At 36.5% G+C, this 66,383-nt stretch overlaps 2 protein-coding genes and 1 pseudogene across 3 annotated transcripts; 1 reads left to right on the forward strand and 2 right to left on the reverse strand.

Moving 5' to 3' along the window:
* Positions 1-3,942: 3,942 nt before the first annotated feature.
* On the reverse strand, positions 3,943-5,207 carry LOC306844798 (cilia- and flagella-associated protein 144-like; annotated as a pseudogene). Its single transcript has 4 exons — positions 5,088-5,207; positions 4,945-5,005; positions 4,588-4,691; positions 3,943-4,017 (listed from the first exon to the last, which is right to left on the reverse strand). The product of its transcript is annotated as a cilia- and flagella-associated protein 144-like (transcript).
* Positions 5,208-29,134: 23,927 nt separating this feature from the next.
* On the reverse strand, positions 29,135-33,747 carry LOC306844579 (uncharacterized protein). Its single transcript, XM_079376811.1, has 3 exons — positions 33,196-33,747; positions 32,291-32,387; positions 29,135-30,891 (listed from the first exon to the last, which is right to left on the reverse strand). Exons 1-3 carry the CDS (start codon positions 33,499-33,501, stop codon positions 30,197-30,199), a joined length of 1,098 nt encoding a protein of 365 aa, XP_079232937.1. The 5' UTR covers positions 33,502-33,747; the 3' UTR covers positions 29,135-30,196.
* Positions 33,748-53,240: 19,493 nt separating this feature from the next.
* On the forward strand, positions 53,241-64,058 carry LOC306844814 (uncharacterized protein). Its single transcript, XM_079377196.1, has 5 exons — positions 53,241-53,332; positions 55,882-55,973; positions 59,515-59,973; positions 60,045-60,435; positions 63,435-64,058. The coding sequence occupies exons 2-4, from the start codon at positions 55,940-55,942 to the stop codon at positions 60,104-60,106; spliced, it is 555 nt and encodes a 184-aa protein (XP_079233322.1). The 5' UTR covers positions 53,241-53,332; positions 55,882-55,939; the 3' UTR covers positions 60,107-60,435; positions 63,435-64,058.
* Positions 64,059-66,383: the final 2,325 nt, after the last annotated feature.

Consider the following 66,383-nt stretch of genomic DNA (forward strand, 5'->3'; position numbering starts at 1 on the left):
GCCTATAGTGGCTCCAGATGAAAGGGGTTGTTAGCATTACACACTTCAATAAATCACATCAAATCCTGCAACTGCGCTGCCATCAAGGGGCAAAAGAAACTTTTCTGATCATTTGGATCAGAATGAGTGAAAACTAGGAAGAATTCTAATTAACCTTTTAAGACCTTATTGAGCGTCTAAATGTTGCAGTGAAATCCTTGTCGGATACAGCATATTGGTGCTGACTTGAGATATCAGTTTAGACAGTCGCCCCCTCCTACCCTTGGCTGACAAATTGATTGAGGCTCAGAGAAAATGTTTAGACCTCCCAAGACTCTCACCTTAATGCTGAGTGGACTCTTTAACTTCTTACAGATACAAATTATTTGTTTATCTTAATAGAAAAGATGGAAAACTTTGCAAGTAGAAAACCTAATTTGATGGGGCACAACCTATTTGGATGATGTTTTGATATCTAGGAGTCACACACTTGCAGAGTTGTGATGTTCATATCATATAAAAAAGTTTAACTGATATGACAGGTCCTTTTCAAAAAATTAGCATATTGTGATAAAGTTAATTATTTTCTGTAATGTACTGATAAACATTAGACTTTCATATATTTTAGATTCATTACAACACAACTGAAGTAGTTCAAGCCTTTTGTTTTAATATTGGTGATTTTGGCATACAGCTCATGAAAACCCAAAATTCCTATCACAAAAAAATTAGCATATTTCATCCGACCAATAAAAGAAGTGTTTTTAATACAAAAAAAAAAAAAGTCAACCTTCAAATAATTATGTTCAGTTATGCACTCAATACTTGGTCGGGAATCCTTTTGCAGAAATGACTGCTTCAATGCGGCGTGGCATGGAGGCAGTCAGCCTGTGGCACTGCTGAGGTGTTATGGAGGCCCAGGATGCTTCGATAGCGGCCTTAAGCTCATCCAGAGTGTTGGGTCTTGCGTCTCTCAACTTTCTCTTCACAATATCCCACAGATTCTCTATGGGGTTCAGGTCAGGAGAGTTGGCAGGCCAATTGAGCACAATAATACCATGGTCAGTAAACCATTTACCAGTGGTTTTGGCACTGTGAGCAGGTGCCAGGTCGTGCTGAAAAATGAAATCTCCATAAAGCTTTTCAGCAGATGGAAGCATGAAGTGCTCCAAAATCTCCTGATAGCTAGCTGCATTGACCCTGCCCTTGATAAAACACAGTGGACCAACACCAGCAGCTGACATGGCACCCCAGACCATCACTGACTGTGGGTACTTGACACTGGACTTCAGGCATTTTGGCATTTCCCTCTCCCCAGTCTTCCTCCAGACTCTGGCACCTTGATTTCCGAATGACATGCAAAATCTGCTTTCATCCGAAAAAAGTACTTTGGACCACTGAGCAACAGTCCAGTGCTGCTTCTCTGTAGCCCAGGTCAGGCGCTTCTGCCGCTGTTTCTGGTTCAAAAGTGGCTTGACCTGGGGAATGCGGCACCTGTAGCCCATTTCCTGCACACGCCTGTACACGGTGGCTCTGGATGTTTCTACTCCAGACTCAGTCCACTGCTTCCGCAGGTCCCCCAAGGTCTGGAATCGGTCCTTCTCCACAATCTTCCTCAGGGTCCGGTCACCTCTTCTCGTTGTGCTGCGTTTTCTGCCACACTTTTTCCTTCCCACAGACTTCCCACTGAGGTGCCTTGATACAGCACTCTGGGAACAGCCTATTCGTTCAGAAATTTCTTTCTGTGTCTTACCCTCTTGCTTGAGGGTGTCAATGATGGCCTTCTGGACAGCAGTCAGGTCGGCAGTCTTACCCATGATTGCGGTTTTGAGTAATGAACCAGGCTGGGAGTTTTTAAAAGCCTCAGGAATCTTTTGCAGGTGTTTAGAGTTAATTAGTTGATTCAGATGATTAGGTTAATAGCTCGTTTAGAGAACCTTTTCATGATATGCTAATTTTTTGAGATAGGAATTTTGGGTTTTCATGAGCTGTATGCCAAAATCATCAATATTAAAACAATAAAAGGCTTGAACTACTTCAGTTGTGTTGTAATGAATCTAAAATATATAAAAGTCTAATGTTTATCAGTACATTACAGAAAATAATGAACTTTATCACAATATGCAAATTTTTTGAAAAGGACCTGTATGTATGCATGCTTTCTTTAAGGTTTATGAGGGCTGCATGTAGAAACAGCAGATACTGGGAACACTCTAATTGTAAGTAATGCTCAATGCTAAATACTTAATACAATGGCTAATGTGCACTAATAAGATCACCAATTATTAGCCATTCATAGGGGAGGAAAAACGTTTTGATGACTCAGATAATGATTATTTAGAGACTATAAATGAATGAGACTTTTGGCTAGAAAGTAGTTGACTTCTCTAGAGAGGAATGAGAGAGAAGGTCTTGAATTCATAATGATCTCCAATGACCAAACTATATGTTACAGAAGTACAAAACCTAATGTAATGTAATGTAATATAAGCATTTATATTTATTTTATTTATAAACAACATTAAACTTTCAGCAATTAATGAAACATTAGCTTCTGCTTTAGGTTAAATCTCTTGAAACATTATCTTTAAAAAATGTGTCAGACCACACAGTGAGCACTTTAACTTTTTATTAATTAATAAAAAAATTATTTAAAAAAAAAGCTATACTTTGAGATGTTTTTATTGTACATTTTTGGTTATCCAGGGATACATTCTTCCATTGCTCTATAACAGGGATACTCAAATCTGGCTCACGAGATCCACTTTCCTGCAGAGTTTAACTCAAACCCTAATCAAACACACCTGAGACACAATGACTTCAGGATCGTTAGAAAATCACAGGTAGGTGAGTTTGATCAGGGTTGGAGCTAAACTCTGCAGGAAAGTGGATCTCGCGAGCCAGATTTGAGGATCACTGCTCTATAACATTAAAGTGATAACATAAGTGATAGTCCACCCAAAAATGAACATTCTGTCATCATTTACTACTCTCATGTTGTTGCAAATCTGTATGATTTTTCTGTCTTCTGTTGAACACAAAAGAAAATCTTTAGAAAAATGTTGGTAATCAAACAGCTGCTGGTAGCCATTGGCTTCCATTGTATGGGGAAAAAATACCATGAAAGTCAATGGCTACCAGCACCTGTTTAGAAACCAGCATTCTTCAAAATATCATTTTTTGAGCTGAGCACAAGCAGAAACTCAATACAGGTTTGGAACAACATGAGGGTAAATAAATGACCGAATTTTTATTTTAGTGTGAACTAAGTCCTGATTTTATTTGACAAAATCTGAGTACATGAGATTTCAGTGCATTTCTGTAAGAAATAAACAACAACAAAAATATTACCGTATCTTCATATAAAGATCATTTTTTTTGGGAGAAGTAATGTAATAAATCTTGACCTGAGTGTCTGATACACTATGTGTAATATGTTCTAATAAACCGCCAGTGATTTTTCTTGTGAAAAAGGCACATTTGCAAAACAAGCTGTGTGAATCCTGTTTCTGTATAATATGACATTAAGATCGATTAGTTATGAACTAATCTCTTTTGCTTACTATGCAGAGATTCTGCAGGACAGGAGCAGTCACATTCATAGTGATGAATGGTGGCCATTTGACCCACTTAAACATATCTCTAGATACGCCACTGAATTTCTAAACACCCCGGCTGTGTCTTAAAATCAAATGACCTGCCTCGCAAAATAGTAAAAACACCATCTAGGTGGGCAGCTCATGGGATTTTGAGACCTGCAGCCTCTGTGCAAACCCAACCTTACCATATCTGTATTAGTGAGTGTTCTCTAAAATACATTTGTGCTTGTGCAATTTTTGTGTTTATTTGTGATAACAAAGAATGGCCATTTTGCAATTGTCACAGATGATAACTAGACTTATTTATCTGCTTTAGCGTACACAGTGTATATATGGCATCAGGAACATATAACTTAAACTGTCATCACAAATTTTGTGTTTGCTCCTTCAACCGCCATGCGGCATCCATGTATTTGGTGATTTCAGAGTCAGAGATCTTCTGTCACTGCGATCTAAGGCAATCTGAAATGTTGCACAAAATACATGATTTGGAGGATTATGGAAGACTCCTATGTCTTTGTTTTTATTTATTTATAATTTTTTTACTGCACTAGTGATGGTTAAGTATATGCACGGTAATTTGGGATACTGTAATACGTAAATTGGGAATGAATCCACTACGGGGTGTGCAAATGTAAACTGCAAAAAGCAACAGCAACAAAAGTTTGTTTTTGGTTATATATAGCAGTAAAACTGTCCAATTCTGCAGATTCATCAAAATAAACATTTTAAATGTATATTTTGTTTTTACATGCATGGTTTAATAAATAATAGTAATACAAAATGTAAAATGTTTTAGAAATATTTTTCATTGTTATTTAATGTTAACTAAAGTAGTAAACTACATTGAACCTTATTGTACCTAAGTGGTAATAAATAAATAAATACGCACATTTAAATCTAAATGGCTTCTAAAATGTTCACATGGAATCTAAATAGAACATTAGTGACTCCCATATTGTTATCCTTTTCTTTCATTCAGTCACTCATAAATACATACAGAACTTACTAAAGGACTTGATATCCATCCTATCTCTTGTGCTTCAGTCTGAGGGTGCGAGTACTTTTTTGTGGGCTCCAGATGGGCCCTGTTTATGGCCTGGACAAAAGCAGCTGTACAAAAACATTTTGTTATTACATTTTACATAGTACAATAGGCCTATATTAAATTTACATTAAACCCAGACACCCAAACAGCAAATACAGTTAATGGTAAATAATAATTACTTTATCACCACTAACATCAAATGAACCACTTAAAATGTAAAACAATTTAACATATAGATTTAATATATTTTGTGTATTTAACAACGGAAACTATGGTAGAACTGTGTTAAATCAGACGTAAGTTTGTGGAAATACTTACGGTCGATCCTCTTCTTTTCTGTAGGCGATGTTGGGCATGTGCTTGTCAGTCAGAATGTGCACTGAAAATCAAAAAGGCTCTTGTACATATTTAACCAAACACAGAGACATTCATATTGTAAACAAGTGAAGCTCTGCACTCACGTTTCTTGAAGGGGTTGATGTTAAACTCTTCTGGTGTCTCAGCTCCTTCATTATTGTCTCGACATGAATAGCATTCTGGTGAACTATGTCCACAGGGTCTTTTTCTTTAGGGTTTGCCATATTTAGTGTTATCCAATATGTTTTAGTTGCTAATGTTTGCTAGTAGAATCACTTCCAGCAGCAATGGCCAACACGTCGGTTTTCTTTATGAATCGTGTTGCTTGGCAACTGTAAACAAAGCGCTAAACCGGTTTTATCCACACGAGGGCGCCAAAGCCCACTAATTAGTTTGCATCAGAAATTCGTCTGGTAGTTTCTTCTAATGCATGCCAATTACTCCAGCAGGAACTATTATCAGCTTGTGTTGGATGAATGAATGAATGGATAATCAAAACATAATTCATATAGAAACTGTTGTCTTGTGACATGGAAGCATTTGCTGTGAATATCTAAAATGACTCCTTTTTAGTAAGAAAATAATTTATTTTGTAGAAAATAAAATTAGTACAGTCAAATCACACAACAACTACATGTACTGTATCATTTTTATTTATTCATATTTATCTTGTTAACAATTCTTTTCTTTACACCAAAGTTTTGCATTAGGCTATTTTAAGAATGCCTGCTGGACTGCTCCTATACATCTGTCAAAAGAACGTGAGAAAGTTTCCAGCACATCTAACCATGAGCCCATGCTATGTCTGTGACTAGCAGTCATCCATGACCACAATCTGTGCCGAAACACAAACACACATTCGCTCAAGGCCTATTGTCTACACGCACACCACGATAATTCTCTATCTCACACACAAAGGGTCAATGTGAATGCGAATGCGTGTGTTTGTTTAGGTATAAGTGTATGTTGAGGTTCAGATAAATGTGCCTACCATCATTCTTTGTCACCCATCTTCAGCAGAAATGATGCTTTATTTTCTCCGTCGCACAGGCTGCAAAATCTCTATCTAGTAGATAAACCCCAGGAGTCATAAACCACTGATGGCACTGATTGTACTGAATACACTCGCCATCACTGAGGCCCAATGGAGACGCCACTTGGTCATGGGAAACTCTCTTGAAAAATCAGATTGGCACTGCTTTTTAAGTGTTCCCTCAGCCTCAGCATGTTCTCTGTTAATAGGACTGTGTAAAGGATTCCGGCTACCAAAATGAGACCATGTACTCAACCCTGAGAGTCCCAGTCTGTTCTAAATCAACTGTGTTTAGTCTTTCTAATGAAATTGGGTGTTCCTGGTGGGCTAGACTGGTTGATATAAGGTCATAATACAGGCTGTAAGCATTGGTGGTATTGAATTCACCTTGAGTTTGTTCCCAAATCATATCTAATCACTCAGGATTTATTTCGAGTTATTTCCACAAACCAGATCACTTCCTAATTCTGTCTCAATGCATGTAAAGTGAGCTTAATAAAATGTTTTAAAAGTAACACATTAAATAACTTGGAATAATAGCTTGAAATTGTAAATAGCTTGAAAATCACTTAAATAAATTGAGTCAGATCATTCTTCAATGTGCTAAGAGCAACAGCAATTGAGGAGTTGACTGTCCTGAAAATTGCCTGAAGAGAAATACTGATTGTCTCATTTCTAGCTATTAGCATGGAACAATTTTAAGGAATACACAAATCTTTGCTCGACTTCACATCCTTTGTCACATATGTTTTTAATAGATTTTTAATCCTCAAACTGACACACTTTGCATTCAGCTATAAGCTTTAATCATAATTATGTTTGTGTCTATCTATCTATCTATCTATCTATCTATCTATCTATCTATCTATCTATCTATCTATCTATCTATCTATCTATCTATCTATCTATCTATCTATCTATCTATCTATTGGAAAATTAGTATGTTTTACAAGAAAATAAATACTAATATTTCAGTTATTCTATTTCAAAATTTCAGGTATAATTCAGTGTTACTTATTGTTTCCTTGCAATTATTCGTGAAATTTACTATAGCAATTTCTTAATGAAAATTGTTAAGAACTAATTAAGTGTATCTTATGTATTTTGCAGACATTAAGATGTTATTGGATTATTATTCTTATTTTTTTTTACAAGAAAATAGCCTGCTATTTCAGCTTTTCATAATTTATTGTTACTTGCTGTTTCTTTGTAATTGTTTGTGAAATTTACCATATAGAATAGAATTTAGCATATAGAAAATATGCTTTTTAAGTAAATAATAATATAATATAATAATTAGTATAAATACATAGCATATTTTACATGCATCTAATCACTGTTACCCCAGAATGCTTCCAAGGGAGATGCAGGCAAATGCTTTGAGTAACTTCATCCATCCATTCATCTTGAAGTTTGTCTTGAGCAATCCAGAGAGCAGGTCAACTGTAAAAAACTTTTTACAACAACAACAAAAAAATCAACAATTTCACAATAATAATATTTCACTTATATACTAAATACATTCAACCTTTGCAAAACTTGTAAAAATGTCTTATGCAACTTTTATTTATTTTTAATTTGTTACATTTGTCTAATAAAAACACAGTATTTCTATTGTCACATAGCTTGCTTTGCTTGATATTTGCTAACACCACGACTCATTTCAAAGTTTACTTATTAGATTTTCTTCAGGCATTCAGTTATGTTGAGTCAGGTCTGTTGTTTAATGAGTACTAAAAAAAAATCATCTTTACAAGAACATCTTCATGTTAGATTCTTCTAAAATGAAAATGAACTAACACACTTCATGCAAGATCAAGTTTGTTTTGTAACAGGACCGCCTGCAGTTATTAGTTTGACATTTGTTAAATTAATTGCAATAACTTACACTGGCACTTGATGTGTTCTGTTATCTGATTGGCGAAAATACTGTCTGGTCTTCACAAGCTTATCAAGTGACTTCTCTTCTGTCATCACACACAGACAGCTAAACATAGAAGCACACACACTTCTCTTTGTTGTCACTGCTAATAGCAATTTCAGCGAGTATGTCACATAAAACATGTGTACCTGCTTTTCCTCTATCCCCTTGGCCTTATATAACAAGTGTTATTACTGTAACTGTCACTTTGTTCATTCCTAAGAGGATGTCCAGAGGAATAAAAAGAGCATAAGACAAATACAGAAACAGCTTGCTGCTTGCCTCACATTCTTTTCTCGAGTGGCTTTTGTTTGGGAAAAGGATCTATCACATGGGGATCCACAATGGAATTCGTCATGAGTGGGATCTGAGCAGTCCTGACAGGTGAGAGAGAGGAAAGAACTGCAGACTGAGTAACATTGATTACATTTGATCAACTATAGCAGGCTCTCTGTGGCCGCTGTGCTCCGTTTTCTGTGTGAGAGCGTTTCCAAAGTTCACTCATGAAGACTCCTTATCAGACAGCAGTGTCTTAATGGGATTTTGATGGTGGTAAATGTCAGTGGACACAGTATATGACAGACTAAGCATGATCATAGTGCCTGTAGTTTTATTAGTTATTTTATAGGAAGCTTTGACATCAGTTTCCAGTCATTAGTATACTGTAAATAAATCATTTTTCAAAGTTTTAAATAAAACAAAGAGTATCAGATTACTGTTGTCTATACTGTTACATCATATGAATACCATATTTAGACACAGGCTTGGTGTCTGAGGCAAATTTTTTTGCTCACAACAAAAAAGTCACAACAGATCCATAAAGTTTTAACAATATAAATATTAGTACTGACAAAAATGCATCCAAAAATAGTATGTTCTATATTGCTGAAATGAATACAAACAAAATGCAAAAAAGGTAAATGTAGTAAAACAAATATATCTATCTATCTATCTATCTATCTATCTATCTATCTATCTATCTATCTATCTATCTATCTATCTATCTATCTATCTATCTATCTATCTATCTATCTATCTATCTATCTATCTATCTATCTATCTATCTACACTTTAAAAAAAACTATTTAATAGTACTGTAAATGAAAAAGATTATACTGTTATTTAAATACTAATATTTCAGTTGTTCTAGTTCCAAATTTAATGTTTAATTCAATGTTACTTGCTGTTTCCTTGGAAAAAAATTGTAACATTTATTTGCAATTTCTGAATGAAAATTGATTAAAAAGTACACTTTACACAATTTTTTTTCAGTGTATCTCATCTCAATTTTTTAAATATATATATTTTAAAGCTTTATTCCCTTGGAAAAAGACCAGGCTATGTTAAATAAACCGCCTCATCTGTCTTAAGAAAAAGCAGAAATCAGAACAGGCGGTCCCTCCTTCACAAGGTGATGAGCCAGCTAAATGTCAGATCTGTCTTCAACTACCACTTACTACTTGGCGACAAAAGAGGGATTGGATTTCTTCAGAGAGCCCAGGTTGTGTTTGCAAAGTATCATTTGGGAGTTGGGTCTGTTTGGGCTTATGTCCAGAGTAGGTGGTGTGAGTAAAGAGGCTGTGTTTGGGTGTCCTGTGAGTATGACAGATATTGAGGAGGAACCAGTCCAAAGCCCAGGATCAATGTTATCATCAGGCCATTTTTCCACTCGTTTCTCTGGAATGCAGGAAGTGGCTGAAAATTTTTAACTCACAAAATGAAAAATTCGATACGATCAACTACACAGCAGACAAAACATAACAAAATAGTAAAATAAAATATATAAAACGTTACTGTAATAATTTTAAAATATCACATATACATTTAAAAAAAGTATATATAAAAATAACTTATGTTGCCATTGTGTGTGTTTTTTTTAAGCATATATCACTTAACAAGATAACACATTATTTCCAATGGGTAAAAAATAAATAAAATTCAGGATATATTCTCTGAAAACATTGATCTTGTCAGTGCTTAGATATTTTTACTGGAAAACAAGACAAAACTGTACAACTGGCAATCACTACTCAAAAGATCTGATAATTTTATATTATCTAAACATAATGAGTCAAATACAAGAGGACCACTGCAAGCACTTACTGTAGCACAGTAGCTGTCATCCATTAAACTGAGACTGATAGGCTCATTAAGTTCAAAGAGACTCATAGACATCCCATTAAACCTTTACAACGAACTCTTTACTTCGGAGGCTAAATGTGTCCCAGACAGCAATGGCCTGTCCATCATATTAATCAGAATAAATCATACATCTTTAATCCCTTTATCATACATGTCAATCTAAAAGAGACGAGGTGAAAGGAGGAGATTTTAAAGTCATTTTGTTAATGTAATCAGTTGCCATGAGATGAATGATGGAGGATTGAAACTAGGTGAAAGCTCAACAACTAGTTCAGTACCAGTTTCATTTGCAGATGGCCCCTGGCTTTTACAGGGGAATTCCACACCGACATATGTGCAACAGGGCTATAATGTCACTGAATTATGATATATCCTAAATAATGCTATTTAGAAAATTCAAGATTTTCTGGTGCTAATTTGTTAGAAAAAGAACAGTCAAATAATACAATACATAGTATACATATGAGAGACTACCTTATTTTGGGTCTCAATTTTAGAAATAAATTCAGTGTGTTGGTTTGCTGACTAGCTCTTTCCAGGCCACCAAAGTAGTATGCTGAAATGTCATTAGAAAGCCTTAGAAGGAGCTCTGGTCCTGGGCCAGTTTCTGCCAGTTTGCTAGTATATAATTATCACACTTCACACCTGGCAGTACTGCTAACACTTTACTCTCTGTCTGGCAATTACATTGAAATGGGATTGGTTCATTTTTCGTAGTCTCTTACATAATAATCATAATAATAATCATTCCCCCCCCCCCCCCCCCCCCCCCCCCCCCTGGCTAACTGAATTTATTTCACTGAACAGTAAAGGTGAGTGAATAGAAATTGAGAATATTGAAATGTTATAACAACATTTTTCTTACAGCAATCTTTCTATTTTGCATTATATATGCAGCCTTGGTGAGCATAAGATACTCTTTAAAAAATCTTTTGAAATGAAAAAATCTTAATAAAAAGCGTTTGTACTGTTTATACAAAGTATATGAACAATACAATGTCAGTTTGTAAATAATATACTCATAAAATAGCTTACTATTGCAATTTCGGTAATTTGGGGCATGTCACTAAAGTTTTTCAGTAATGCTCAGTAAATTTGGTGAAATACTCAGCTTTTTAAAGCCAAAACTGTGCATATAAAATAAAATAAAATAAATAATAATTTGGATAATATTAAGCATAAATATGGACTGGAGTACAAAGTGTAACAATGCTTTAAAATCTAATTTATTTTCCTTTTTTTTAATACGGTAATAATGTATTGTAAATTGTATTTGTATTGTATTAGTTGTGTTTTGTCTTGATGTATGTGATTATTTTTATGTACAACACTATGGTACCTGAAACCACTGTGACTTTTTAAAGTGCTCTAGAAGTAAAGCTGAGTTGAGATGGGATAAAAAGTGCAACAGCTAGCCCCAGTCTATCTCCTATATGTTTTTAAACACAAGTACTGATGAGATGCTCCTCTAAATGACACCGACCATCAGTGTTTAGGGCTTCTTCAAACCCTTACCATGCTGTTTCCAGGGTTGGCGGCAGTATAAAACAGTTCAGACCTATGCATGCCCAGGCGTGAGTCACGCTGTGAACATGTTATTGACCTGAATGTGTGGGGTTGTTCTGGTCTGCTCTCAGAAGGAGCTACAGCTAGAGACACAGCTAGACTGATTCCAAACAGAGGTGGCGACTCCACATGCAGTATGCACAGATAAGAGCACAAAGGCTCCTCTCCTCTGTCCTTATCCAGTGTTAAAACAGCAACGTCTGCACCACAGAGGTGATGCCAATCACTGCCTGTCATTCCCATGGAGCCCAAATGGTGATCAGGTTACGCTAAGTGAAGCCTCCACTTATTGAAACACTTTGCTCAAGTGCCTCTGGTTTGTTCAGACATGTTGACTACCACCTTACACTTCTTCATATTCAGAGTGGGGTCTTGGTGGTGTGTTTATCTTAGTCGTTGTGCCTGTGCTCAAAACTAAGTCAATGGTTTCGAGGTAAAGGGGACGTGTGGTCTGGCATGATGTAGACGTTCTTGTGTAAAGTGGATCACTCTTGAAACTTTTCTCAAGTCCTTTGTACTCCTTAGTAGCAGGACCTCCTGCAGCGGTGGTCCATCAGAAGAGGCTGAGCCACCTAAAAAATGTTTTCTAAATAAAACAACTCTGAAGTAAGAAAATTAACTGTTATTTGTTTTATTCGATTTACCTATAAATTATAAATTACTGCACAAATTCAAGAGGATGCTGACTGCTGGCTTATCTCATGAGTAAAATGAATGGATTTATATTTAAATGACGCAATGTATTGAAATTCTCAGGAAAGAAAACATGCTTTTCAATATTTAAAAAGAAGTAATTTTGCCCTAAAAAAACAACAACAACAAAAACAAAAAAAACAAAAAAAAAAACAGAAAGGTATTCAGATTGTACATATATTTTCTTTCATCTCTTTGTGCAATATAATTTATTCCTCCTAGCAAATGTATACTTGTCTGTGCATTAGTGGTGGGCATTTTTCAATGGATTTTTCTGCAGATTACATCGTTACACCAGGGGGTAGCAGCAAATGAGACACCGACTCATTCATTTATTTGATTTGTTAAAAAAATGATTTCTGGAACAAAACAAGTGATTTGCATTCATTAGTGAGTCACTGAATCATTCACTCAACCAATTAATAAAGAAACAAAACAATACTGTGTCCGAATATGCCTACTTCCATACTATATAGAATGTGAAAAAAGTAGTATGTCTGAATTCACTTACAAAACAATAGGCATAAAGTATCCGGATGACTTGTTACTTCCGCCTAGATTTTAAAGTATGCATTGGATGGACGACAGGAGAGGATTTATAAATGTGAAGCAACAAATTTTATCCATACTGCCCATATTTATACTTTATAGAACATACTTTTTAATGGTTGTGAAGTAAGTTTAAAACCAAATATAGTCCCTATACAGTATGTAGTTTAGACGCAGTGCAAGTGTCTCTCTTTAGTCACTGAATCATTCACTCGACTGATTCATTCAAAAACACTGACTTATAGACTTTGTTTAGCCCCGACTCTTTTCAGCACTACACTCATTGTCTTCTGTCTTCTGGTTTGTATATCCACAGCATTAAGTTAAAGGTGTACACATTAATGAATGAACCACTAATTTTTTAAATCTTCCTGGTCAAATGATATTCATTGACATCTGCTGCAAAAATTGCAATGCACATTGAATCCTCTTGTGAAACTAATCAGTCTTTGCTCATCTGCTGAACAAATCTTTGCTCTTAGGGGATTTCTTTGGCTCTTGTGGTTCTTTTCACTCCCATCAAGGTGCTAGCTTCCACACAAAGGCAAACTAAATCTAACTGGTTTCATACTAACTGCAGGTCTTTGTGGTACATGCTGATGCAATTTGACATTCCCTCTGGCAGTATTAGGCACTTATGAAACACAGAGCTCCCTTATGTCGTCACTCCAAGCTCCTGTACTTTCCACTGCCACCCTGAGGAACTGATCAGCACTTACTTGTGTGTGTGTGAGAGAGACTGAGCTGGTAAGTGGGTGCACATACATGTTTAAGATCATAAATGACTCACACTAAGGCTCTGATGGTTTGCATGAATAAAAATAACCTTGCAAAAAATATTCAAAGTAATCTATACAATCTACTGAAGATTATGCCTTTCAAATGAGCACAATATCACAAGTTTTTTTATATTTCCCTTGATGAATTTGGAACATGCCACCATAAAATTTTAAAATATAGGATGCCAGTGCAAACTAGAAAGCTGTAATGTGATTTAACATGGTAGAATAAAAATCAATTGTGATGTAATAAAGATGTGATATCTTATAAAACAGCTGTGACAATTTAACTTGCAGTTTAGAGAATATTGAAAGAATATTAAGTGATTGAAAAATATTATGTATTTATTTATTTTCTACTATTGATTATGTCATTTTTATGTCATTTTTATTTTCTTATACAAGTTAACATAGTCCTGAACACAGCGTGGCTTGGTCTATATAGACTTCTCTATCTTTTCACTTCAACAGATATCATGATTTGCGGAAAAAAAAAAACTTTTGCCTATTTCCTCTGAACCAAATGAAAGTTTAGAGCAACCATTGTTACATATCTTTTCACTCTGTGGAGATATGAGGTTTTCTTCTCTTTGGGAGATTTACTCTGATAACATCAACACACATCAATGGGTGGAAAGATCTAGTATTCCAAACAAAGATGCACATCAGTCAAGGTTGGACTAGAGCAGTGACGAAACAGAGACAAATGCTCAGTTCTATGTGTGTGTGTAGACGTCGAAGCTGACATGCATACTGACAATCAGGGTGTCATCAACACGAGGGCCCCCTCACAGAGTGGAGCATTGAGAAACACTAGATTAGATTCCATTTGTGAGAGTCTGATAAACCAGCCAACATCCAGGAACGAGTCCATACAATATTCTCCATATCAGCAAAGCCAAAGATTAATTTAGGTCCAACACTGAGATACGGAACAAACAATCCCATTTAATCACTTGTACAATTCTGTTTTGCCACAGGCTTGGTTTTACAAGGTGATGGAATCAATAACAAATATTTTTTTTAATTTTCAGCTTGCTTTATTTCCAATTTCCATTTTTTATTTTAGATAAAAAAATGCAATGCATTTCTCAACACATCGCAAGTTGAAATGGTCTAGAGTTATTGACATTGTCAATGCTTAAGTTAATAAAAACAATGCTAGTTTTAACTTGAGGGCAAAACCCCTGGAGAGAAATATATAAATGTACATGCATAAAGCATAGCACACACACACACACACATACCACAGACTGTGTGTCATGGGAATGGAGTACTAGTGTGTCAACCATATTGATTACATGGCAGCAACTGTGATTGTGTGATACCATAACAGCATTCTGGCAGGAGGGGTCTATGAACGATGTGAATGATATCAAACAGCCCTTAATCTGTGTCATTTTTATCTTCTATAAAAAGAGAAATCCAATCTGTGATTTTATTCAACACTATCGTTTAGTAATCGTGTTTTAATTGATGATATCAATGGGACTGTGTAAAGCATTGTGTAAGAACTATCAGAGTTGGAAATAAAAGCTTCTTAAAGGAATAGTCCCGAAGTCACCCGAAGATAAAAATTTGCAGAAAATGTACTTATGCTCAGGCCATCCAAGATGTAAATGAGTTTGTTTCTTCATCTGAAAAGATTTGGAGAAATTTAGAATTTATTGTACTTAAATTTATAATTTTGGACCCTCTGCAGTGAATGGGTGCCACCAGAATGAGAGTTCAAACTGCTGAAAAAACATCACAAAAGTGTTATATTTATACAACCCGAATTCCAGAAATGTTGGGACGTTTTTTAAATTTGAATAAAATGAAGACTAAAAGATTTTCAAATCACATGAGCCAATAGTTTATTCACAGTAGAACATAGAGAATATAACAAATGTTTAAATGGAGAAATTTGACATTTTTTCCACTAAATGAGCTCATTTAAAATTTGATGCCTGCAACAGGTCTCAAAAAAGTTGGCACAGGGGCAACAAAGGGCTAAAAAAGCAAGAAACTTTGAAAAGATTCTGCTGGGAGAACATCCAGCAACTAATTAAGTTAATTGACATCAGGTCTGTAACATGATTAGCTATAAAAGGGATGTCTTAGAGAGGCAGAGTCTCTCAGAAGTAAAGATGGGCTGAGGCTCTCCAATCTCTGAAAGAGTGTGTAAAAAGATTGTGGTATACTTTTAAAAAAATGTTCCTCAATGTCAAATTGCAAAGGCGTTGCAAATCTCATCATCTACAGTGCATAACATCATCAAAATATTCAGAGAAACTGGAGAAATCTCTGTGCGTAAGGGACAAGGCCAAAGACCTTTGTTGGATGCCCGTGGTCTACAGGCCCTCAGACGACACTGCATCACTCATCGGCATGATTCTGTCATTGACATTACTAAATGGGCCCAGGAATACTTCCAGAAACCACTGTCGGTAAACACAATCCACCGTGCCATCTGCAGATGCAACTAAAGCTCTATAATGCAAAAAGGAAGCCATATGTGAACATGATCCAAAAGCGTCGTCGTGTCCTGTGGGCCAAGACTCATTTAAAATGGACTGTTTCAAAGTAGAAAAGTCTTCTATGGTCAGACCTGTCCAAATTTGACATTCTTTTTGGAAATCACAGACACCATGTCCTCCGGGCTAAAGAGGAGGGAGACCTTCCAGCGTGTCATCAGCATTCAGTTCAAAAGCCAGCATCTCTGATGGTATGGGGGTGCATAAGTGCATACGGTATAGGCAGCTTGCATGTTTCATAAGGGACTATGAATGCTGAAATGTATATAAAGTTTTTAAAGCAACATATGCTCCCCTCCAGATGACGTGTATTTCAGCAGGACAATGCAAAACCTTTGCTCTGCACATATTTCTCGCTTGATTCAGAGAAAATGACTTTTTCACTGGAGAAAGCAATAATATGGATATAACGTACTTGTTTGATGGATTTATTATTACTCTTGATGGATTTATTACAAATACACAGCTCCTTGCTTCACAAAACATTAATTGATGGACTTGAGTCGTGAGGGTTACTTGTGGATTATTGTGATGTTTTTATCAGCTATTTAAATTCACTGGTGAGTGTGATATGATAATTTTTTTTCAAACCTGTTCCAATTAAGAAACAAACTCATCTACATCTTGGATATCTTGAAGGTAAGAACATTTTCACAAGTTTTCATTTTTAGGTGAACTGTTCCTTTAAGTTCTCTGTCAAAATGATATAAATCTAATGGTATAATGGAAGTCCGGGGACTAAACCTGTCCAATTCATTGTAAAGGGAAACTAAAAATAAACACCTCGCCACTCGTTTGAACTCATCTCAAGTGCCAAAAGCAAACAGCAGAGAAGTGCAAAATGAGCTGCCTCAGGAAATCAAAATAATTACGCATATAAAAATGATAGCTTGGCCAAGACACGGCAATGTTGAACACCATCATTTTTTCAATCACCGATGGTGGAATGTTGGTCTGTGTAAAGCCTCTGAAAATAAACTTCAATAAAACCACTATTTGACAGAAGTGTAAGAGTTTGTGCTCACTAAGACTTCATTTCCTCTCCTCTGGGCATCCCTTTGCGCTCACAGGCCAAGCTCTTTTCAGAAACCATGTCTTAGACTTGATATTTTCCCTGAATATATTTTGGTATTTTTTTTTTTTAGTACATCTGATATGCACACTGAGTGCAAGTTCATGCCAAAGATGAAAGGGACTGCAAATACTTCCTGAAGGGATGCACAAACAAGCATTATTTCATCATCAACATATTTTGCTGTTCAAATGTCTCTGAAATATCTCTCAAAGATGGCTCGAACTTTTTCTTATTCTTTCTTTCTGTGTAAACCAATGGCATGTTGAGCCTGGGTAATTCCCAGGCTTTTATAATGTCCCTGACCAAAACAAATTACAGTTAAGTGTTTGAGAGATTGACTGAGTGAGAGCTGCATGGATGGAACCTTATTTAACCAGTGAAGGAGAAAAATAATGGTGCTCAGACCTTCAGGGTCTCTATCAAATGATGACATGTCTACTTAGGCTGCATGAATGTGTAAGCAAAACCATCCATTATTTTAACACAGAAAACTGTTCATCCGTAAATGGGAGCAGTCCTTGTCTACAGGTTGACCTATTGGAATGTTAATGGTGTGAGACTAAACATTCAAAGGAAATATTTCAACAATTTTTGTGCTTAAATTAGTAATCATTTACATAATTTCAAGGATGAAGATATTCAGCAGGCTACATGAGTTGTTTTGTCTCTTTATAAGAAAATTGTGCTGCCCTTGGCATATGTACTGTATATAACTTGGCAGCCAGGTAAACTCTTCCCTAACATCAAGACTCTGAAGACATAGACTCCTCGTCCACAGGTTTATTGACGTTGTGAGGAAAGGTGAAACTGAAACATACAAAATGCATAATCAACAGATATAATCAAATGAAACTAATTAAATCCCTTAATATGAACTTTTACTGGTCTAGGAACAGTATAACCATTACCAGAACGAAATGTCCATTAACTATTGTGAGGTAGATAGAGAATAATAGGCTTCTAACAATCAATCAGCTCCATAAAATGTAACACTGTCCCTAGACAATGATCTGAAATCGTAGATATTGTTAAAAACAGTCAATACATACCCACCATGCTACAACAGACGCAAGATGTATGCAACTATCTCAGTATAGCTTCAGATACACTAAACAATACTACTCTCTGTGTCATGCTTGCTCACTTCTTTATTAATGGTCACATGGCGTGACTCTTTACAGAAACTTAAGATTCTTAAACGGACCACAACCAAATAAAGAAAAGCATAGAGATCAGCTTCAAAAATGAAAACAAGACTTGAAACATATGAAATGGTAACAAAACAAAGATAATGATGGCACATAATTCACATGCAAAACTTTTACTTTAAATTGCAGTAAATGACAGTTGCCCTAGCAGCCAGTGTCCACAAAGAATGCATGATTATTTTTGACTGAGCACCTTAGCTCTATATAGCACACATCATACTCTTATCAGAATACCACGCGTGGCTGATTTGTGCTGGTTCACTGCCTGGTCAGAGGATGGTAGCTACATTGGGGAAACCTTGTAATGAGACCTTGATCCCTGCACAATGCGCTGAAGAGGCAGATCAAGTGGACTTGGCCTTCTTTCATAGCAGCTAAACCCTGCTACATGGTCACATCAAAGCCTAAAACCCACATACTCTATGAGAATCCAAAATATAGCTTACAATAGTGCTTTAGCCACTGTGACACTTTCACACATACTTTCTTTTCAACCTCTCTCTCTCTCTTTTTATTTTGTATATCTAATCACAATTTATTCATTCGAATATAATAATGTCAACTTGAACAATATGTTGTTTTATTTATTTGAAAGTAGCTGTGTAATAAGTAGGATAACAAGTTTAAAAAATAAGGGTCTACTTATTATTAAATTTGACCCATTTTCTATGAAAATGTGATTTTGTTTTCTCATGTGATGGCATGGAATTTTCAGCAGCCAATACTTCATTCTTCAGTGTCACGTGATCCTTCAGAAATCATTAAATGCTGATTTGGTGGTCAAGAAACATTTATTATTATTAATTTTGAAAACAATTTTGCTGCTCTTTTTTGGGGTGGGGGTGGGGGGCTGTTACATTTTCATTATTCTTTTATGAATAGAAAGCATTTCATTTTAAATTTTTAGCTACTGAGAATTTCCTCATACGAACATACACTGGAACACTAAAATCTCCAATCAATATACTACATACTAAAGTCATTGTGTGTGTCTTCAATGGGCTACCTGAATACTTGTTAGCCCAAATAATGGCATTTTGACAATGCTTAAACAAACAAGGTTCCATTTGTTTGGAAATGATCAATCTAAGAAACAGCTTTTGGTTACACTCAAGTTCCCCTCACATATATCTGTCAGCACACACAGGTCAAGAGAGGAGATTTCCTCAATGGTCAAGAGAAACATTTCCTCAATGTGTTTCTGTAATGTATGCACATTCAAATGGCAACATATTGTTTTTGTAATTTACATATACTAGATTCTAGTATATGTAAATTTGTGACCCTGGACCACAAAACCAGTCTTAAATCGCACGGGCATATTTGTAGCAGTAGCCAAAAATACATTGTATGGGTCAAAATTATAGATTTTTCAATATTAAAACTTGATTTTTGATTAGTAATATGCATTGCTAAGAACTTCATTTGGACAAATCTAATGGCAATTTTCTCAATATTTAGATATTTTTGCACTCTCAGATTCCAGATTATTAAATAGTTGTATCTCAGCCAAATATTGTCCTATCCTAACAAACCATGGGCCTGTACCATGATGGTGGCTAAACAAACTCAGGGTTACAGGATTAGTTTTGAGTTGACAAAACCAAACCAGTTCAATCCGGCTTTGTTGGTACCATGAAGCTGATCATCAACTTTCTCTGTCAACTCAGGCTTGATCCTGAGTTAATGGAGCTCGTGCACATGAAAGTGTGACATCATAATGAGCAGCCAATCACATGCCTTGAAACTGGGATTCACTTCTCGTGAGAGAGTCAGTGCGAATTCACTACCAAAGATTAAAAGATTGAACAATATGAAGAATTTAAACACATTTACACAGCAAAATGAAACAATCGATCCATTAAAGAGGAAAACTTATCTTACCATATAAGTGCAAGTAAAATTTGTAAAGTTTATAATATTTATAGATATAACAACACTTAAAAATTGAAACTCATATGTAGTCATGTTTACAGCTATTGATTCTAAAACGTATTTATATTGCATATTATCTATGTTTATATTAATTTAAAATAAAAGCTTAATAATTACTATTAAATTAAGCTGTCTTGTGTAATGGATTAAGGGTATACTAATTATATAAATAATAAAAAATAATCATGTCTAAAAATCACATGATTTTATCTTTAAAAATGTTTTATGTAGTGTCCTTTAATTTGGAGTAAGAGAAACTGGAGGAGTGGCTTTATTGCGTCAGAGATGTGTCACTTTGCTTGAAGCTGATTGGTCAAATTTCAGATTGAGATCTCTAAACCAGAACATAACCTGCCCCGGAGCAGGTTAGCCGTGCAGCGTAAGATACCATGGCAACGAACACCGATTAAAGCCGAGCTACTTTCATAGTACCTAAAACCCAGGGTTGGCGGAAACTAAGCTGAAACATAGCTGGCTAGCCACCTAATCCGGCTTCATGGTACAGGCCCCATGCATCAGTGGTAAGCTTATTTATTCAGCTTTTAGATGATATATATAAATCTCAATAAAAAAAAAAACCCTTATGACTGGTTTCCAGGGTCACATTTGATTCTTTTATTCTGTATTATTGACAGAATAGCCCATTTTAATATGCAAATTGGTTGTTTTTTAATATTTTTTCCTCCACTGAAATCAGATACAGTATCATAAATGTCACAATGGCATCAATTCTTTCACCATAGATAAGAGCCTGACTTGTCGCACCTGTCAACAATCCAGTCATGACCAGAATGTTTTAGGCTTCGTAACAGTGAAACAAGATAGACCCATGTGTAAGAGCATGTTTAAAGCAAGTACTTTGGTCTAAGATTTCAAACATTTGGCAGTACCCCAGTGCGTGAAACCTGGTAAAGTTGTGTTGGTCAGAGCTGCTAGGAGCACAGTAAACTTCCATGTGCCACTTGGGACAGGGAGGGTAAAATCTTTCCTATCCTGACTTGGAGAACGCTCTCTTCTCATTTCTGCCATTCCATCTCTATTAATTTCATCACCTCCCCTAGTGGCAAATAGACCCCCCCCCCCAGGGGACTTTTTCCATGTTGTTAATGTTTTGTTATTCAGCTTCCGCAAACATTATGTGGAATTGCTGGTGCAAATTGCTCCATTCGTTGATTTATGTTCTGTTTGGCTGGCTGGAACAATTCAGGGTTTGACGTGCCGAGAGCATCTGGTGGCGCAGGTTAATTGAGGGCGATTAAAGTGATTAATAGCTTTGTTTTAAGTAAAAACACAAGACAGAAGGGTTTGTGTTACAGGCAAAATGTTCTGCTGGGGTAGAAGCCATCAACAGCCTGGGGGGAGAGGAAGCCGCAGTTGTAAACAAATGTGAGGGGAGGGCAATGGTGAGTTTAGCCTGAGGTACGAGATACAGGTGAAAAGCTCCAAGCCAAATGTTAGCTAGTAATGGAAGCTAGTGTGTGAGCTGCAAAGGAAAAGGCAATATTGACTCGAAGGCTCATTCATATAAAGAGACTCTCTGTTTTGACTCTATTCCATTATTATCTCATGAAGCAGCAGCAGCTCTGGCAGAGTATGTGCTTTTCACTAGTTTTACAGTGATTTGACAGAGTTAATGAATGTAGAGTGGTCTTTGAATGATTGGTATGTAGTAGGAAAGTTTGACTTATTTAATTTAAGGATTATTTTTACTAAGCCACTGCATGCATTTTTACTAATCAGCTGTCCAATCATGAAACAACCCAATTTAAATACCCTCCAAGACACATTTGAGACAGATCACCTGGTGGTTTGAGATGCAGGCCTACAAGGAAAGTGTAAGGGACACTCAAAATAATATTTAGGCCTAATTTTTTAAGATCTATGTATTTAAAATGCTTGTAACATTTCCATTAATTTGGATTACACCGTTTTAAACAAAGCAGGTCAAAAAATGTGGCACAGTTAGAGTATTAACTGTTTGCATCTATTTTATTTTATTTAAATAATCATATTTGTAATTAAAATATGACAGCATTGCTGTGGAGCAAGTAATATTCTTTTAAAATATATAAGTTTAAAACAAATTGGATTTATTATTGATATAAAACCTTGTTATTGTTTATTTAACACACATTCAGTTTATTACGATTACAGAAATCTTACCTGTTTCATTTATGTAGCTATACATCACATAATAAGTGTGTTTATTTAGCTTAAAACTGTGTAATCCAAATGCATAGATATGTTGTATATAGTTCAAATACATAAATAAACCTTAAATTTAGGCATAAATATTATTTTGGGTGATATTTGTAAATGCTGTTGTTCTTCAAGCCACATGCAAACTGTAAACTTTACTTTGCAAAACATACTATACTATTATGCCTAAGTTGTTCTTGCGGGCTGCACGCAAAAACAAACAAGGACAAGTACAACAGGCGTAGCCCAATTCACAAACAAATGATACGTACCTGTATGAACAGTTTCTTTTTAGTGCTTGTTTATGAACAAACCATTCTTATAAAATTGGTTTGACTTTGAGTGGTTACTGAATCAACATTTGATTCACTTAATAAACTCAAAGTAACATTAAAGATTTTTATATGTATAAACTAAACCCTAATTCCCATTACAAATCCACAATTTCATAGAGCAACCATGCCAAAAACGGGAAAAAAAGGGGAAAAAAATTACATTGCTTGATTGTAATGACCCTTTCATTACAATGAAGCAATGTCATTTTTTGTTTCATTATTTTTTATACAACTGTATACTTTACAGACTATATTAAAGAGAGGGTCTATATTAATTATGATTAATACTTAATGCACAAACCTGTTAATGCATTACATTTATTTGGTCTGATTTGTTGGTTTAACATTTTCTCTGATGAGTTTATAAATAAATATTTAGAGAAGAAATGTGTGACTGTGTGATTGGATTCCATAACTATATGCCATAAACACCAGACATTGCTATATAAGATATATTGCTATGCAATATATATCCAGAACTATTAGAATGAATCACATCCCTTAATCCACCCTGTGGTTTCCGTTACTCTCAGAATTCACAGCATGGATTGTGGTGTCTGTAATAGTAATCCAGTTAGAATAAATAGCCCTTAAACATGGTGTTGTTCTTGGCAGGTGAGCCATCTGTACAGCTGCAGTGAATACAGGGTTTCTCTGCTTTATCACACCATCTCTCCACTCCTTCATTCTGCCAACTCAACACAGCTCTCACTCACTGTCTGTCTATCCATCTGTTGCCTTCTCAGTCTGTCTCTTGCTGCCTTTCTTGCTCTGTCTCTTTCTCCACATGTACGTTCTTTCCTCTAACTGCCTCTTGGTTTTCTCACTCTTTCTTTGTGCCAAGCCGCTGTCATTTCTCAACCTCCCACATCCTTCTGCTGCCCACATTTTTACCCAGCATCATCGGTAAAGGTTTATGTGTAGATAACCCTTCCTCTCCTCCACCGGAGTCCGATGCTGGTGCAATTAATCATGAATAAGTAGGTGCCAATACTTCTGAATGCCATTTTTATGGTGCAGTGACCACATAATACGCAGGGGTGGATTGGCTTTCCTAGGTTCTGGGGTATTATGGCCGTCCAGTGGTTTAGGTTATATAATTAAATGCCGACCAGAAATAAAGAGGGTAAATATCATGTTAAGGGTTTCACAGGGTTGGGATTACGCTTGTTTTCATCTATATATTACTACCTACTGCATTAAACCCCCAAGGTGTCGATGCAAGTGTATCCTTGAAGGAGGGCAGTTGTTATCTGCTAAAACACTTAACCGGCACATGAACACTTCGCTATTTGTGAGCTTAGAATAGACCACAAATGTTTGAAACAATCAACATGAATAAGAATGCATAATAAAAAATTAAATAATGAATATATTTTCAGAAGTAATGTTATACCAATTCAATTGATTGCATCAATGTAGCCTTAAAAAGCACCATGTTAATTTGAGGAGCAGTTAAGTTCGAATAGGCAATTGTTATTGTATTATTTAAATTTCTTATCATACTCCTGAATGCACTTTGTTATTCTTAGTCATTTACCAATAGTTGTTAATAAATCAGAAGTCTGTCACATTTAAAAAAAAAAAAAAACTTCCACATTTTTAATTTCTAGTTTTAGGTCAAAATCCTGGCCACTCTTTTTTATGTAATGAAAGTAAATGACATCTAGAATCGGAACAAAAAATAACACCATATCGTGTTTATTGGACCACTTTTATAATAGTTTCACAATACCATTCCGTTTTTTTTTTTTATTGAGTGTCCAGGAAAACTTAAAAATTCACCCTTTGTTTTTGAGTTGGGAATGACATACTACTGTAATACTACTGTATTGATTTAAGTGGGGGTTTTTTTGTTTTTTTGAAGACAATTTTAAATAAAAATAAATATTTGGTAACATTTTGAACAGCTTTCTTTTAACTATTCTTTGGACTGGTTCCAATAGAAGAAATAATGAGGAAATACAGAAACAATGGTGCAGTGATTTGTCACCAAACATTTACCCAATATTAGCTCCATAATTCTTTTTTCAATGTCTTCCAGTGGTTAATTTGAATTTCTCATTTCTGCTTCCACTTATTCCACATTTTTCAATGCATGACAAATTGTTCTAACCTGAAGAGTTGGGAGAGTTTGAATGGAGGTTAATGGACAGAGCATTTTGAATCATGCAGAGTAATGGCTCTGGCAGTTTAGCATTCAAGAGAGTCTGTGCTTTGTGTTGAATTGGAAAGGTGGATTTTAGGAACTGAGCAGCCCAGGAGAATGTAACAGTATAGCTACACAGCTGCTGCAGTCAGCACAGGTTCTGCGTTGGCTCCAGCTGAACGCAACAAAACGAGAGCCTCAGTTTAGGGGACAAGAAAAAACTGACTCCTAAAATGGAAATGGAGGGACCCTTTTCACACAACAGTAATGTTTTAAGTGTGTAAAATTTCAATCCCACAGTTGTGCTCTGAAAAAAGCATGTCTGAACATATATATATGTGCTGAGAGATTGGTTTTTGAATTTACAGAGACAACATTTTGATTGTAAGAGAGCTCAGATTTTCTTGTTAATAAATCGGTTTGTATCATATTGCTGGCAGATCGCTTATTCTGCAAATTATCTCGTAACAGGTTTTGAGAGATTCTGTTTTCAGCTAAACAGTCAGAATAGCGTAAAAAGATCCTCTCGAAAATCTGTTATTTCTGCATTTGTAACCGCAAAGACCTGAGAAAAAGCAAAACAGATTTTCACAAGCTGGAACGGCTTGAAATATTCAGTATTTTGTGCATTATTAAATGCATATCCCAAGCTGAGATGTACTTTGAAACTGCTTAGGTAGTTTTGCAGATTCCTCCATGCTGGAAACATAATCTTTCCTGATATTTTGTAGAGAAATCGAGAGAATATATATTAGACATCTTTAAATATATTAAAACTGTGTCTAAGCTTTTTGGAATTCTTCATAGTTACCCACAACAAAGACTTACTTGGAAATCAAGACTGTAAAGTTTTGTGCCTGTGGAAACTGTCTGTTTATCCCAAGGCCAAAGACACATGACACAAGAGAGTTTTTTTTATTGGACGCAGCAGGTGAGCGGCTGAGGGGCAGCCCACCCACTCTGAAAGAGACACCCCCTGTTTGGAGGAAGCGGGGAGCCGTGTAACCCAAGAGCAGTGGAGTATGCAGGGGTTTTTCAGGGTTATGCATCCCAAGCGCAGGGTCTCAATCTGGCAAATTCTCCTCGAGTTGGGAGCTGGCACTAGGATCAAAGCAACCCCTTTGGACCTTGATACTAAATGTTGTCGATACCATGTCAGGAGAAAGAATATGCTCATATCTCGATTACACAAACAAGTTAGGGTGACTTCATGCTAGAGCAGACTGTGAGAATACATAAACCTAGAATGAAAGGGGTTCAGGGGTGCTGCCGTAGAATAACAATTTTGCCCACTGGTAAACTGTAATGTAGCATGCCTGCATGCTAGCAGCGCTACATGAAATATGCATTCCCCTTTCATAATGCCATGCCCAAAAGTTTGTGTATTTCTGTGCGTGTGTGATATGGGCATAGACATTGTTGTTTATTTCATGATGAGAGTGGAATGCATACATACTTCATGTAGTGTTACATTATAATATAGGCCTATATTAAAATCGGCACTATTCTATATTTAGTTATGTGTTATTAAAATTAAAGTGCCCCTATTATGGGTTGTGAAAGGTTCATATTTTGGTTTTGGGAGTCCCCAACAACAGGTTGACATGCATGCAAGATCAAAAAACACTTTCATTGCCTTATAATATGCATTTATTTTTACATTATTTGCTCAACAACTCCCAAACGATTAATTTTTCGAAACCCCTTCTTTGCATGACGCTAATCTGCGGTGATTGGTCCAATTGGTCTCATTTTCATTTTATCATGCTTGTAATGCCTGATAAAGCAGCAAGAGCACAGTGCTGCTTTGTGTACGCTATTTTACCGCTCCAAAAGCGGCATCTAGTGGCAAAGAATGAATTTGCATTTTCATTCAGACCAACTCGAAATTACCAACAAGTGGGCGAGCAATGTGCTAATGTTTCATTTTGACGTCAACATGAAACGGCTTGGGATTCGTTTTAAAAACTACTTATTTCAATGATTCAGAGTCGACTCTTTGTTTTGAGAGACAATAACTTTATACACAGTGCACTTTCAGATTTAAAACTTGGCAGGATGTTTTCATTCACTTAGAGCAGTGTTACACACTGCATGAAAGGTCATTTTAAAAAATCCATAATGGGGCACTTTTAAATTACATTCTAATTCAGACAAATGCTGTATCCTAGCTCCTATACCTACTTATGCCTCCTACTTAAAGTAGCCTATGCAAAACCATTCAATTTGTTTTTTTTAATAAATTATACTATACAGCAAGGATGCATTAAATTGATTTTTAGTAACAGTAAAGATATTTATAATGTTACAATATATTTATTTTTAAAAAATGCTTTATATTCATCAAAGAATCCTGATAAATTTATCTGGGTTTTCACAAAAACATTAATACTGATAATAATAAAAATGTTCCTTAAGCACCGAATCAGCATATTAGAACAGTTTCTAAATGATTGCGTGAGTGACACTGAAGACTGACATAATTTCTGCTGAAAATTCAGCATAATAAATTGTTTTTAAATATATTAAAACAGAAAACAATTTATTTGAAATTGCATTTTAAAAATCACAATATTACTGTTTTAGTGCATTTTTCTCCAATAAATGCAGCCTTGACCAAAAGAGACTTCTTTCAAAACAATGAAAACCATACAAACCCCAAACTTTTAAATGGTAGTGTATAATCTTGTGTATATACTTGTCACGGTGTGTCAGGCAGGGAAACGCTGGAGACTCAGAAGGCTTCGTAATAAGTAACATTTAATAGCAAAACTCAGGATCGTGGAGAATACACACACTAAAACACAACCAAAAGTAACTGAGATCGGACAAAGCCTGAGGGTGAACTCTGAGACTCGAACAGGAGACTCGGGGGACCATGGCGGGACAGGAGTCTCAGGCGGCCATGGCGTATCAGGGGTCTCGGGCAGCCATGGCAGATCAGGGGTCTTCGTGGCCTTGGCCCGGCCACTATGGCCATGGCTATATGCCCCCCCAAACAATTTTCTTGGAGAAATCACAGTCTGGGGGGCACTCTGGAAGCGCGGACACTTGGGGGCGCTCTGGAAGTGTGAGAAGAACTGAGGACTTATAAACCTGAACCAAACAAAGGGAACTAATAAGATAATTAAACACAGATGGAACAGAGTGATCATATCAGGGAACAGGAAACATGACCAAAAAAGGGCAAAATGGGAACAAACACGTGACAATACTAAGCAACTAAAGTACATTTTAAATTCTTAAAGTAAATATATTTTGTAAGAAAAAAGATTAATGTATGTCATTCACAACTATTATGACCTCAAATACTGAGGATTTCTAGATCATGATAATCATTTAAAAACGCTAATGTTCTTCTACACTCTTCTTGCCATGTTTTTTTTAAGTGGACCACAAGAGGGCTGAGATTCCCCCCTCAGGAAGACTCCTAATGTAAAGCCCCTATCTGCACAGGCAGATGTGCTGAGATATAGAGACAGACACAGAGGAGGGCATGATGCCATCACACATGTAGACGCCACACGGTCCAGAGATGTCAAAACTATCAGGCTTCCATATCTCAAAAACTGAAATGGAAAATAAAAAAAGGAAAGAAGAGGATATAATTGTCTAAACCAGTCTACAGGACAGTGATACACTCCCAAATATATTGCACAATGTTTAAATACACAGTACTGACAGGAATAAGACTTTTATGAACTTCCTCATTAAGATGTAAAAAGAAAAAGCAGAAAAACATACTGAATAATTTGTCCTCCTGAGCTCATATTAGAATGGTTTCTTGCCTCTGGACCCTCAGGCACATGTGTCTTTCTCCTCACCCGTTTAGTTTTACACTTTGAGTTGGTTCCTGCCTGAGAGCCCTTTTCATCGTTAGTTTTCTTTCAAATTAAAAATATTTTATGAACACAGCAGAAAGAGTTCAAAGCACCTTGTGGGAGCCTGTAGCTTAAATACACAGATGTACCAGGCATCACTTCAATCCAACCACCGTATGAACTACATCATTAATTCACATTAAAGGAAGAGACAGAAACTAATCTTTTTTCCACCACTCTTTCATTTGATCCTCAGCTACCTATGCGTTTACATCAGACTTTCATATTTGGCGTTTAAAAATATGAATAATTAAAAAATAGGGTTAGTCATGACTATTTACATTTACGAGAAAGAAACATCAATGTTTTTCAAACAGAAAACAAAAATTCAAATATTGTGAAACAGAGAACTGGAAAAAGAGGGAATAAAGTATAAAGGTTAGTAAGATGCATGTATATTCTATACTGTGTTTTTAACAATTTCATAAAATTGATTTAAACAGGATTAATCAAAAGTGTTCTAATCAAAAGTATTTTATTAAAGAAAGTTACTGATTATTTAACGTTTCAGTGCATTGTTGGCCAAGCTACAAGCTAGTCCGTTTTAAGTAGTTAAGGGGTTAAACTCTTTGATTCATCCCAACAACTTGAATCTTTTGATTCCTTAAACCTAAAAACTCAGCTTTGCATAAAAATGTTGACTAATTGAAAGTAATACAACTATAAACATTGTATTTATATACCTGAATAGGAAACGTAATGATGAACACAAACACTTGTGCACAAGGACAAATGAACAGGTTAACTATTTATGAACGGGTTCATTTACTGTACATGAATGGTTCAAGTGAACAGATTCAATAAAATAAATCATATTTCTCAGCACTACTTTAGAAAGAGTGGACAATTTAAGAAAGTGTTTTATTATTTCCTCTGCTTGCTTGAAAATTACATTATGTTTTAAAAAAGCTCAGCTGTAAATGCTACTGTAAATCTAGATAAATTATAGTCAAATATAAATTGAAAAGGTCACACTTTACCAAAAAGCTTTTTAATGGCATTTCATAATCTATATTCATGTTACTTTACAAATATGCTGTTCATTGTTAATTCATAACATTCATTCATAATACAGTAGGTAATGTCAATATCTAACTTGTTAAAGATGTATTAGTGTATGTAGATATTAATAATAAACAACATTAATAAACAGTGTAAAAAATGTAAATTGATGTAATACATTATGCTAAAAAACTGAACCCTATTGTAAAGTGTTTGCCTTAAAAATATTCTTATCTCATGAGCAATGCCTCCACAGAAAAAGGTAATGGCCGTGTTACAGCTTTTTTGATGGCATCTTTATTTGCTCCCTCCATACGATCCATGTGAACAGAGGCCTCGTGTCCCAATGACCTGGAGTGTTTGTGGGATGATTTAGCTTGTACCAGCACGTCTGCCATATTCGGTGAGGGAGGAATGTCTTGCTTTGACATGGTGTCAACAACTAAACTTTTTGGTTTGACAGACATATCAGAAAACCTGCTGTCCAGTATGTTTTTAACCATGTTGACGCCTGGGCTTGTGCTGTAACAGCGCGGTGGAGGCCGAATCGAATTGAAAACGTCCCAGTTCTCACACACCCTTAGAGAGACGCTGTCTGTCAGTGTGTCTAGAGTCTTGGATTTAAGCGCGTGTTGATGGTGAGGGAGATCACAGTCAATCAAAGGAGGGCCGCTTTTGGACACAGGCATGTACGTGGGCATGATTGGGTCTGACAGCGGGAAAAAATACGGAGAGGGAGCGGACGGCACCACAGCCTGGAGGAGGAGCGCAGGCAACTCTTCCATCTCTCTTTGCCTCAGCTCTCTTTCTAGCATCACAGTCTCCAGCTCTTTATCTGCAAACGCTCTCCTCTTCCTCATACGAACACTGACTGGGGGTTGGTGGAGTCTCTTTGGCCAGTCCTCTAACACAGGCGGCTTGTATCCTACAGCATGATGAAGGAGTATTAGAATGGTGGATTTTTCTTGTTCATAATCAAGTCACATTTAAATGTAAAAATATGCAAAGAGTCTATTAGAATAAACAGTTTCAGGAACCATAAATGAAGATACTTTGAATTCAAGTAGTCAAGTACAAACTATCTAGAATATATTATGCCATCGTTCAAAATTTGGGTCAGTAAGATTTATGTTTTTACAAGAAATCTCTTATGCTCACTAAGGCTGCATTCATTTGTTCAAAAGTACAGTAAAACAGTAAAAGTTAAATATTACTACAATTTCAAATAATTGTTTTCTACTTTAATGTATTGTATTACTATGATGGCAAAGCTGAAGTTTTTTAATCTTCAGTGTCACATGATCCTTCAGAAATAATTCTGATTGGTCAAGAAACTTATTATTATTATTATTATCATCATCAATGTTGAAAACAGATTGATTAATATTTCTCTGGAAATGGTAATACCTTATTTAGGATTCTTTAATGAATAGCAGAAAAACAGAATTTATTTGAAATATAAATCTTTGGTAACACTTTATTTTAAGGTGTCCTTGTTACAGTGTAATTATACATTTAAGTACTGAGTAATATTAAATAACTACTTAGGATTAGGGTTACTTGCATGTAATTATGTATAATTAATTGTTATTACAAAAGTAAGTACATTTAACATGCGTAACAAGGACACCTTAAAATACAGTGTTACCAAATCTTTTGTCACATTATAAATGTCTCTGTTGTCACTACCCCCCCCCACACACACAGTTTTTCTTAAAAAGTGCTTTGTCATCTCTTTCAAAAATTGACAAGCCTATATATTTTGCAGTCCTAACTATGTATGATTACATGGTTAGCTACATTTGTATTTTATTTACATCTGTCAATGGTTTTTCCTGCTGACCATGATCGTATCAAAACATACATGTGGATCATTTTTAGGTCATGACCCACATTTGAGAACCACTTGCATTTCTGTAAAATTAGGTGTACAAATCATTTTCACCTAATTTCATAACAATTAAAAAACACATTTCTTAGACTCCATGTGGAACTCATAAAAGTATAACCGTTTTAAATATTCTAATGCAACAAAAACAAATTAAGCATATTCAAATTTATGATAACAATTAAATCAGTTTGACCTTAATGTTGACACAGCGAGAAACACATCAGGGAAAATCAAACTCCAAAGCAGTCATATGAGCCAATTTTTTGTAATTCCTCTACCCATTTGCATAATTTTAATTACCTTACATAAACATAAACAGATTTATTCCCGACAGAGGGTTCTGTAGCATAACGGGTGAACTAATCCAGTTTCTCCCGATGTCGCCTTTCAGGGTGCAATTGTGTTAATGAGATGTGTGTTAATTAAGGCTTACCCTCTAGAATACTCTTTGCCAGGAGACTAGGTGCCCTCGTGTAGCACTGGTAAGCTGTACGTCTGAGAACAGAGGTGTTTTTTTGACCTTTTTTACCCTGTCAAAGAGAACGCACAACTCAGCATAAATTTATGGGATAGATAAAAGATACTTGTGCTACAAAAGACAGCAGTGGATGTCTTGTTTGTTGTAAAGGGTGTCCTTTTTCTTAACAATATCTAGTGAATGCCTTACACAGCTTAGGCTACTTAAAATGCAATTAATTTATTTTCTTTGCTCTCAGCAGTTTTATGATGAAGATGTTTATCATTGTCAGAAATAATAGAAAAACATTAATTATGACAATGGAATGTTTTGAAAATGACTGTAAAGCTTTTTTTTTTTTACAGAAATATATAAATTCCAAGGGAATTAAGTGGATGTACCATTGTAGTGTATTGTACTTTTTAAATACTAAGATACATGAATATTGTAGAAATCAGTATTGTTTATATATAAAAGTACCATGTTATTACCATCTGATACATTACTGCACCATGGTACTGCCACAGTACTTCTTTTAAGGGTAGTAATTATGTAACAGTCACATTTTTTTGCAGTAACATGATTTTGCTCTAATATATAAATGTAAACATGTTTCTAATCTGATTTCATTAATAATTGTGTCAGGCTTGAACTGCAAACTTTACATTTAAATTACATGTATCAATATAGTTCTAACAAATATATAACAAAAATTCAAATTCAAAATACTCATTTGCAGTACATATAGTTTCCAGTTCAAGTCTGCTACAAGAAAGCACACACGCGCTCAAAACCTTTGTCACTTTGTTTGCAAATAACACCACTTTTAGTTCCACCGGAGCACACAGAACGCTTTAAACTACCCTGCTCAGTCAACCAACCTCTGTGGCCTGCTGTCTCCGGAGGGCGACTTGCGCTGCCATCACTCTCTGTCTCTCTACGACCAGCAGACAGTTCGCGCACTGACAGTCACGCCAGCGACACAGGCGCTTGTGGCCCTTGAGGCGCGACACGACGCCGTGATTCCTGCAGCGAGCGCATTTCGGGCTGCGGCTGAGCTTGCGAGGCGCCGGAGCTTCATCCGTCCTCATCACCTCCCGTCCGTCAATGTCTTCAGCCCATTCTGCTTTGCGAGAATCTAGGTGGGTCACATCTACCTGTGAGTCTCTATCCGCTTTAGTGGACATTTATAAGCAGTTCTCATGAACCGACGCTGCTCATCATATGCAAACCTGATATGTTCCAATGCGCAAGCAAATAAAAGACTTAGTGGAAACTACAGGCAAGAGTTTTGAAATTATAAGCCATTCAGCTGTGCTAGTGAATCTGGCTGTTTCCTGGAAGGCGCCTCTCACCTGGCTTGCCAGTGGATATGTAGCTACTGTCGGAATGAAGCTGTGATTGACCTCATAGTTACTAAGTTTCAGCTCACCTTACCCACTTCTCAATATTTGAGAGTTATTGACAACGTCACGCGGTTAATGATGATGCAACGCAAACTCCTCCTATCTGCTCCTGTTACTCTGGGCTGTTACCTTTATTAACACAAGACAAAAGCTTTGTAACCTACTTACATTAATTAATTTTTATTCTCAGTTTTTTTTCCCTCGGTCAGTGAAGTACAATAAGTTTTCCTTTGAAATAGGCTAGAAATGCTTTTCATTCGTTGTGGTTTAAAGGAGAAATTACAGTAACATAACTTTGTGTCATTGTGCCTCTTTCATTATTTTTTCCTCATTTTTAAAGTGTCAAAAAGTTTAATTATTTGGGGATTGTTCCCTAGTGAGACTTTTTTTTATCCCCTCTATAGTAGCTTAAATATATATCAAGTGCTAAAATCAGGATAATTCCACTGTGCAATTCGTAATTTAACATAATTATTTCAACACCTCAGTATTATTAATAAAGAATCACTGTCCAAATACCTACTGCTTTAATTGCCATTGTGCCTTTTTTATTATTATTTTATGTTAACAAGTGAATTACATACAGTTACATTTATCCAGAGCAGACTAAATATTTAGTTAACTATTAAATTATTTTTAAACTATTGTTCAGAGAACGTTGTGAAAGATATTTTTGCTGCATTATTGAATGTAAAAATTCAGTGGTTAAAAATACAAGAACAAAATGAATATAATTAATTATTTTAAAGAATTGAATAATATTTAATAATATTTTATTGGTCATTTAACGTTGGTGTCATGGTTAATGGTAATTTCCTCACAGCAAAAGCACATATTTTTTACTGAATTAAATAGCATTTAGTCCCACTCTACACTTGAGTGTTTTTGTCCTCCCTCGAGCAATGCTTTTGAAAATCCACTAAAATGCACTGCAATCAAATGTAGGGCACTTAACATTTACTCAGCCGAGAATATTAACGGTATAATGTGCAGCAGTCTGCAATAACCCACAAATCCTGCGACCAATGTTACACCAATCTAATGTTTTCTCTTCAATATTTAATCAGTATACTGAAGCAATATTTTACTCTTGTCTTATACAGTCAACCAGAGTTACCCAGAGTCTCTAACACCTAGTTTATGGTTTTGAGATGAAAAGGCACATTATGTGCACTCATTTCATCACTGCGGTTTTTCTGCTCTGAGGGGACAGCGATATTGACCTCTGTGATGCCCCCATGTGGATGATCTTTGTATTATCAGGACCTGCTGGGCATTTAATATTGTTACCTTGGGTTCCCCCCTCTGCCATATACAAGCAATCACACTCTGAATAAAATATATATTGTCTTTTGCATATTGTTAGTATTCACATTACTGAAATATTTTGTAAATGGCTTAGTTGTTTGTGTATATCATTTTTATTTAGGTCTTATTATGATATTCACTATAGTAATTTGGATCTTCAACAAATCAGCAATTCATAATGACATACAGCAACTGAAAAAAACACCCACACACTTTAAAAGATATTATTAATATTAATATTCCCTAGCTTAAATTCTGTATAATACTGCACCTATATACAGTAGACAAGACATCCCTAAAGGCCTCTAAACCTGTCAACGATATTAAGATGTTACAGTTTCCTGCTTCATTGACAGCTTAGAGCAAATTAATTGAATCTTTTATGTCATGATTAAAATAAATGTGCCAGATCATAGTGGGAAGATGATGCCTTATTCTGTTTAAAAATGACATTAATAATTTATAATTGTATAATATGCACATTGCTTTGTTGCATATGCATTTTGACTAGTGTGTGCACCAGCACCTTGGGAGTTTCAGATGTTGTTTTTAATTTTTTCTCTCTAGATATTATCTTTCTAATCTGCTAGTTCAATTGTCATCTCATGAATTAAATTATGTGCAACATCATTCTGAAATTGATTCATCTTCACAAAAACAACTGCATCGTGTTTGGTCTTTGCTAACACACACTGAAAATAAAAATAAAGGCCACTAAAACTAAAACATTAATTTTAATTTAATTAAAATTGAAAGTTGCAAACACATTAATGATGATTAAGTTTATTACAAACACAGCTTTTCGCTTCACAAGATATTAATTGATGGTCTAGTATCTGTCACGGTCCTACTGGTGTGCCCTGGTTGGCCACCAGATGTCACTGGGTGTTTGTTTGAGCACATGGCTTGTTGTTTGTGGTTTGTGCCATGTGCTCTCCTGTCTATTGTCTGACCCCACCCTCCTTGTTATCTCATTATTGTTTGAGTGAGTTCACCTGTGTCCTCCTCGTTTGTCTCCCTATTTATTCTCCTGGTATCTGCAGTCCTGTGCTGTTTCGTTGTTTAATGTCAGATGTTTGTAGTCGTGTGTGGGTATGTTTGCAGCTACTGCAGTTCTCTGCTTGCCTGCCTGTTTTTCCCCCTCGGGGTGGTTTTTGTTCATTTTTTCTTTCTCTTTATTATTAAAAGACCCACTTTTCTCCTGCACTTGAGTCCTCGCCTCATCTCTCTTTCAGAGCCATGACAGAACGAAACAGCCAAATGAGGACTCAGCGGAGAATGGGATCACACCCTCCACCAGCCTCTAACGTCAGCAGCCCCCTCTACCAACGCATCCTCCAGTTTCAGGCCCTGAGTTCCCTCCGTCAGCAGGGCACTGACGTGAGGAAATTTGCCCTGAGGTTCGGTGGTGCAGCAGAGGGTTTGGGGTACAATGATAGAGCCCTCAAGGACCTCTTCAATAGTGCCCTTGAGGAGCCCCTCAACAGGTGGAGGATGAGGGGGCTGGACCACCTGATGTTTGGTGAGTTTGTTGAGTGCCTGGCACGTTTCCCTGATAGGGTGGCTGGTGTGCCTCAGACACTGCAGCACCCCCAGTGAGGGCCGACAAGGCTGCGAGCCAAGGGGTGTCAGAGACCTCGTCTGCCGCACCCAGTAATTTGCGTCCGTTTCCAGAGCGTCTCAGGCTGATGCACAGCGTGCAGGATCCCCCGCTGATGTCGGTGAGAGCAGCGTGGTCTGCTCGTGGTCTTTCCAAGGCGGCAGTGCCCGCTCACAAGGCTTCCGAAGTGTCGGTGCCCGCTCACGATCCTCCTGAGGTGGTGTTGCCTGCTCACAATCCTCCTGAGGTGGCGTTGCCCGCTCACAAGGCTCCCGAAGTGGCGGTGCCCACTCACGTTCCTCTCGAGGCAGAGGTGCCCGCTCACGTTCCTCTCGAGGCAGCGGTACCCGCTCACATCCCCCCCGAGGCGGTGGTGCCCGCTCACGATCCGGCGGTGCCCGCTCACGATCCTCCCGAGGCGGTGGTGCCCGCTCACGATCCTCCCGAGGCGGCGGTGCCCGCTCACAAGGCTTCCGAAGCGGCGGTACCCGCTCACATTCCTCCCGAGACGGTGGTGCCCGCTCACGATCCGGCGGTGCCCGCTCACAAGGCTTCCGAAGTGTCGGTGCCCGCTCACAATCCTCCTGAGGTGGTGTTGCCTGCTCACAATCCTTCTGAGGTGGCGTTGGCCGCTCACAAGGCTCCTGAAGTGGCGGTGCCCGCTCACGTTCCTCTCGAGGCAGCGGTGCCCGCTCACGTTCCTCTCGAGGCGGCGGTGCCCGCTCACAAGGCTTCCGAAGCGGCGGTACCCGCTCACATTCCTCCCGAGGCGGTGGTGCCCGCTCACGATCCGGCGGTGCCCGCTCACAATCCTCCTGAGGCGGTGGTGCCCGCTCACGATCCTCCCGAGGCGGCGGTGCCCGCTCACAAGGCTCCCGAAGCGGCGGTACCCGCTCCCATTCCTCCCGAGGCGGTGGTGCCCGCTCACGATCCGGCGGTGCTTGCTCACGATCCTCCCGAGGCGGTGGGGCCCGCTCACGATCCTCCCGAGGCGGCGGTGCCCGCTTACGGTTTCCTCAAGGCGGCATTGTCCGCACACAAAGCTCCTGAGGCAGTGGCGGTGTCTTCTCACTATCCTCCTGCTCTGCCTTCCCCGCCTTGGCCTCCTGCTGTGCCGGCACCACCCTGGTACCCTGGCACAGAGGTGTCTCCAGGCCCACCAACCCTCCCCCTGATCCGCCCCTGGCCCACCTCCCTCCCAGACATTTTGATTTCAGTTTTACTGTGGAGCATCTGGAATCTGCTACTTAAAGAGGGGGTTGTGTCACGGTCCTGCTGGTGTGCCCTGGTTGGCCACCAGATGTCACTGGGTGTTTGTTTGAGCACATGGCTTGTTGTTTGTGGTTTGTGCCATGTGCTCTCCTGTCTATTGTCTGACCCCACCCTCCTTGTTATCTCATTGTTTCAGTGACTTCACCTGTGTCCTCCTCGTTTGTCTCCCTATTTATTCTCCTGGTGTCTGTAGTCCTGTGCTGTTTCGTTGTTTAATGTCAGATGTTTGTAGTCGTGTGTGGGTATGTTTGCAGCTACTGCAGTTCTCTGCTTGCCTGTCTGTTTTTCCCCCTCGGGGTGGTTTTTGTTCATTTTTTGTTTCTCTTTATTATTAAAAAACCCACTTTTCTCCAGCACTTGAGTCCTCGCCTCATCTCTCTTCCAGAGCCATGACAGTATCGTGTTGATTATTGTGATGTTTTTATCAGCTGTTTGAACTCTCATTCTGACGGCACCCATTCACTGCAGGGGATCCACTGGTGAACAAGTGATGGAATTATACATTTCTGTAAATCTGTTCTGATGAAGAAACAAACTCCTCTACATCTTGGATTTCCTGAGGGTAAGTTGATTTTCAGCAAATGTAAATTTTTAGGTGAGCTATTCCTTTAATATGAGAAATATTGTTTATAGAAAAACGTAGTCCAAGTCCAAACTAGGCCTGTATGACTAGGAGGCCACCAGATGGGAACAGATCTTAGTTAGTCATACCTCCAGTTGGTCAAACCCAACAGCATCAAAATGAAGAGGCTGCATACAGATCTGTCTGGCATGGGTACATGTGAAGTCTTTTTCACATATGCCAATGTATGTGGAGAGGCTAGAGGGGCAAATCTGGACCCTGTGAAGAACTTGGATACGTGTGTTTGGTGGTAAGGCTCATGCGCTCTCCACACCGCCTGATGAAATTCTTAATGACCTGAAGAGAATCCTTAACCAACAAAGTCACTCGCCACAGTCAATTTGAGTTGACATTCACTGCTGTTGTTTGATCCATTTATTTTGCTTTTTACATTTTCTTTTCTTCTCTCACTCTGTTTTTTTTTGCTCAACAACATCCACAGGGCTTAAGCTTTATGCTAAGATGTCATGACAGGAGAAGTTGGTGGGAAAAGGTCTTCAGGGGTTTAAAACTTTCTGGGGGTCAATGTTCGGTCGTGTTTTTCCTTTAGCCGAAATGAATGAATACAAAAAATGGTTGTCATTTCAAAAAAGAAAGATTGTAAAAATGCTACTATAAAAACCTGTTAATTGTAATTTCACTTACTCTATATGGTTAAAATCAGTAATAAACCTATTGAGATGTTACATGTGATTTTACAGTTAAAAACTGTTAAATATACAATTTTAGGATGTGAAAAGAACGTCATCTTGTAAATTACAAAAAAAAAATGTAAAAACATGAATTCTCACATGATGGACTTTCATTGAAATATGAAAGTTATGCATATTATGTTACATCTTATGATATTAAATGTTTATGGCATAATTTTAGTGTCGTGTGCGTGTATGACACCATGCACCTTCTATATTTTAGTATTTACCTCAGCTTGTAGAAAAGCTACTTGTAATGAACTTTGATTCATCATGTGATTTTCTTTTTACAGCGTTTTGAAGGTGTTTGTCCATAAATTATAATAATAGAAAAAAAAAAATAGAGGAAAAATATAATAAAATGTTGCTACTGTATTTTTTTTTTAAGTAAAGTTCTGGCAACCATAGCTTACTTTACTTTTTTACTTTTTAGTCATTTATGATTTCTATGAAGAATTTCAGTCAGGTTTCAGGCCTCACCATAGTACAGAAACTGCACTTGTTAAAATTACAAATGACTTCTTGCTTCAGATCAAGGCTGCATCTCATTGCTAGTATTACTTGATCTTAGTGCTGCGTTCGACACTATAGACCATGATATACTCATAGATCGATTACAAAACTATACTGGTATTCAAGGGCAGGCTTTAAGATGGTTTAGATCCTACCTGTCCGATCGCTACCACTTTGTTAATTTAAAAGGAGAGTCATCACAATTATCACCAGTAAAGTATGGAGTACCACAAGGATCTGTCCTAGGTCCTCTGCTATTTTCAATATACATGTTGCCTCTTGGTAATATTATTAGAAAATACAGGATTAGTTTTCATTGTTATGCTGATGATACTCAACTATATATCTCGAGACCAGATGAAACTTCTAAACTATCTAAGCTAATAGATTGTGTAAAAAATGTAAAAGATTGGATGACCAATAATTTCCTCCTATTAAATTCAGATAAGACAGAGATATTACTTATTGGACCAAAAAACAGTACACAGAATCTCTTGGATTACAATTTGCAACTAGACGGATGCACTGTTACGTCCTCTAAAGTCAAAAATCTGGGTGTTATATTAGACAGCAACTTGTCCTTGTAAAAACTTGTACAAAAACAGCATTCTTCCATCTTAGAAACATTGCCAAGCTTCGGAACATGCTATCTGTTTCTGATGCAGAAAAGCTAGTTCATGCATTCATGACCTCTAGACTGGACTATTGTAATGCACTGCTAGGTGGTTGTCCTGCATCTTCAATAAACAAGCTACAGATAGTCCAAAATGCAGCGGCTAGAGTTCTTACCAGGTCAAGAAAATATGATCATATTACCCCAATTTTACAGTCTCTGCACTGGCTATCTATTCAGTTCTGTATCATTTACAAAATATTATTACTTGCCTATAAGGCCCTAAATGGTTTAGCTCCTGCGTACCTAACTTGTCTTCTACCACGCTACAATCCAACCCGCTCCCTAAGGTCGCAAAACTCTGGACTTTTGGTAGTACCTAGGATAGTCCACTAAAGGAGGTAGAGCTTTTTCACATTTGGCTCCCAAACTCTGGAATAGCCTTCCTGATAACGTTCGGGGTTCAGACACACTCTCTCTGTTTAAATCTAGATTAAAGACACATCTCTTTAGCCAAGCATTTACATAATGCATCTTATAATCTAGTACTGCAGTTATATCTGATCAAATGTACATTTATTATTATTCTTTAGCTTGGGTTGAACAAATAATTTTTGCTTAGATGGAACAGCAGCTACGCTAATTATGTCTCTATTTGTTTCTCTGTTTCTGTCACATCCCGTGGTAACTAGGAATTACAGAAGCTTCAGTCTGGATCCAAGCCTTAAATGATCTGAGATGACCGAACACCTGAGAAAAGATAATGCCAACCCCTCAGAGGACTTCGGAGGATACCAATGCTCAGACAACATACAGAATTACCAAATGTAGCCATAAGTCAAACATATTAAGGTTCTGCAATATATAAATATATTGTGGAAACTTAAATTCCTGTAGAGCTGCTTTGCAACGATTTGTATCGTAAAAAGCGCTTTACAAATAAATAAATAAACTTGAATTGAATTTAATTTAGCAGACGCTTTTATCCAAAGCGACTTACAAATAAGAAAAACTAACTAAAACTAAAAGTTAACACTCTGTAAATACTCTATACACATACATTTAAGAAAATACATAAATTAAATAAAATTGACAAATGCATACAACAACATTTCAATAGTAAACATATAAATGGAAAAAAGAGTCGCACGGTAGAATCGATGGTCTTTACACCCTTTTTACTTTTAGTCATTTAGCAGATTTAGCTTATTTACATAGCTGCAATTTTTACAGTAAATATAAGATGCCACAGCAAGCATCATATTTTAAAACAAGACCAATTATAAATTATCAAAATGCCTAATACTGTGGTACACTTTCTGATAGTTTATAATTAGTCTTGTTTTAAAATATGATGCTGCGGTATTGTGTGAAGGGCTAAAAAGTTCCTTACTACATTATACAGAGAAAAAGGAAAATATTAAATACAAAATGTAAGTGTCACACTTTAGTTAGTCTGTATTCGCCCTATTTCCCTATATGCCACAGCCTTTCTAAAAGAACAGGCATAACATCACATTATTTCTGCATATAATGTCAGCATATTTTGTTACTGTAGGCTCTTTGCCGGTTAAGTACTGTATGTGCTCACCACATGCAACCCCCACAAATGAAGGCAACTCCATGTAATTATAGCTCTTCAGCTGAGTTTATCATCTCACAAGTTACATTTCACCAACTCTCACTATGGCAACCACATTTGATGTATAAGACCTGAAAACAAAGAGGATGAGCATATGATGAAAAGCGTATGAGTACGGCTTCTTCATGTGTCAGAATGCGTATGAATTTCTGCCAGTTTCAGCACAGGTTAATGAGATGTGCTAAATGTAAAAAGTGAAATGCAAATGCAGAGGTGTCCTCGACTGCCTTGGTGAAGGATTCTATCTGGGTAAAGATTCGTCTATCTTTTGTCTTTGTGATCTGTTGGTCTGTCTGTCTTTTTTTTCACATTTCTGTCTGTGTTTGTGATGTTCTCTCGTTCTTTTCTGCTCTATTTCTTTCTAAGGAACCTCTCCATTTTTTATATTTTTTTTGAAGATGACAAATTCATCTTAAATTGTACCAATTCTCTCCTGACTTTGCATTACAACAGCAACATCAAAACCACAAAATACAGACAAACACAGGTTCTCGGTAATTCTTGAGTTCTCGTTTACGTCATTATAAAAGCTGAGCAAGTGGCAGCGACTCTCTGAGAATTAAAGTAAGACAGAGCGCTAAAGCCTAAAACTCCTCCCCTGTTTTCACAGCCAGTCTGACAGCAAGGAATATGTGAGTGTTTTGCATTGCAAAGCGTATCATTATTGCCAACCATGATTATTCAAAAGAATCAGCACTGGGGAGCAATATTAACATAGCTATTTAACATAGCTTTTTCATACCAGACACAAACAAAACAACAAAAGAAGAAGAAAAGAAGTAAATAATTAACACTGTACATATTAAAACTCAAATTAAATATTAAAGGGAGTGATTTTAGCAACATATTTTTTGTGGTCTTTTCCAGCTTTCTTGAAATAATTTTTGAAGCTGTTTAAAGACAGACAGGGCAGAAAATTAGCAAATTAATTACTATTTATGCATTTTATCAAGACACATGCTAAACATAAACACAGGGGGCCAGTTGCTAGATAGAACAATTATGATAATTGATAGTGTCTCTCTCTTTCCTGTTGTGATCCTCATGTTTTCTCTGAAAAATGTCATTATTTACCCAGACTCATGTCCAAATACTATGATTTATATTCCATGGAACACAAAAGGAGACATCATGAACTGTAGCCTGGTTGCTGTTGCTGGTTGCTGTTTTCCATGCAGTTACAGGACTGAGGCAGAAGCATTACAGTTGTTAATAATTCTTATGATGCATTTCAAATCTTCTGAAGCCATACAATAGCTTTGTGTAAAAAAACAGACCAAAACATAAGTCGTTATTCAGTGATAGTTCATAGCATGTTAATCAGAGAGAGTTCAACAGAGTTCATAAGCAGTAGTGTCCTTAGTTTCGTAAATGAATAATTCTTTTGAATCGAATCTTTCATTGAATCGGTTCACAATACCCATCCTTGATTTATTCAGGAACTGTGGCGCTGCATTTTGGACATCCATGTAATGGTGTGATGAATGGACGGATGAATACTGTATATGTACCAGTTATATCGCCAAAAAAAAAAAGAAAGAAAAACCTCAGTAAATCAAGCTCTGCATCCGGCAAGCTCTATAGTCGTCGTTTGTCACGGCCTTAAGAAATGACTTAACTTTGGTCCTGTTTCTCACACAAATCTATCGTATGACATTGGAAGACTTGGAATTTTATTCACTGCATCTTATGTACCACTTTTATGCATCTTTTATGAAGCTTGAAATTCCCCTTGATGGATATCATGAAATGCCAGTGGTTCCAAACCGCTTGTGTTGTTGTACAGAAGACCTCATAGGAGTCATACGAGTTTGAAATTACATGAGGGTGAGTAAATGATGAAAGTTTCTTATAAGTTAATTATTATTATGTCACTCAATATTTTCAGCCTGAAAATAGCATGTTTATTGGAGATGAACATACAGTATCACTGAGTACAGTTGACAACTGTGCAGAACCAAGGGAGAACACTCTCTCTTGGTACATTATAAATGCTCTCACGCTTCTGTATTTTTCCCATTAAAGTTACTCATGAATCAAATTAACTTCTCACCCACACACTTCCACATGCTGTTGTTGGTCCTCTGTAAAACTCAGTTCACTGCATTATACAGTGTAGAAGCTGTATACCCTACTGAAAAAGAAGTGTGCTTAATTGTATTGAAAGTGCACTTGTAGTGTACTCAAGTCTAACAAGTATTAAAAAAACCTTGACTTGCAAATAATATAATATTAAATGATTAAATAAAAGGTTACTTAAAGGGCAGTTCACCCAGAAATAAAAAATTCTGTCATCATTTACTCACCCTCAAATAAGGGCACCAAACCCCTGCTGGTCCCCTTTGACTTCCACATTGTGGAAGAATGAATGAATGAATGAATGAATGAATGAATGAATGGATGGATGGAAGTCAATGGGGGCCAGAAACTGTTTGGATACCAACATTCTTTATTATATCTTCTTTCATGCTCAGAAGAATAAATAAATTCATACAAGTTTGGAACAACTTGAGGGTGAGTAAATGATGACAGAATTTTCATTTTTGGCTGGACTATCCTTTTAAGTGGCCTTAAAGAGAGTACGCTTTTATGACCATTTCTTAACACCACTTTCTTAATATCACTTTTAAAGCACTTTGTAAAGTTTTCTTTAAAAAATGCATTTAAAATAATCATGGTTTAATATTTTTGAGTATATAGTTTTTGACTATATACTCAAAGTTTTTGAGTATAATTTTCACACAAGTATATTATTTGGTATGACATTTAAAATGAATATATATTTCATACTAAATTGCAACTTAAACATTACAAATGGGCAATGAAGTATATTTTAGTTTACTATAAATATTTGGCAGTATGCTTTAATGGTTGCACTTTATTTTACAGTACATGCACTTACATGTACTTACAGTGTATCTATGAAAGTACCAGTAATATAAGGTAACTACAGTATATGGGGTAGGGTTAGGTTTAGAGGTAACTAATTGCATTTAATATAACTATAAATTTTAAACCGTAATGCATTTTCATTGTATATTATATTAATATATATTTATATTATATTCATATTTCTATGGTATATCATGCAATTCATTTTCTGAAAACATTGCACTCAGTTCACACTTAAAGTGTATTCACTGTAAAAAGTGATAAGTTAACTTAACTTAAAAAAAGGAAAACCCTTGCCTTACAATTATAAAGTAAGTACTAATTAAAAAAAATAAGTTAAGTGAATTGTCAGGTTAATTATTATTTACTTTATAATTTTAAGGCAACGGGTTTCCTCATCACTGTAAAAAGTGATGTTGACTTAACTTATTTTTTTTTTTAAGTCAACTTATCACTTTTGCTAAAGTGCACTTCTTTTCCACAAGAGTATTTCTTTATTTTACTACCAGTTAAACGCCGTGTGAGTAATTCACAATCTAATCACAGTTCTTCATATTCTCCACATGAGCACCTAACCTTGAAAGAAAGCGTAGTGCATGGGTGGATGTCAATAGAAGTGCTTGTGCCAGCTGCTGTAATTAGCATCAGTACCGTCGCACCACGCCAACCCAGCCCACCTGTTTATGAATGCTCACGTTTTCCTGCTAACTAGGTAAATTAAAGATAAACAAGATAGGCTTGAACTGAGTGGGTGTGAATGAAGATTGATAGATGCCTCCTTTATAAGAGTCCAGACAGGTCCAGAGTGGATTAGCAAAAAGAAAAAGGTCAGATCATTTATATAAATGAATGAGGTTTCTCTTTGAAACAGGAGCTTTCATTCGGTTGGCTGAGAGAATGAAGTTAAATCTTTATAAGCAGAAATAGTGACAGATTTTATTTAAAGACCTCCAACATTCTCTTGTGACATTTTTCAGACTTTCCAGTGTTCTCTATATATTTTAATATCAAGATCAAAGTCTTCCAAAATGCAGAGGAGCTTGTTTTGACACTGAGTAAAAGTCATTTCTCCATCTGAATAAAGCAGGGAGCTGCTGTTAGCTTTTGACTTTTTTCACTTTGAATTGTCTGTCTAGTTCCCTTTTCCCTGTTGTATATATATGTGTTTTATGTGCCCATCAGGCTTTTTGAGAATGTCAGCAGTTAACCCTGGATAATCATTCCCTGTTTTTGGTGAAGCTACAAAGACTTTTCTTTGATAGGGGATTGCACCTGTGTCTTCACAGTGCGTGGTGTCTGTATTTACTGTGGTGGTTAATTACACTGTGGATCTCCATCACCATGGCTAAAACTGCTGGGTTAGAGTACAAGAACAGGTAAAATTAGTTTTAAAAAGTAATGAGCTTTTTATAAATTACATATCACGTGTGAACTTTTAAGGTAGAGGTATAATATGTCATGTTTTTGGGTTTTGTCAGTGTCTCTACTATGTGTGTGATGCCCTTTTTCATGTGTGTGTTTTACCCTCACCTTAGCTGTCAAAATTCATCTGCCTCTGCCTGGTTCGGCTCGCCTCCCTCTTTTTCTCTGAGTTTGTGTCTTTTCTCTAGTTGTCACTATCACTTTGTGTCCTTGCTTAGATTTTTAATCAGCATCTCCTATCTTTTCAGAACCATCCTAGTTTACCTCCTTCCCCTTCTGCGTTTCCAGATTAATGGTTCTTTTTGAATGTTTTTTTCTCTGTCCTTCCAGCTCCCTACAGACATTTGCTATCTTTCTATACTGGTACCTTTCTTTAAGTACAAGTATAAACTCAAACAGGTTTTAAGTAGCCTATAAACCCTGACTAAATTTGGGAATGAATGGGCTAAGAAAAGTTAATTTGATTTAAAATCAAAAAATTGTACTCATTAAAGAATCCTGACAAAGTGCACGGTTTCTATAAAAATGTTAAGAGGCATGATTGTTTTCAACATTGATAATAATAATGTTTCTTGAGCAGCAATTCAGCATGGGATAGGAGTCACAGGAATAAATTACATTTTAAATATACTGGAACAAAACCATTTGTCAATTTGAATAATCTTTTACAACATTACTGTATTTTTGCGGTATTTTTGATCACATAAAAATGTAGCCTTGATGAGCATCAGAGACGTTACCCCAGACTTTTAAACGGTAGTGTATTTTGAGTACATAGATATGTAGAATTGGTGATTTCTGTGTTAGACAAACAATCTTAACTACTGATCTAATTCATTTTTATTAAATTATTGATGTAAGGAAGCAATTTAAATAGGTCATCTGTAATCCATAATCCTCAGTACAGCATGACCAGGTAGAGTCCAAGAGTTATTTCTTTCATAAATGAATTGAATACATCATCCTTTTGGCCTACTTCTGTGAATGACTTTGAATCCATCTAGAAACAAATTTAAACATGGTCTTGAATGTGTGTAAGCCGTCTACAATCTTGTTTTACAGAGAGGACAAGAAAATCCTCTCACGGTCACATGGGTTTCATCCTCAGAAGAGAGGCCTTTTCTGTTATCTAAAGAGCAAATCACATCTGTAATTTTCTTTCATCATGAAGATGAAATTATATTATATTTATTTTTTGATCAAGGATGTTTTCCTTTGACTAAGTGCATATTTGCTTTCAGAAATGTATAATAAATTGTTCACAGGATTCAGAGTTTTTGAAGTACTTGTCAAAAGTTGTGTTTTAGGAGTGCCACTGATCTTGGCATGAGCTTGAGGGAATAAATTAAACCAGTTTTCATCATTGCTTTCAAAAATACAAAAACAATAGCAATCTTAATGTTTCCCAGTTATGTGTTCATTTTCTATCTCAGACTTCCCAACTCTATTTAAATTTTCTTGCTCTATTTAATATTTTCATGCCTTTTAAATCAAAGCGACTTTATTTCTAAAACAGTAACTGTCTCTTTCTGCTCTATTGGGCAATGAACGTCTTTGACTGTCAATTACAGGCTGATCTTAACATATTAAACTTAACATTTCTTTTGTGAAGAGTCCTGATTAGATTTACAATGATAAAAGGACACAATAGCTTTATTAATTACAGAATTGTTTTGCTGAACATTGGCCACCATTCCAAATGTTCAGAGCTGTATTGGAGGATTTGAAAAAAAGGAATTTTTAGACATAAGGAATAAAAGTCCAATGCTCTGTTTGAAACACTAGTTGAAAATCAATTGCAACCGGTTTGAACTCACATGTACAAGTGCTAGGAGATATTCTATTCAACCACCTCCCAGGCAAAAAGAAACCGTTAACCCCTATATCTATCTCTCAACAGTCCTCTACTCGCCACACTACCCTTTCCTTTGCCTCCTGCAATATTCACTCTGATGTACTCAGATTCATCTGACAGGTCTGAGCTCTGTATTTCTTTTCTGCACGCTTGTGTGGTCATACAACCATTTCCCTTGCGAAGTTCCTGATATCTCTAATTGTAGCTTATATCCTTTCTTTTATTTTCATCAGTGTTGTATACTGTCTAAATATATTTATTTATATATACATATTCTAGCATTTATAGCATTTTTAGGTACCGCAGTAGTAAGCATTTTATTAATATTCCAGAAAATTACTAAAGTGAATACAATCTTAGAAATTGTATGTCCAGTGTGATTTAAAATCCAATGCTGATTTGTGTCTTCATGTATCACACGTATATAAATTTAGACTAAGAGACTGTATGACTCCCTAGGCAGTGTGATCTATTATAGTGGATCTTTGAGTATATAATGGGTGTGACACAAAGTCAAAAGCACAGTTTAGCCAACAGCGGGTCACTGCGGTTAATTGCTTGTTAGAAACTCTGTCAGTCACTGTATTTCTCACACGGCTCTGCTCCGCCTCTGTCTGGAAAATACTTAATAGATTCCATTTGTGCCACACTGTCGCCTGCAGCCGCTGGACCGTGAACCGACCAATCCGGCAAAGTCTTTTAATGTGGCTGGTGATGATATACTATGCATCACAATTGAGTGGCTAGGGCTGTCTAATAAGCTCGTCTCTTGCTCTGTGAGCCTTATTAGTAATTGAGAGACAGCTGTAATAACACTGTCACCATCATTCCTCCGACCACATTATTTTCACTGGTTTCTAGAGGTTAATGTGATGCCGGGTGAGGAGTGAGAAGTGGGTGAGGATGATAGCGCAGGTGAAAGCACATGCAAAAAATGAGCTAAACTAAGTTTGACAGCTGCTACAAAAACACATACATGATTGTATGCTGCTATAGATGCCCTTGAGGACTGGCACAGTACATGTTTATCTCTAAAAGTCATATTGGAACATGCAAAATGCCCATAAGAGGTTTCATATTCTCAATGAGTGTATAATGTGAAACACCTTAGCCTGCTATGTTAATGACAAGCTCCTCCTTTATTGCCTTGTGGACAAATTCAAATCTTGCTGTGTGAACACACAGGCTGAAAGCCTCTATGGGCAAACATATTTCAGAGAGTTGATGTTGATGTGTTTTTCATCAGCCAGTCCCTGAAGGGCCTTGACACAGAGAATTGGATTTAGAAACATTTGCTGACTGAAACAGCGTTACCAGTTGGGCCCCATCGCACTAACCTGGCATTTTGAGAGCCCGAGGGAATAGAAGCATAACACGATTGGCCAGGCCACCATGTCTATGATACATGTCCATAACTAAATTGGTCTTTGTTGATTTGAAAGCAGTGCAGATATATGTGGTTTTATATAAAATTGTGCATTAAAACATGTTGACCTTAAAATTTATGGTAGTGTGCAAGTCGGATTACATCAGTTTCTTGTGGCAACGAGTGAATCATATGATTCATTGTCCTTCAAAGTGAAAAGTGCTTCAGGAGCTGTTGGTATGGTGTCGACAACATGAATCTGCCACTTTCGCAGGCCTGAGAGGCTTGATGTCCCCCTCAGAGTAAAAAAGTTGAACATTCCACACTACAAAAGTGCCCTCCAACACCTGTGTGTCCTCAGAAAATGCCAGGGAAGTGGGGCAGAACAATCTGCCCACTGGCAGAGGTGCACAATTGTCTGTCTGAAGTTAAACGTCTATCAAAAGATGCCCTCTCACTTCCACAAAACCAGATTTGTTGGTCTTCAAGAGGATATTAGAAAGCCGCCCTGTACTTTCTTTCGATTTTTGAAATTGAAAATCTCCTCTTCCGTCTCATTAAATGGGGCTATTGTGCTGTTGCCCGCAACATCATTTCATGTTCTTTGACATCTCATCCTCGAAAGTAATAAAAAAGCTGCCCAATAAAGCTGGAGTTTTTGAAAGGGCTAGAGGTGTAGAACTATCAAAGTTTCTGTGAGATATGACTTGATGGAAAAGTTAAGGTGATTCCTTTGAAGTGAAAAATTGGTAGGGACTGGTAATAAATGTCCCCATGCCTATCACATCCCACTATGACAAAGTCATTGACTTGCGGCCATTGATCACAGTCAAAAGTAATCTAATGCAGGGGCCTGAAATGATGGCTTTCTTTGAGGGAAACTATCCTTCACTGTGATAGTAATTGAAGCTCCCTCTTTATTGTTTTTAGGAAGTGCCAGTGTGTCGTCAGTGCCAAAGACATCAGGGGTTGTATTTTCCAGCTGCTGAGAAGGTGTGATTTTAAAGACAACGTCCATCATCTAAATTATCTTTTTTTAAAGTAAATGACAAAAAAAAAAAAAAAAACACTACCATTGAAAAGATTGGGGCTGGTAGCATTTTTAAAATGTTTTTTTAAAGCAGTCTCTAATGCTCCCCATGGCTGCATTTCTTTGATCAAAAGTACAGTAAAAACTGTAACATTGTGAAATTTTTCACAATTTAAAATAACAGTTTACACTTTAATATATATCAAAATGTTATTTATTTCTGTGATGGCAAGGCTTGAGTTTTCAGTAGCCATTACTCCAGTCTTCAGTGTCAAAATTATGATGCTTCAGCAATCATTCTTGGATTCTTTGATGAACAGAAAGTTCAATTGAACATTTAAACTAGAAATCTGTTAATAATCTGAATAAAAGTATGAAATTTAAAATTCTTTAAAACCTTACTGACCTCAAACGTTTCAATAATAGTGTAAACTGTGATGAATGTAAATAAATAAACGTGTCATAGGTTGACATCTTCGATTGTTGCAATACATCTTTCTCATAAGTGCTGCATTTTTAAGGTCCTGCGGTCCAAATTTCATATATTATGTTGCCATTCCATGTGCATTGCATTCAGTGATACAAAAAATGTCTAAGATATTTAACAGTATGTTTACATAGACCAACAATACAAACATAGTGCACAAGAATGTGTTTTGAGTGAATAGCTCCTATGTGTATATCAGCCTCAGAATTTGATTGAAAAATGGGACTGCAAGCCAGTTATGTTCAATGAAATGGAAATAAACAATATATATATATATACATATATATAGATATATATTGCATGTGTCTGTCTCAATAATGCAGTGTAACTGGTCATCTGTTCATTCTTATTTATGGACTCTACACTTTTTGACTTTATCACACCATCAGAATCCGAAACGGTCCACTTTTCTTTCTCACTCTTTTTTCCAAGACTTTTGGACATTTCCAAACCTGAGCTTTTCAGAAGAGAGGGAATGCCTCATCCATAATGAAGGTAGTATAACTCCTCTCTCATCCTCACAGTTGGCGCTCACACACGTATGAAACGATGGCAGATGCCATTGAGAGGGGTTTCATTATGTTCAGCTGGCTAGGCATGCTGCAGTTTAAGGGCACAGGCGGAGGCTTATTCATTTTTCAGAGACTCTAAGTCAGAACACTCATTAGTGAGCTATTATAGAGCCATACCATTGAGGATGAGTTGTCTCGTGTGGTCCTTCCGCTTTTTTCACTGCAGCATCTGCGGCTGCATTATGCTCTTGCTCTTGCTCTCTCCTTCACTCGGATTCCACTGCAGCACTTCTTCATGCAGATCCATTAATAAGTGCCAGCAGGGCAGATGGTGAGGGCAGCTTACAGACTGAGTTGGGATTGATAATGATTACTGGTTGGTTTGATAGTTTCCTGCTTGGGATTGAAGAGTTTTTAATGTTAGAAAATATTATTCTGAAATTATGACCTGCTTCTCATTAACATTATTTAATGAGTCTGTCCAAATACTTCATTTTAAAACAATTAAAGTAATAGTTCACCCAAAAATGACAATTCTGTCAACATTTACTCACCCTCATGTCATTCCAAACCCATAACACTTTGGTTAATCACAAGTTAAGATATTTTTAATGAAACCTGAGAGACTGTTAGACGTTGTAAAACAAGTCCATATGAATTGAGTGTTTCAATGTGAAAAGAATATAAGATATATTCATCTCTGATTGTATCTCTTCACAAGAACTGGATTTAACTGCTTGATTCATATAGATCAATTTTATAATGCCTTCTAAATTATGGTTACCTGGACTTTCAGTGGAGGGATAAAAATATCTCAGGTTTCATAAAAAAAATCATAAATTTGTGTTTCGAAGATTAACAAATGTCTTATGGATTTGGAATGACATGAGCATAAGCAATGATGACAAGAGTTTTCAATTTGGGGTGAATATTTTCTTTAATACAAAGTCGTGACTAGAATAAATTTGTCATATCTAATGATGTTGTCATCACTGGTCCATGGAATGTTTCCAAGCTGTGCACCTCACCCATAATGAAAAAGATTTTTGTAGATTAAAGCAAACATATTCATCTTAAAACAGCTCATATGTGGTGCTTTGATAATGGATGCAAAGCCCTAAAATGAACTTTATTTACATGCAAATGAAAACATAATGGAAAGATAAGTGTACACAGAAGGGGATGTCTCTGTTTATTATTCAATTTTTGTCTTCTGTTGTTTTCAGACTAGAATGAACGCTTATAGAAGCTGTTCATTGATTTTAAATGCTTAAAGCACCTGTATTAAAGTAACCGGGCAGACATCTGATGTTTATTATATTTGACTAGAGTATGAAATTATTCTGTAATTCTGTTTGAGTTAAATGGTTTTGTGTCTTGCACTATTTTTTGCTTTAGTCCAGTCTACTCATTTTTCAAACCAAATCATTTTATATTTTTCCATGATACGATTTATTTCCTGCCTGTCATTCATCATAGATTTATTGTAGAATGTCTGAATAAATAATTTCTTCATTATATAACGTTCTCACTTTAATACACTTTCCCCTGAGAGACTGAACTTCATTTCAGGTTTTATTTGTTTGTTTTTCACAAATGGAAATGCCACGTCCTGCTTGTTTTCTTCAGGCATGAAATCGTATTTCTAAAACTTTCAATGCGAAAACTGAACAAAGTTAACCTTTTATAGCCATACCAGAGGGGAATGGTGGCGCTTGTAGCCTGTAGCACAAAGCAAGTCACTGTCACACAAGTACTGCTGGAGGCAGGCCAGCTTCTATTTGTGGTAAGGCATTTGTGTTTGTGTGATTGGCATAAATGTCTGAGGGCAGATATATGTCATATGGTATGACATTCAGCGACATATCTAATGTGACTAGCAAGCCAAAGTGACGCGAGAAGTTCTTCTTGTTTGCCTGTTTTACCAACCACAGTGCATTTGTATGTGTGTATACAAGTTTGGCTATACCTGAGAGTCGCCGTGATTTTGCCAAGTAAGACATGTTCCTGGATCATACCTGAGAGGGCCGAATTCTTGAATATGTCATAGTGAGACATGTCAAAAACTGGCTTGTGGGGACATTTGACTTTACTATTTTAAAAGATTCTTAAATTAAGCCAAATCATGTTTAAGTCTGCAGGTTTATGTGTGTCAACACATGTTCCTTATATTGTCAAATGTGTCATTTTATTGTAATTTTAAAAAAATATATATAATTACAAGTTTTAACTTAACATAGCACAAATATGAATCAGAAATTTTCAAAATAACATTAAAAAAAAGTTACAAACATTTTAAAGTATATAATCAATATATTTTAAAGTTGTCTTATAAATGAAAGCATCTAATGTAACGTAGTCTGGTCAAATATGTTTTTGAACTATGTGTTCTCTAAATACAATCTCAAGGATTTCTGGCATTGTTAACGCACATTAGCAGATTACAGTGATTATAAGTGATATGATTTGTTCTAATCTGAAGGTCAATATATACGTTTTAAAAAACCCTGTAACCTTTAACAAATAACTGTATCCAAAAACCATTTAGCTCATAATACATAGACTCAAAAAGGCATATATTTTTCACACAAAGCAAGTCAATAAAAAAACATATGAGTTCTTTAAGGTAACTGATGGCTGAAGCATAAACTCAAGACGATCTAAATGTTATCTGCTGGTACTAGCTCAAGATACACTGAAATAGTTATTCACTACACACTCATAGACAATCTTTCTGTAATATTCATACAGATCTTTTCCATTCTATGACCTCTGATAGTGACCACATGCTGTCAAGCTCAAAAAGGATAAAAATCATTATGAAAACACCATAAAATTTGTCCATATCACTCTTTTCAAGTCATACAATAGTTTTGTGTGAATAAAAGACCTGAGACACCTTATGACACCCACAAACCAGTTATGTTAATATTAATGACACCAAATACTTTTATTATGTCATATGGATGACTTGTGAAAATAATTTTAAAATATGTATTTTTCTGTTCCACCGAGAAAAAAATTACAGCATGTGGGTTTGGATAATTTTTTTTTTTTTTACTTTTTAACTTACCCGGTCCTGTTTTGTCTCTACATCATTTTTTTTTTTGAAGAAAATCATCCTCTGTGAATGGAATAAGTAACAGGAGCTGGTCACACAATGATCAAAGAAGTAGGAAGAATTTGAGTGTTCTTGTGTGCATGTATCTCTCAGTCTGTAAAAATACAATGTAGAATCTAGACAAACCACAGCAGGGGGAAACTGTGTTGTCAGTATCTTGCATGTTTGCCACCCTCCTTCCTCCAGGAATCAATTATCTCCAACTGCCTCACATTTCCTACACCTGAAAGCTGAACAGTCACAACACTGCATGCAAATCTATGGTGAATTCTTATATGCCTTTATGCTGTTTAAAAACAAGATCAGTGCAGTTAGATGCACAATTTGACCATTTTAATCAAATAAATGCATTTACGTTTTAGACAGAATTTCTTTGGAAGCTTTAAATCCTTGGTGTAATCATATTACCCATAAAAAGTTTGACCGCCAACCAAATACCGGTTAGACTAGACTAATAAATCTTCATTGAACAGAGGACCTGGCCCCAGTCACCGAGCTGATTTGAATTTGGCCCCGCACAAGAAGTTGCCCATGGCTGTTTACCTCCCCACCACACACACAGACACACTGATGACCCACCACACACAGCGACTGTTTACTGGAGCCTGGCCAAACACATATGTCACATTTGTTTTCATTTGCAGTGACACAGACAGTCTAAGCAGCCTCTCTCTCTCTGACTTTTTTAATCCATCAAACCTATTATAGAGTGATTTAAGCCACCGTATGAGTTTGACCTATTGATTATGACCTTCCATAACAGGAAAATAGCACATTTCTCATTCGCGTTTCACTGTTAATAATAGCTTTCACCATGGAGATATCTATTGTGTTGCACTGTGATTTACTGAACTTTCACTGCTTTTAGACTGTGCATGAAGTTGCGCTGTAGAGGAATTATTATTATTATTATTTTGGGGTCATGAAATTTGTTTAGATTTCTCCATTTCTTTTTCAATGAATGAAAATCTGATTCATTACAACAGCATTCTTTTCCATGTGATATTGATTAAGAATATTTTGCACTATCCTGAAAGCCAGATCTCACTGACTGAAGATTTTTGAAACATTACATAGGAACAGCAGCTTGATTTTGAGGTCCCTTTGCCCCTTGCATTTTATGTTTGCCAGAACAGACCAAAGTGTTGTGATGTATAAATCTGACTATATTCACAACTATGATGCACCATTCAAATTCTGTCTGTGTTCCACAGGAAAGCCCTAGAGAGATCACAGCTTTGCCGTTTGAAATGGAAATCGGGCCTTTTAAAAATGCACAGCAGATGTGGAGACGGACACCGGTCAGGTCAGCTCATCTGATGAAGGAACAGTGGATATATTTTGGGAATGTCAGGTTTACATGTATGGAGAGGCAGTCAGAAACGAGAATGTTGACCTTTAATAAGCCTGGAGTCATTTTGGCCACAAATATTTGCTTCTTCTCATTTTGACATTCATATTGAATGTTTATGTTGTGCTATTCAAATGAAAGGCTTTGACACCTCTGCAAATTAATGCAAGTCAATGCATGGACAGATGGATCAAATCTGAAACCGAGGCCATGTGGAACTGTCGCTTCAGATGTAGTTCAGAACAAGGCCAGAGAGAGAGACTAGAGTACAACCAGCTCCCTCTGAAGTTTTTTTATTCAATCACATCATAAATATGTGCATTTTAAAAAGTGTAAATCAGGTTAGTGTGAGGAGAGAATTGTCAGTCCATTCCCTGTATAGAAAACAAGCAATTTATGTGAAGATGTATTCAGTAGTTGCAGTACATATATAGATGCTCCCAGATGGGAAAATCAGGAGCAATACAGCAGCAACATCAAACTGAAAATGAATAAAACCAGAATCTGCTCAAACTGTGCAGTTACAGGACACAGTACAAACAATTACACAGAGAGGCAAAGCAAAACTGTCTGTGAGCAATTTTGTTAGTTGTAGTTGTAGGAGTTGTACAGTAGTTTCTTCCAGCAACTGGCAGAAACAATTCCCCACTTTTCAATTTTAAGAAGAGTTTCTTAGTTGGAGTTTTCTGGAAGAGGTGCATCACTGTTTGTGAGTGGCATTTTAACAAACAACACCCTGAACCAAAAATATTGCATCACCTCACTTTCTCTCACTGGTTCAACACCAAATTTTTTTGTTTGTTTGTTTTTTTCGGATGGCATGGCATGAACTAGTGTCTGGCTTAAAAATCAATTTTTTCTCTTATACTCACTAAGACTATATTTATTTGGTCAGTAAAAACAGTGATATTCTGAAATATTACTGCAATTTAAAATAACTGTTTTCTATTTTAATACGTTTTATGATGTAATTTATTCCTGTGATGGCAAAGCGGAATTTTCAGCAGCCATTACCTCAGTCATTTGGTGTTATACGATCCTTCAAACATGAAACATTTCTTATTATCAATGTTAAAAACAGCTGCTTAATATTTTTGTGGAAACTCAATTTGATCAATATTCAATATTTAATGAATAAAAAGATTAAAAACAGCATTTATTTAAAATAAAATTCTCTAATATTCTAACTGAGACTTGTCTAGCGCTTGCATATTGTTGCTCTTTACTGCACACGTGCATGCTTTTTTATATTACACATATGCATATTTTTTAATGGTAGAACCTGCACACACAGTGTGCAATTTCAAATGCAATAGATCAGTAGAGAAGTTATGTTTTGAGATGTGCAAATGTGAAATGTTCTGCCTCTTTCTACAAAGATCTTTTTTTATATATATATATAATTTAATATAAAACAAAATAGTTGTACTCACTGAACACCAAAGTATACCATCTTCATGAAGGCTTCTGTAACACGAACAGCAAGTTGAGGCAGCATGGTTACCCCTTTGTTGTTCACCACTGACAAGGTGAGGTCTTCCTCCAGGCGGATGCCTCAGGGTGTCTGCACTGCTCCTCTGAGTTCATGTTTCACTGCCAGGAAGCTTACTCACAAGTAAATGTTAATTATAGCACAAAATAAATATGAATTTGGGCAAAATCAGGTCACCTCAGATTTCCCAGCAGAGCATGTGAGGTTAGTCTGATTTTTGTAACACAAACTCTAGGCTAAACTGCTGTGTATAGGAGAATTGTTTCTACTGGGAGGATAACATTGCACTAGCACCACTATTTTCCTTGAACTTGAAGTGTTCTGTTAAAATTATCATTTAAATTTAGGTCAGTTCATACAAAGTGTAATGTTTATTCAGAACTATCTTGCAGTTTATTTAGGTTGACCCAAGAATTAACAGGCTTTCAAAGCATGGATTATAGTGTATATAATAAATATAATAAATATGTGACACTGGACCACATAAGTGTCAATTTTTCGAAATTGAGATTTCTACATACTAAATATCTTCATGGAACATGATCTTTACTTAATATCCTTAATAATGATTTTTGGCATAAAAGAAAAATGGATAATTGTGACCCATACAATGTATTTTTGGCTATTGCTAAAAATTTACCCCAGCGACTTAAGACTGGTTTTGTGGTCCAGGGTCACATATATTTAACTAAAAAAAATACATTTATTTAAGGAATAACTATCATTATAATGTATACTTTTATATGGTTAGGTCAAACCTAATTAAACAAACAAAATATATATAAGTAAATGAATAAAATATTTGTGAAATGAAGGATACCTGTCACGCTAAACTAAAGTGGGTTTATGGTCTGTGATTGATGATTCGGAACTGTCAAGATGTCAAAAACTTTGTTAGCTAACTTTGTATTTCCCTGCTTTGACGTCCTCTAATGAAACTGTCAAATAACTGTTTGTGAGTTTAACTGGCACAGTTTGACAAGATTAGACATTCAATATTCTATTTGAAAGCTTTCAGAACCATATTTTCTCCCAATTAATGTTGTGTACATTAAGCATGGGTCAAAGCATGTTTCGGTATTGATTTGTTTTGGTGAATTGAAGATTACAGCCCCTGCAGTTTACAGCCAGAGTGCTCAGATACACTCAGAACTCAGTGGCAAACTAACAACATGATTGTGTAAAATCCTGAAGCAAATGCTTTAAATACTCATTTTGGTATTTAGTATTTTTGTTCTCCTGTACAAAATGTAAACATCCTTAAAACAAAAAATTTTGGTACAGTAGCAAGCAAAACCGCTCAATATTAAGACGTAATATGTTTTTTTTTCAAGCACTTGTCAGTTTTGAGATTTTTAAGGCTATATTCTGTTTCTATAACTTGTCTTCTTTAAGACTATTGGAAAGATACCATCTAAAATGCACATTTAATTGTTTGTTTTATTACTTTAACTGTAAATCAACTGTAGATTTCAATTACAATACATATTTTAAAGTCCATTTTGAGAATGCACTGAGCCAGAAATCTCCACTTCAGAACTTACATGCACTAAACCTTTAGTTTTATTGTTAGTTTTATATCTTCTGAAGATTTTAAAGAGGTGTTTGTTCATGTATAATTTACCTGGTATATATATTTAATGTTTTATGCCTACAAACATGGTGAAAGCAACAAACACTGCGTGTTTTGAGTTTGAGCTCCATCAAGTTGATTCTTTATCATCTATTTTCTATCTTAAAAACTATTTTTTACACTATCATTTTCGTTTCTATAACGTGTGAATATATCCCCTATAGCATTCTAAAACAAAACCAATCAGAGCGCCTTGTTATCATTAGTTTTATTTTGATTTCTTGAGTCTGCTATTAGCTTATAGCCCGTTAGCATCGGCAGCGTGGCTGTCGCTAATCTCGCTTAGATTGCTAATACTCTATTCACACACATTACCATTGTTTCACTGTTACTTGCTTAAATGGCAGATTTGTGTCTACCTTTGAGTGCAGGTGAGGTCACATTCGAGCTGTATTCGGTGCAGCTGGAGCTGGAGGCCGTGGAGAAGCAGATCCGTGACCTGGTGGAGAAACAGGCCCAGCTGAGAGAGCGGAGAGCCGCGCTGGAAACATCCCGGGCTGACACTCATGAGTCCGGGGTAAGTATACAGCACGCTGCTAACACTCCCACCACCTCTACTCCGCGTGTTTCTCTGCACAGACCCTGTGCACCCAGGACGCGATCTTCCCAGATGTCCTTCACTCCGGCGCCGGGACGCCACGGACCCTGGGTGCACCATCAGCGGAAGACGCGAGCCAGGCCCCGGGATACGATGACCTCTCCCCCTCCGCCGCCTCCGGTCTTTGAGATCTCCACCCGGAACCGCTTCGCTCCCCTCCGCGAGACGGAACGCGACGCTGTGATCGTCGGAGACTCCATCGTCCGGCACGTCCGTGCTACGTTAGCTGAAGGTAAAGTGCACACTGTTTAATATTTTTGCACTGTTTCCCCCGGTGCTCATGTTCTCAATGTTTCTGCGCAGATACCCGCAATTCTGAAGGGCGACGAAAGCATCGGTGCTGTCGTGCTGCACGCGGGGGTTAACGACACCAAGCTGCGGCAGACGGAGACACTGAAGAGGGACTTCAGGAGCCTGATCGAGACGGTACGCAGTACATCGCCCCACGACAACGATCATTGTGTCAGGACCGCTTTCCATGTATCGACGAGGACACGAAAGGTTCAGTAGACTGTTTGCTTTAAACGAATGGTTATTGTCATGGTGTAAAGAACAGAAACTGCTCTTTGTTAATAATTGGAATATTTTCTGGGAGCTTCCTAGGCTTTTCCGTGCTGAAGGCCTGCACCCCAGCAGAGTCGGAGCGGAACTCCTGTCGGACAACATCTCCAGGACGCTACGCTCCATCTGACTAGTAAGCCAATTCTCAAATAACTACTATGATGACTTTTGTTCTACCCACTTAAAAGATAGAAGTACTTGCGTTGTCCAATCTATACAGACTGTGTCTGTTCCCCGAATAGCGAGGCCAAAATATACATTTAATGCAGGATCTAGAAAAAATCTGATCGTGATTAAACCAGAAAAACGCAAAATAAATGAACAAAAACAATTTTTAAAGCTTGGGCTCCTAAACATTAGATCACTCGCACCCAAAGCAGTTATTGTAATTGAAATGATCACAGATAATAATTTTGATGTACTCTGCCTGACTGAAACCTGGCTTAAACCAAATGAATATTTTGGTCTAAATGAGTCTACTCCACCAAGCTACTGTTATAAACATGAGCCCCGTCAGACTGGTTGTGGCAACAATGTATAGTGATATTCTCAATGTTACTCAGAAAACAGGATACAGGAGGTTTAACTCATTCGAAATACTTCTGCTTAATGTTACACTGTTAGATATGCAAAATAAATCTCTCCTGTCTCTTGCTCTGGCTACTGTGTATAGACCGCCAGGGCCATATACAGATTTCCTAATAGAATTTGCAGATTTCCTCTCAGATCTATTGGTCAATGTTGATAAGGTGCTAATTGTCTGCGATTTTAACATTCACGTTAATAATACAAATGATGCGTTAGGACTTGCGTTTAATGACCTAATAAACTCTTTTGGAGTCAAGCAAAACGTCACCGGGCCCACTCATCGTTTTAATCATACGCTAGATTTAATTATATCGCAAGGAATTGATCTTACTGATATAGATATCGCACCTCCAAGTGATGATGTTACTGATCATTTCCTTGTATCGTGCATGCTTTGTATTACTGATATTAATTATATGGCTCCGCGTTATCGTCCGGGCAGAACTATTGTTCCAGCCACCAAAGACAGAAACACAAATAACCTGCCTGATTTATCTCAACTGCTCTGTGTACCCATAAATACACATGAACTAGACGAAATGACTAGCAACATGGGCACTATCTTCTCTAATACATTAGAAGCTGTTGCCCCCCTCAAATTTAAAAAGGTTAGGGAAAAATGTACAGCGCCATGGTACAAGAGTTATACCCATTCTCTCAAGAAAGAAACTCGTAATCTTGAGCGCAAATGGAGAAAAACTAACTTGGAAGTTTTTAGAATTGCGTGGAAAAACAGTATGTCCAGCTATAGACAGGCTCTAAAAGCTGCCAGGGCAGAGCATATCCGCAAGATCATAGATAATAACCAAAACAATCCAAGGTTCTTATTTAGCACAGTGGCTAGATTAACAAATAAACAGACGACACCCAATCTAAATATTCCCTCACAGTTTAATAGTAATGACTTTATGAATTTCTTTACTGATAAAATAGATAACATCAGAAAAACAATAACAAATGTATATTCTACTGTGTCTAGTATTTCAGCTTCATTCATCGCACCCAAAGAAAAACTGCAGTGCTTTACAACTATAGGACAGGAAGAGCTAAATAAACTTATCAGTGCATCTAAACCAACAACATGTTTACTAGATCCTGTACCCACTAAACTACTGAAAGAGTTGTTACTTGTAGCAGGAGAACCGCTTCTCAATATTATTAACTCATCGTTATCTTTAGGTCACGTCCCAAAACCATTCAAGCTGGTGGTTATTAAGCCTCTTATTAAGAAACCACAACTAGATTCTAATGAACTGGCAAATTACAGACCCATTTCAAATCTTCTGTTTATGTCTAAAATTTTAGAAAAAGTTGTGTCTGCTCAATTGTGCTCCTTCTTGCAAAAAAATTATCTCTATGAAGAATTTCAGTCAGGTTTCAGGCCTCACCATAGTACAGAAACTGCACTTGTTAAAATTACAAATGACTTGCTTCTTGCATCAGACCAAGGCTGCATCTCATTGCTAGTATTACTTGATCTTAGTGCTGCGTTCGACACTATAGACCATGACATACTCATAGATCGATTACAAAACTATACTGGTATTCAAGGGCAGGCTTTAAGATGGTTTAGATCCTACTTGTCCGATCACTACCACTTTGTTCATTTAAATGGGGAGTCATCTCAGTTATCACCATTAAAGTATGGAGTACCACAAGGATCTGTCCTAGGTCCTCTGCTATTTTCAATATACATGTTGCCCCTTGGTAATATTATTAGAAAATACGGGATTAGTTTTCATTGTTATGCTGATGATACTCAACTATATATCTCAACAAGACCAGATGAAACTTCTAAACTATCTAAGCTAATAGATTGTGTAAAAAAATTAAAAGATTGGATGACCAATAATTTCCTCCTATTAAATTCAGATAAGACAGAGATATTACTTATTGGACCAAAAAACAGTACACAGAATCTCTTGGATTACAATTTGCAACTAGACGGATGTACTGTTACGTCCTCTAAAGTCAAAATTCTGGGTGTTATATTAGACAGCAACTTGTCCTTTGAAAATCATATTTCCCATGTTACAAAAACAGCATTCTTCCATCTTAGAAACACTGCCAAGCTTCGAAACATGCTATCTGTTTCTGATGCAGAAAAGCTAGTTCATGCATTTATGACCTCTAGACTGGACTATTGTAATGCACTGCTAGGTGGTTGTCCTGCATCTTCAATAAACAAGCTACAGATAGTCCAAAATGCAGCGGCTAGAGTTCTTACCAGGTCAAGCAAAGTCCACTAAAGGAGGTAGAGTTTTTTCACATTTGGCTCCCAAACTCTGTAATAGCCTTCCTGATAATGTTCAGGGTTCAGACACACTCTATCTGTTTAAATCTAGATTAAAGACACATCTCTTCAGGCAAGCATTCACATAATGCATCTTGTAATCTTGTACTGCAGTTATATCGGATCAAATGTACATTATTATTATTCTTTAGCTTGGGTTGAACAATTCATTTTTGCTTAGATGGAACAGCAGCTATGCTAATTATGTCTCTATTTGTTTCTCTGTTTCTGTCACATCCCGTGGTAACTAGGAATGACAGAAGCTTCAGTCTGGATCCAACCCTTAAATGATCTTAGATGACGAACACCTGAGAAAAGATAATGCCAACCCCTCAGAGGACCTTAGAGGATGCCAATGCTCAGACAACATACAGAATTACCAAATTTTGCCATAAGTTAAATATATTAAGGTTCTGCAATATATAAATATATTGTGGAAACTTAATTTCCTGTAGAGCTGCTTTGCAACTATTTGTATCATAAAAAGCGCTATACAAATAAACTTAAACTTGAAATTTCTTGTGTGTTTGTACACACTTGGCGAATGAAGCTCATTCTGATTCTGAAGCTCATTCTTAACTTTTTTCTGGCTGTTGAAAGTATTTTAAAATTCACGAAGTGATAAAAAGGGATATATAAAACCCCCTCTGTAAAATCCTTTAACTCTAATATGTCAATAAAATACAACTTTTGAATAATTTTGAACCTGGCATTATTCAATGTTCAGATTTCTAGAAATTTGTGTATTTTTATTGTGTATTTTAAAATGAATACAAAATAATACTCCTAATTTACTGCGATTAATCAGCTGGGGAAAGTATGGTGATACCTGTTACTTAAAACTTTTACCTTGTACACCTGTAGTTTCATGACTTAAAACAATAAAAAAAAACTAATTCAAGATATTTTCTCTGAAATTGTATTATTGTTTTAAGAATAAAATCTTTTTTATGATTATTCTCAAAAAATGACAGTGGTGTAAAGAATTAAATAAGAAACATAAAAATACTGTGCCAGGACATATCATGTCCAGTTAAATTTGTGTTCAGTTAAATTTACAGATGTCCCCAAAACACTACACAATGCAATGCGTAATTCAAAATACAGGCAAAATAACTGTGTCAAATATTAACTGTATTGTTATGAACTTTTCTTAGAGTGTAGTACAGTAATTGGTCACTTCCATCTCATTGTTACTGCTTTTCTCAATCATCCAGAGTAATCTATGTGCTCTCTGTTAGCCTGTTTTTTTTTTTTACTCCTTCTTCCTTCTCTCAGCACTTGTTCACAGCTCTCCTCTTTTAGAGCAGAATGGCACAGTCGTCTCTGATCTGAGCACTGATGGGGGAGGACGCTCACTGTATCCCGGTGCAGCGTGTCAGATGAGTTATTGATGACATCTCTCCAGTTGCGAGATGAGCAAACCTCAGAGGTCCTCTTCAGTCATCCATTACTGTCAGCCCACCCCATCATCTGTCCTTTTTCTCTCCCTCTTTTCTTTTGAGTTATACCTCTTGATTGTACTTTCACCGGTCAAAGGTACAAAGGGTCCGACCCCCTCCCTCAGCCCCTGCGCTGAAATCCCCCATAGAAATATGCTTTATAGCCACGTGGATGAGGATGACTTGTCAAATGGCTGACAGTGAGAGTCTCAAAGGAGTATGGATCATATCTGAAGTCTGACTCTTTGACAGCTCTTTTGGTCAGTGGATTTCATAAACTTTAAATAGTTGTCAAAAATGTTGCGAGAAAATGTCAATGTTTGGTTGCCGTTTATGAGTTATGTTTGAGCAAAATATTAAAAAGTAATAAAAACTTGACCTGTTATATGAGTTTTCTGCACTGCAAAAATCAATATTTGTGTCTTGATTTTCATCTAAACGTCCTTATACAACAAAATATATTTACTTGAGAAGCAAAACTGGTTAAGGTTGATATTTTATATTATATTTTGGAAGTTTATTTTCTTACACCTTTGGCACAGTTTGTATTAAGGCTTTTTATATTGAGTTATATTTTGATTTAAGTTTACTTTTCTTACCACTTTTTACATATTTTTGTATTCTTTATATATTTCCTTTGGCATGTTTTAGATATTAAGGATTATATTTTGAATAATATCTAATATATATATATAATTAACCTTGTATCATACTGAACAATATATTAAATAAGTAATAAAAATGTTTATGCTATGAACAGGAAAATATTATAGTATATATTTTAAATTTTTAATATATATTTTTGTACTGTTTTAGCTTTTTTTCTTTAAACATAAATGTGAAACATTATGTAAAACAAGAAACAAAATTCAGTTTGGAAAGACAAATCTTATTTTTTAAATATGTTTTCTCAGACAGATAAGCCTAAATATCTTAAGCTTTTTTTAACTTAAGTTTTATTACTGGAAAACTAGACAAAGCATGATTTATAATTTGCAGTGTAGACTCTCTCAAGCACAAGGCCACTATAAAAGCCAAAATATTCATTGTAGATTGCTCGTATGCAAATAGAATTTGTACGACCAAGAGTAAAACTTAATTTAATCTGAGCACATACCTAGTGTTTCAGCTGCATTTCTGATTATTTCTTTTCTCAGTTTTTCTAATTGTCCACTAGTATTAAAGTGGCTTACCCTCTTAATGCTACAGGAAGAGTCTTATTCAGTCTGCTATTTCCATAATGCCGGTTAAACGGTCTCCAGTGGCGGCCCCTGACCTCTAAACTCCAGCGATGTTCACCTGTTTGAGAGTCTGTCTCAATTCAGCGGCCTCCACCTGACCTTGCACACAGCAATGCATGTTTATGGATGAGAGAAGGTAAGATGCTGAAGCGCATGTGTCAATCAGTGAAGAAGGGAATTTTTAGGCTCATTTTGAAACACTCTATCTGTGATTTTTATGCCAAGGCATGAGTTACATTCAGATACATTATGATTTCAGTAGGGGTGCAGACACTTAATTATTCCAACACTGTGGAAATGTTCCCTCAATGTTTAATTAGCAGCTTTGATTTATTTCTTCCCTGGTTTTACCTCATTAGTTCATAATAATGATAGCTGTTTTGTGTAGAAGCTTGCGTATATATGAATCAGGCTTTGAATGCGTGTTTTGGAGTGAGCAGAGAAGAACAGGAACTTGTTCACAATTTTTAATGTCCTGTGCAAACAAGCTATGATTTTAAGTCATGCATGTAGAGTA

Source organism: Barbus barbus (assembly GCF_936440315.1).
Source record: "Barbus barbus genome assembly, chromosome: 25".
Taxonomy (NCBI): domain Eukaryota; kingdom Metazoa; phylum Chordata; class Actinopteri; order Cypriniformes; family Cyprinidae; genus Barbus; species Barbus barbus.

Coding starts and splice junctions, on each gene's coding strand:
- LOC306844579 (XM_079376811.1), bottom strand. CDS start 33,501: ATGTCCACTAAAGCGGATAGAGACTCACAGGTAGATGTGACCCACCTA. Junction 32,388..33,195: donor GGAGACAGCAGGCCACAGAG/GTTGGTTGACTG, acceptor TCTCTTTGACAG/GGTAAAAAAGGTCAAAAAAA. Junction 30,892..32,290: donor GGCAAAGAGTATTCTAGAGG/GTAAGCCTTAAT, acceptor ATCATGCTGTAG/GATACAAGCCGCCTGTGTTA.
- LOC306844814 (XM_079377196.1), top strand. CDS start 55,940: ATGCACAGCAGATGTGGAGACGGACACCGGTCAG. Junction 55,974..59,514: donor TGGAGACGGACACCGGTCAG/GTCAGCTCATCT, acceptor CTTTGAGTGCAG/GTGAGGTCACATTCGAGCTG. Junction 59,974..60,044: donor CCGTGCTACGTTAGCTGAAG/GTAAAGTGCACA, acceptor GTTTCTGCGCAG/ATACCCGCAATTCTGAAGGG.